Below are 72,089 nucleotides of genomic sequence, written 5' to 3'. Positions count from 1 at the left end.
ATGGTACAATCCCATTAATGGAGCATTTAATGCATGAAGCTCCCCGGTCCTTGTCCAATGGTTAAAAGGTTCGAAAATTTCATCTCCCTCCAACGGATGAATTTTCATCACCTATATAAACCCACCTTCATCAACTAAGAAGGTGCTGGTTCATTCTCACTCGACTCAATTACTTGCAAAAGCTCTTGAACTCTCTCAAATCTCCAAAAGCTTTTGTGAACCAGTATTAAGGTGTTAAGTTACTTGAAGAAGGTTATTGATCATTTTCTTACACCTTAAAAGAAGTCTTGCCATTTGTTCGAAGCAATCATCTCACACAGTCAAGACTTCATCGTTGGAGAAATCAAGAAATCATTTTCTACCAACCTCAACTCAGGAGAAGAAGTTGATAGAGGCGGAGTAAACTCGAGGAGTTGAAAAACCTACGAAGGCTGTCCGGCTTAGTGATCAAGGAAGTCTTTGTGTAATTGTACTAAAGAGTGATAGTGCAATCCTTCCATCAGTTGTGGAAGAAGAGTGGAGTAGGCAACGTTAGCTGAACCACTATAAAAATCTCTCGTCCCTTCTATCTTTTTACTTACGCATTTATATTCTGCATTGATATTATCCTTCTTTTTATTCTTACCGAAAGTTCTCTTATATCGAAAACTCGGACAAAGCATATAAACGAATCTAATTATTCCGCTGCGCCAAAACACCAAAAGGTGATTTTTAGGGCATATCACGAAGAGAGTCTATTCACCCCCCCCCCCCCTCTGGACTCTCGCTACACTCTATCGGGACCAACAATTTCATATTTTAACATACCTTAATAAATAGGTGACCAACATGATAAATTTTGGCAAAAAAAAAGTAGTGACCAAAAATGGTATTTGCTCGGTAGGTATTATATATATAGTTTAATTTCTTGATCAAGCTAAGATTTCATTTTTTATCTTCTTTTATTTTCTTCTTCTGATCTATTTTGAAAATTGCCTGTGTATGTGTTTGTTTGTTTTCCAGAATGAATCGAATCTGTAAAGTCTGTCCGGAAAAGAAAGCATATATTCCACCCGGCATCCAAGAGTTGAAATTTCTTCTTCTGGCAATACAAACTCTTTTCTGGGGGTTGTTATATCATGCACCATGGTGCAATCATGCACCGCGCGTCTAGATACTACAGTGTGTCTAAACCGACACTGTCTCACGTATTATTTTTATATTATCAAATGAAACTACAGTTATATTAAAATGATAATGTAGTTGTGGTGAAATGAAACTATAGTATATATAAAATGAAACTAAATAACATTTCACATATTTGAGTGTATATTGTACAATGAAGCTGTAATTATATTGAAATGATCATGTAGTTGTGTTTTAATGAAATTATAGTGTATATAAAATAAAATTAAATAACATTTTCACATATTTGAGTGTATAAATATTGAATGAAACTGTAGTTATATCGAAATGAAACTGTAGTTGTGTTGAATTGAAACTGCAGTGTATACAAAATGAAACTGAAGAACAGAGTTATTTTTTGCAAAGATTCTGTTTCTTTTTATTAAAAATTTTAGATTTCGGTAAGTATTAAAAATAGAGTTACCTCCAATCTCCTTTACGAAACGGGTGCTCTCCCTCGGTAAAAAATAAAGTTTTCTTCATACCCCAATAAGGGTTTTCCCCTGGAAAATTTCTCCGTCTTTCCCGCGGTGGGTCTAGTATCCTATTCCTGAGGTAATAGTGGAGAACAACCGATCTCTCTTACCCACACAAACACCGGGGAGGAAATCCGAGGCTTTCAAACTGTACAAATCCCCCTCTTCCACGGCTTTTGTGGAGAAGTTAGGATCCACCGTCTTTCTCATTAAGGTAATTATGAACCCTATTTCTGTGGGATTAAATCGATAAGAATCGCCGGAATCTTTCTCTAGCGGCGACGATTCCACAGAATCGTTGGAGCCACAAAAACTGGACATTTTTTTTTTTTTTTTTTTTGCCTTGAGAGCAATTTTCTACCAAACCTGGAAGAGTTTGGGGGCTTGGATGCACCCAAGCCGTCCAAGAAATTTATGCAGCTAAGTCGACAAAGACATTTTCTTTTCTGCTACTAATATAAACACTCGACAAGTTCTATTAACCTCCAGAATATAAACTTTTTGGCTTTAGCCCTAAAAAAAACTATTCTTTGACCCTTAATTGGGTTAGCCGGGTGTAAGGAGGATTATATTTAGTATAGTATAATATGACATGCTTTGATTACTTAACATAAAAGGGTTATGTGTTTCATCCAATCTTTTTTTTTTTTTTTTTTTTAACATTTGAACACTTAATGGAGTAATAGTTGAGAGTAGGTTTTTGGTCTTCAAGTAGTATTTTGGTTTTTTATATTATTTAGGGTCTATTTATAATACCTCATGGTCTAACTAAAAAATTATTTCTTTGATTTTTTTTTACGTAAATCAGGAGCTCCAAGATCTCACCCTACTGCTGAAGTGTTGAGATTAGATGATCGAACACTTGAACCTAACGGGACGCCAAATTATCTTTTTCTTCTTCATGCATTGTGTATAATTCTTACTCAATTTGTAATAATAATAATAATAATAATAATAATAATAATAATAATAATAATAGGTTTACGATTAACTGTAGTCCATGTCTAGTCAACACAACTATTCAGGCAAGAACACCAAAGAGAATAACAAGCTCCTAAATTCGACTTTAGGTAAGATCTCCCGAATCTCAAGAATCCTACTCCATTTATACTACACTAAGGCCTCCCGTTTCACCCGCCCCGGCCCGGCCCTGGGCAAGGGCAGGCTGGGCCCTTGCCCAGGGCCCCATCGTTAATAGGGGCCCATAGGCCATAGATATATAGTATATATATTATATATAAAAAAAATCTTTTAATGTTTTCGGTCAAGTTCGTGTATTGCGAAGAAGCCGAAGTAGTCGACGAAGACGAGGAGTCGGAGGACTGGAGGAGATGCCCACCGCCCACGCCGCCTTGCACCTACGCTACTATTGATTTTCCACTCAACGGTAAAAATGGAGTCATCAAAGCTCAGATTCCTCAGAAGCAAACTCACCAAACTGCAAATCCATTAAATCACGTACCTTCACGGTTCTGCAAATCCAAATTTGTTCTCCGTTCACGGAATCACGGTTCACCGGGGCACCGGGCCTTCCGCCAGACCGCCAGTTCCGAGTCCGACCTCTGCAGACCGCAGTTCCGCTTTCATGATAGATTCTGCCTTCGCGGCTTCGCCTAATTACCTTCACCGCTTCACGAGCTCACGGCTTCACCGAATTTCAAACCCACAAAGGTAATTTCTAAATTCTAATTTCAACTAATTATAAATTTGTCTTTTGCTATTATTATTCTATTAATTAATAATGAAATATGCAATTCTGGGTATTCCTAATTTGATGCCGATTGCTGTGAAAAATGCTTGAACTGTAGTCTGTAAATTAAAGTCTGTAATTAGGATTTAGAAAGTTTTGTTAATGTGAAAAATACTTGAACTGTAGTCTGTAAATTAAAGTCTGTAATTAGGATTTAGGAAGTTTTGTGAAGTGCTAAGTCATAATTCATAAGTGTAATTAGTATTGTGCTATTGCACATTAGAATTTAGAAACTGAATGATGTAATTTACATCATGTAAAAAAAAAAATTTAAGAACATGCTGCATTTAAATTCAATATTTCAGAATATAAAGAATTAAGTTTAATATTATAGTCCAACTTTACAGAATTACAGGAAGAGGAAGTAATGCATTCTCATCAAATCTTGATTTAAGAAGCACGAGGAAATACTGCTTGCTGTCAAACTTACTCTAATTAACTGATTCACAAGTGCAAACGCTACACAGGTGCTTTTGTTCCTTTTTTTTAGATCAATTTTGTAATAATTTTGTTTATACAATGTTGCCTAAAAATATTTATCTGGAAGTGAAAAACGAAAAAAAAAAAAAAAAAGAGAAGAAGTTGAGCAGTAAATAGACTCACAAAGAGGAGCTATGAATACATTTATTAAAATAGTAGGATCCTCTAATGAAAATTTAGAAAGACCAACTGTAGATAATCTTGAACAATCTAATGAAAATTTGAGTAATCAAGATCATGTTGATGATGATGTTTGTAATTTGAGTGGACGGGATAATGTAATAAATAATAGTCATTTGGGTGAACATTGTAATTTATCAAATGAGAATAATGTTGAAAATATTTTGGTTGATCAACAAATTACTCCTTATTTTGATATTTATGACCCTAGAAATTGGTCTAATCTTGATAAAAAAAAAAAAAAAGAAGATATTTTGGTTGAAAAGGGGCATATAAGAGATTTAAATATTGTGTTTCCTTTATATAATAACTCTAGACATTTTTCATATGCTTATTATACTAGAAAGTTGAGTAATGGAGAAACTAGTGATCGAAAATGGTTAGTTTACTCAAAACATGTGGATAAAGTATATTATTTTTGTTGTAAGTTGTTCAAATCTAATAACAATACAAGTGCTTTATCAAATGATGGATTTAGAGATTGGAAGCATCTTAGTGAGAGACTCAAAGAACATGAGAATAGTGTTGATCATATGACTAATATAACAAATTGGAATGAACTAAAAGCAAGATTAATAATAATCAACTATAGATAAGGATCTACAACATGAAATTTTAAAAGAAAAAGAACGTTGGAGACAAGTTTTACTACACATAATTGTTGTTGTAAAATGTCTTGCAAAATGTAATTTGGCTTTTCGATGATCCAATGAAAAAATTTACTATGATAATAATGACAATTTTTAGGATTGATTGAGATGATTGTAGAATTTGATTTTATAATGCAAGATCATGTTCGACGTATCCAAAATCATGAAATTCATCATCATTATCTTGGGCACAAAATTCAAAATGAGTTAATTTCTATTTTGGCCCAATGTGTTAAAACTTCTATTATAAATATTATTAAAGAGGCTAAATATTTTTCTATAATTCTTGATTGCACCCCAGATGTGAGTCTTCAAGAACAAATGAGTTTAGTAGTACGATGTGTTAATATGTCTACTAATAAAATAAAAATGGAAGAGTACTTTTTAGAGTTTTTAAAAGTGGACAATACATCTAGTTTAGGACTTTTTAATGAATTGTTAGATGCAATTAAAGCGCTAGGTCTTAAAATTGATGATGTGAGAGGTCAAGGTTATGATAATGGTTCTAATATGAAAGGAAAGCACCAAGGTGTTCAAAAACGATTACTTGAAATAAATCCGAGAGTATTGTATATGCCATGTGCTTGTCATAGTCTTAATCTTACTGTTAGTGATATGACACATTCTTGTATTAAAGCAGTTTCATTTTTTGGAGTTATGCAACGCATTTATGTTTTATTTTCAAGTTCTCCTAAAAGATGGAAAATTTTACTTGATAATATTTCAAACTTAACTGTAAAATCATTATGCAATACACGTTGGGAGAGTCGAATAAAAAATGTCAAAGATATTAGATTTCAAGCTCCTCAAATAAGGTTAGCTTTGTTAGAATGATCTAAATCTAGTGATGATGCCAAGTCAAAGAGTGAAGCAGATAGCTTGGTTAGTGCACTTGAGAGTTTTGAATTTTTACTTAGAATTGTTATTTGGTATGAAATTTTATTTGCTATTAACATGGTTAGTAAAAGGTTGCAATCAAAATCTATGTGCATTGAAACTACTAAAAATCAAATTAAGGGTGTAATAGATTTTTTTGAGAAGTATAGAAATGAAGGGTTTGTTTCTAGTATAAATATTGTCAAAAATATTGCATGTGAGATGAACGTAGATCCTACATTTCCTATTAAACGTCGTATTATTAGGAAAAAACAATTTGACGAAAATGATCATGAAGAGGAAATGCAATCACCTGAGGAATCCTTTAGAGTTAATTATTTTCTAATTGTTGTGGATATGACAATTGCTTCATTGAATACTAGATTTGAGCAATTAAAGACATTTGAAAATATTTTTGGATTCTTGTATGATTCTAAAAAATTGAACTTATTAGATAATAATGAATTAATCAAATGTTGTAATAATTTTGCAATTACTTTTTCTCATAACAATGTGTCAGATGTTGATTCAAATGATCTTTTTTTCTGAATTAAAAGTGTTACAGATGACTTTGCCAGAAAAGTTGATGTCAGCAATCGAGATTCTTGAGTTTGTCAAAGTTGCAGATTGCTACCCAACGGTGTCTATTGCTTATCGGTTTTTATTGACTATACCCGTGACTGTAGCTTCTGCTGAAATGAGTTTCTCAAAATTAAAATTATTGAAAACATATCTAAGATCTTCAATGTCACAAGAAATATTAAATGGATTAGCAATATTATGTATTGAGAATGATATCTTAGACAATATTAGTCTTGAAGAGGTCATTAATGACTTTGCATCTAGGAAAACAAATAGAAGTTTTTTGTCATAATTAGTTTTGTATTAGTATTGTATTTGTAAAATGTTAAAAAATTTTAAATTTTATTTCAATTTAGTTGGCATTAGTATTTTTGTACTTGTATATAACATTTAAAATTTAATTACAAAAATTTAAATTAACTTCTAAATATCGTATTGGGGCCCCTTTTTTTCACTTGCCCCGAGCCTATAAAACTATAGGACCGGCCCTGCCCGCCCCCCTTCACCCCCCCCCCCCAAAAAACACTAAGGCCTCCCGTGATTCCCATCATTATGTCGCAATCGAAGACCGGTGGTCCGAACATTTCCAGATAAGTTTAACTACATGTAATCTCTATTTCTACTCTTTCACTTTTACTTCCTGATGTGACAATTGATTATTAGTTATTTTCATCATGTGGTTCATATGAAAATGTCAATATCATAATTTTGTGAAAAAAAATTAAAATTTTGGTGTAAAATTTAAGAGTACAAGTAATTTTTAATTTTTTTTTCGATTAAGTGGACTGACCGATCACTTACAAACCATCCACCTGTCACCAGTACCACCCCAACAAAAAACAACAACGACAATAATAATATGGACTAATAATTTATTAAAAAAAAAAAGGAAAAATAAAAGTTAGCATCTTCAACATAAAGTAGCGAAGTCCGCTTGATATTGTTTATTTACTTTTGCTTTTTCTACATGCTGATTATCTTTAGCTCTTGGACTGATTATTTTTTCTTTACGAGTTTAGATCATTTTTGAGTTGGTGGACAACTGGACATACTGGACAATATAGACAATTTAGTCAAAAGAGTTTTTGCTTTACAGATTTGATGCCTATATTATTGTTGTTGTTTTTTTCTTTTACTTAATTATTGCTTTACTTACCACCATTAAATGTTGTATTTAGTTTACCGAAAAGAGAAAAATGTAAATATTTATATTCGGTAATTTGATTATTAAGAACTTACCACCATTCAACGGTCTATTTAATTTACCGAAAAGAAAAGAATGTAAATACGGATATTTGATAATTTAGAAATAACTTGCTAAATAAAAAAGACTTAAAACATTTGTACATAATTAATGGTGTTTCACTAGATTCAAATGTTCTTCCAAAAGGTTGAACCCCAACCCTAAGGGCCCCCCACACCCCGGCCCGACAGAACATTTGAGAGGATGTAAATCATGGTGACTCAACTGAACATGAACCACAAAGGCTAGACCGGTACTCACTGCGCACAAGGAGCTCCCCTCACTTTAAGAGGTTGCTCCCACACTGCCGCTGGTGAGACTCGATCCCTGGTCATTCTTACTCGATTCAAATGTTGATTGAGTGAGTGAGGTTGATACTTGTAAAGGCTATGGGTCGACTTTTGATATAGTTTGATTCTGTGACCTTCCCTCAAAGTGCTTGGCACGCGTTTGATTACTCGTGACACAAAATCTTAGCTATTGTAGCCACTCATTCACCTTTATCCATAATTATTACAAAATGAAACATGAAAATGGGACAATCCAACTAAGTTGGTTAGTAATCACAAGATTACAAACTTTACTCCTAAGTATGACAACTTAATAATTAACATATGTCTGTATGATAATTCTTGGACAAGAGCTGTGTAGCAACTCTTTACAGGGAATGGAAGTTACCCCTCAATTATCTAGTCAAGATTAATTCATCTATCTTCTTCTATAAACTGTAAAAAACCATTCTTCTTCGTCCCAACAAGGGTTTTCCAGTTTTTAGTGGTGGTTCAAGAAATGGAAGCTTGTATTTCGTGGTGCATCAATAAATTATTACAACATTTTAAAAGTAACAATTAAACTATATATATATATATATATATATATATATATATATATATATATATCGTATATAGTTATTTACTGGTAAAAAAAGGATATCTTTTCTTTCCTTTCTCCTAATCCTTCCTATTCGTGTATCCAGTGTTGGTACCGTTGGTAGAAAACACAAATAATAATCAAAATAAGATTATTATTTTTCTGGAAATAAGGGAAGAAAAGATGAAGAAATTTGGCTAGTGTTTGGTGTTGGGTTTTGCAAGAGTCGAGTGAGCACTCTTTCCTTAAAACCTTATTTGCCACCTCCTGTAGATGCTAGGAGCGTTGTGGCCTAGGCTTCACAGGATAAAACTTGCTAGTGATTCAATGTTTGAGCACTCAAACAAGGAATTCGGCGAGCAAGATAGGCTATGAACACAGTAGGCAAAGAAAGGGAGTAGAAGCAGAATTTTGAGGCTGGAAAACAATGTTTCGTGTACAGTGATAGTGCTGTAGTGTTGTAAAAATCTGCTTCTCACTACCTCTCTTATATAGGGGTGAAGGAGCCAATAGCTTTTAATGAGGCACTGTAAGGCACCCCTCACTACACCTTGTAACAGCAACATTTACCATGGGGTTCAATTCAAAAACAAAGATTGGAATTAATTCCGTAACAGTAAGAGTTGAACCCAACGGTCACAGAAAGCAGTATCGTGTAGCAGTTTCGGCCTTGGTGCCTTGTCTCGTCTCGGCCTCCTTTGGCCGAGACCACAGTGGGCCAACCTAGTGGCATGGCATTGTGTTGGAAAATTGTTCCGGAGTTTGGCATAACTTATGCCCGCAAGGCCAGCCAATTTCCGAACGACATTCGTGCCCCAGGTGCCGGCGCACACGAGCTCGGGCTTGTATCAAGCCTTTTTCAATCTCTACTAGTTGGAATTTGATTTGCACCGCACCCCCCCCCCCCCCCCGCGCGAGAGAGCCTCTATGCTATACAATTCTATAAGCTTCAAATGAACTCTTGTATATAAAGGGGGAAAATCTTCATTCCAAAGCAATGTGGGACAAAAGCTCACTTTTTCCCTTCATTTTCCAACTCAAATGGGTCTACTTTGAGAATCAATATCTCATTCACCCATTATCCGTTTTGAGCGTACAATATATCGATCTCTTCGTCTCACTACGAAGAATCCGAATCCACTTTAACTCGACCCAAATCGGAAGTGGACCCCACTGATAATTGTACCACAAAATAGCCACTTAACATGCCATTTTTAGCTATTTTTTCCAACATCCAGCTCCCAAATTATTCCCATGTCCTCCATCAGAGATGAATTTTGTCTCTGCTGACTAATGAATATCAAAGGCTCAAAGAAAATGTTCAATTTCTTCCAAGTAAGCAACTGGACAAAGAACGTGAATCCTAATTGGCACGTACTGATGTGTGCAAATAAATATATTAAAAAAAATGAGATTTAATAAAATGGTTGGCTGACTTCTGTATGAAGATGGCTTCTCTAACTAGATGAAAGAGCTCATGGGTTTCCTCATCTAGATGTAGATGAAGAAGTTTGAAAAAGTGTTGTGAATCTTGAATTCAAATTACATTTTAATGTTCTACTTGATTTTAGATTTGATATTGCCGTATAAATTGATTAAGTCATTTAGCAAAATTAAATAACGAAATAAAAAGGCAAGAAATTAAATCAAGCACACCAGAATTGATCATGCAGTTCAGAGCACTTCTTCTACCTCTGAGGGGCAACTCACTTCTGCCCAATCCACTAGATGTTCACCAACGTGTTACAAGGGATTTGTACACAAGGCTGACAGCCACTACAACCACTACAACCCTCCCAACATCAAACTCAAGATTGGAACGTGCATGCCATCTTCTACTTCAGGCGCTAACGATGCTGAACCTGAACCAGAGGTTGATGCTGAAGCTAATATTGAGGCTGATGCTGATACTGAATCAGATGCACTCAAAATTTCCAGCATGACTTCAACAAATTTTCAGCATGCTCTGTCGGGCTGGGGCCTTAGGCCGGGTTGGAGTTCAACCTTTTGGAAGAATATATATTGTGATAAACAAAACTTTCCTTCTTAGTATTAAGTACGAAATCAGTTCCTTGAACCAAACATGTAGCTTTCCTTTTATAACCAAAACTCATAACAAACTTCCCAAATTGTGAAGCTACTTTTGTGCCTTCAATTCAATTATTCTTAAATAAATCCCAACCACTTGATAAAATATCCATGCCTTAATAAATTAGATCACTCAATAATTCTCATCTACTAAATTATTTAACCATGCTTCACGAATCAGAATTATAAGACTATTCATAATTCCCATCCATTAATTAATTAGACCATACTTCATAAATTAAACCAATAAACCTTGAATCCCATGAATTTTTTCTTTCTGCTGGAGAGATCGAAATAAACCTTGATAGGAGTTGGTCCAAGTGCATCACCTACACATTCTAATTAATTTGACAAATAAATTAGTCAACATAAAGGGTTTCAATGTGTATCAAATTTTACACTTACAAAGTTGTTTAATGACTTCTTTGCCCAATTGAACGAAGAGACCTTACTGTAGTTAGGGCTTCTTCATTAAAAAAAAAAAAAAAAAAAAAAAAAAAAAAAAAAACCAACGCACTCACATATATTATTTTGTAAAATTTATTTGTTTATATAAAACTATTATTTTATCAATTTTTAATGTTTAGTAGATGAGGAATCTACCTTTTTTGTAATAAACCCTAAAAATATGTATTCATATTAAACTTCAAAATCTATATCTATACTCTATACTCTATACTATATATAAAAATAAAATTCTGAACTTTAATTTTCCGCCCAATTCCTAAAAAATCTCGTTTTCTAATAAAATATATTATTTTCTACTTTCCTATTCGTACTATAATTCTAGGTTAAAATTTCTATTATAATAATATAAAATAGTGTAATACAATTTCTAATAGAATATATTATTTTCTACTATCATATTCGTACTATAATTCTACATTAAAATTTCTATTCGTAAATGATGTGGGGTCATTTTGATCCCACATCGAAAATGTATGGAAAGAGAAGCTCTTGAGCTCCTCAATATAAGAGGAGCAATGATTCTCTTCAAAACATAATTGCTTGCCCATCAATGTGGGCAAGTATTGAAAAGTCAAAATGGTCTTATTTAAGAAGCCTTAGCTTAATGACTTTTTATTTTAGTTTTTTTTTTTCATAAAACATTTTTCTTTTTAATGTTAGGCTGCACGGCAGAAAATTATTTAAAAGAAAATTTATATTATTATTATTATTGTTGTTGTTGTCGTTGTTGTTGTTGTTGTTGTTCTGTAATAATAAAAGAAAATATATACTTATATACTACATATAAAAATAAAATCCTGAACTTTAACTTTCCGCTCAATTCGTAAAAAATCTAGTTATCTAATAAAATACTCCGTATATTGTTTTCTACTTTTCGATTCATACTATAATTCTAGGTTAAAATTCCAATTCTAATATTATAAAATAGTGTAATACAATTCCTAAATACAATTCCTAATAGAATATATTGTTTCATACTTTCCAAATCGTACTATAATTCTACATTAAAATTCTTATTCGTAATACAATAGGACAATCTATATATATATATATATATATATATATATATATATATATATATATATATATATATATATATATAATCTGTACTCATTAAAATTCTTATTCGTAATACAACAGGGCAATCTATATCTATATATATCATCTATCTATACTATATATAAAAACAAAATTCGGAACTTTAACTTCCCGTCCAATTCCTAAAAAATCTGGCTTTCTAATAAAATATATTGTTTTCTACTTTCCTATTTGTACTATAATTCTAGGTTAAATTTCATATTTTAATATTATAAAATTGTGTAATACTTTTTTTGAAGGTAAAAATTGTGTAATACAATTCCTAATAGAATATATTGTTTTCTATTTTCCTATTCATACTATAATTCGTAAATGATGTGGGAAGTATTGAAAAGTCAAAATGCTTTTATTTAGAGAAGTCTTAGCTTAATAGCTTCTTATTTTTAGTTTTTTTTTTCAAAAAATATTTTTATTCTTAATGTTCGACTGCACAAAAAAAAAATTGTCTAAAACAAAATTTATATTATTATTATTATTATTATTATTATTATTATTATTATTATTATTATTATTATTATTATGTAAATATTTTAATAATAAAATTAAAAAAAAAACAAAAAAAACAACGGGGCGCCCGTGGCTCCCCTTTGTAAATGATGTGGGATCATTTTGATCCCACATCGAAAATGTTTAGAAAAAGGAGCTCTTGAGCTCTTCTATATAAGAGGAGCAATGCTCTTCTTCCAAACATAATTGCTTGCCCTTCAACGTGGGCAAGTATTGAGAAGTCAAAAGGCTCTTATTTAACCCTTAGCTTAATGACTTCTTATTTTAATTTTTTTTTATGAAAATATTTTTCTTTTTTAATGTTTGGTCGCACAACAGAAAATTATTATTATTATTATTATTATTATTATTATTATTATTATTACTATGTAATGTAATTATGTAATATTATGTAATAATATAACAAAAAAATCTAGCTTTCTAATAAAATATATTGTTTTCTACGTAATTTCCTATTCGTACTATAATTCTAGGTTAAAATTCATATTCTAATCTTATAAAATAGTGTAATACAATTCCTAATAGAATATATTGTTTCTTACTTTCCAATTTGTACTATAATTCTACATTGAAATTCTTATTCGTAATACATTAGGGCAATCAATATCTATACATATATATATATATATATATATATATATATATATATTTATTTATTTATTTATTTATTTATTTTATTTATTTATTAGGTTCTGGTGCGGTTAGGGTGCCTAAGTGCGGTTGTGCAGTTTAATCTGGACCATTCATCTCGCTTAAATCAACGTCCAGAGTTGTCAAATTTTTTAAAAAAAAACACGGTGGCAATTTTGTAATTTTTGCATCTAGGTCAAAATTAAGGTGAGTGTATCGGTGATTAATGTGCGTGAGTTTTGTATATAAGATGCGTGAGGTTTGTGTGTAAGGTACATGAGTTTTTTGCTTAATGTACGTGGGGTTGTGTTTAACGTGAGTAGTTGTTAAAACTTAAAGTGTGGACTATTGTGCTTAAGGTGCGTGAGATTTGTTCTTAATGTGAGTGGAGTTGTGCTTAATGTACGTAGGGTTTGTGCTTAATGTGTGTGAGGTTAGTGATTAATGTCAGTAGTTATTGAAACTAAAGGTCTGTGAGTTAATACTTAAAGTGCGTGGGGGTTGTGCTTAATGTGCGTGAGGTTGTGCTTAATGTGCGTGAGTTTAATTTTGTACTTAATGTGCGTGAGTTTGTGCTTAATGTCAGTAGTTGTTGAAACTTAAAGTCTGTGACTTAATATTTAAAGTGCGTGGGTTTTGTGCTTAATGTGCGTGAGGTTGTGCTTAATGTGTGTAAGTTCTGTAATTAATGTGCGTGAGTTTGTGTTTTTATCACTTAAGGTGCGTCATTTTTAGCTTATGCTTCTTTCTTCCAGACACGCACGTGTTTTTTTTTTTTTTAATTTTCATTGATTTGAGTCGTTGATCTAAATTTGATCAGGCTCAGATCTAACCGCACGGGAAGCTATACCCGCACCTGAACCCTTCCCTAAATATAAATATAAATATATATATATATATATATATATATATGTATGTATATATATATATATATATATATATATATATAATAATAATAATAATAATAAAAAAAAACAGAATCTAGCCACAAAAATTTTCCTCCAAAGTGTAAATGCATTTTGATAGAAACAAGATTAGCAAGTATGTATGCATTAATTGTGTGGGTAGATGTATTTATACATATATGTTTGAAGTTATTCTGAGCTCAATAACTCAAGTACGGATAGAAACAAGATTAACAAGTTTTATTTAAATATGTTAGTTATATAATTAAAGTAGTTATTTCAAATTCAAATTCCTTTCAAAAAAAATTAAATTCAAATAATAATACAAGTAACAATAAACTTTAAAATCAACATAATAATAGCATAATTAAATTTTTAAAAATATTAAATATTACATTGTATAGTTATACTTACATTTTTAATAAAACTAATTCTGAGCTCAATAACTCAAGTACCTTTTTTTTGTTTTGTTTTCACAATCATTACTTTCTTTGCTAATTCAGAGGATGTTAAAAATTTAATTGGTAAATTTATTAAATTAATAATAGTTCGTGCATCACACATGACAATTACTAGTATAATTACAAGTAAAATCCTCCTATTAGCATTTTCCTGCCCAAACTCATTGTATTGGTCAAATTATTTAATTATGGTAAACTATGAAATAATTAATGATAGTAATAGAAATCATAGAAGAATATAGAATACAAGAATATTTAATTATGGTTATATTATTATTGTGGCTCACGAAATAGAATACAAGAATATTTAATTATGGTATATATTCTTATTATGCCCCACGGCCATTATATACTAGCAGAACTTAAATAATAATAATATAATAATAATATAAGAGGTAATAATAATATCTAAAAGTAATCAAGTGTTAATAATAATAATAATAATAATAATAATAATAATAATAATAATAATAATAATAATAATATTAACGTAAGAATTATAACATAGAATAAAAAGTAATAATTAATATAAACGCTTCCTCTAAAACTCAATCTCATGACCTCCCACATGGGAGAGATCACTACATGCCATCTTAGCACAATGTGCTTGGCTGTTAAACACTACCATCATATTAGTATAATTATAATTATGTAATAATAATAATAATAATAATAATAATAATTATTATTATTATTATTATTATTATTATTATTATTATTATTATTATTATTATTATTATTATTATTATTTAAAAACAAAATCATCCTATTTCATTTTCCTGCCCAAACTTTTGTAGTAAAGCATATTTGGTAAGTAAATGTTAAATGAAAATTAAATAAAATCTATTAATTGGTAATATTATGTATGGTATTATATTCTATAATATAATTGATAATATTATTGTTTAAGTATAATAATATTATTGAGGTACACCATTATCTGAAGAGGAAAGCACAGGGCCGTGATGGGGTAGCTGAGTTGAAGATTGACATGTCTAAAGCTTATGATAGAGTTGAGTGGAGGTTTCTACGTGCGGTGATGTTGAGACTGGGTTTCAGTGATAAATGGGTAAATATCATCATGGAGACAGTGAGTGGTGTAAAGTACCACATTTTGCACGAGCAGAGACAGTTATGGCCAATAGTGCCAGGCCGAGGGCTACGCCAGGGTGACCCGTTATCCCCATACCTGTTCTTGATGGATGTGCAGGGATTGAGTGCTTTAATTGAGGACCGAATGAGGCGAGGAATGCTGCATGGAGTGCGGGTAGCAAGGGGGGCACCGGTGATATCTCACTTTTTGTTCGCAGACGATTGTTTCCTATTTATGCGGGCGGACACGGTGGAGAGTATTAATATGAAAGAGGTTCTGGATGTATATGCAGAGGCTTCGGGGCAGATGGTTAATTTTGATAAGTCCATGGTGTGCTTTAGTAGTAATACAAGTCAGGCAGGTAGAAATGCTGTAATGAACACTCTAGGAGTCCAGCAGGGAGACACAACGGAGAGATATTTGGGGTTGCCATCATTAGTTGGGAGGAACAAAAAAGCTATTCTGGGGTTTGTTAAGGACCGTGTTTTGGCACGGGTTAGAGGCTGGAATACCAGGTTCCTGTCTAGGGCTGGCCGGGAAGTACTCCTGAAGAATGTGCTGCAGGCTTTACCTAGTTATGCCATGATGGTTTTCTCATTACCTGTGACTTTGTGTAGGGAGATTGAAGTTATCCTAAATCAATATTGGTGGATAGGGAAGGTAGCCGGGAATAATGGAATACGGTGGAAGGCTTGGAGTGCGTTATGTAGACCCAAGTCTAAGGGTGGACTGGGGTACAGGACTCTGAAGGAGATGAATTTGGCACTACTAGGCAAGCAGGCTTGGCGGCTTCTAACAAGGCCGGACTCGTTGGTTGCCCGGGTCTATAAAAGCAGGTATTACCCGCGTTCGAGCTTTATGGAAGCGGGGATTGGCCATAATCCATCATACATATGGCGAAGTATTGTTGAGGCAAATAATGCAATCAAACAGTGGTACCGACGGAGCATTGGTGACGGGAGAACTACGAGTATTGGGGAAGCACCGTGGTTGGTAATGGCGGAGGATCCATATGTGACAACTCACTTGCATGAAACCGTTAGATTGGCCCCAGTAAGCTCGTTAATGAATGGTGCTGGGACTGGTTGGGATCGTGCTTGTGTCTTGGATCTCTTTAATGCCAGGGATGCAAGCTATATTCTAAATATGCCGGTAAGTGTTTGACGCCCTCGGGATGCTTGGGTATGGAAGGGGGAATCAAGGGGTGCCTATACTGTGAGATCGAGATATAGGTTGCTTATGGGTGAGTGTCAGTCTAATCGTCCGTGGAACATTATTTGGAATTTGCAAGTGCCGGCTAAGGTGAAGGTGTTTGCATGGCAGTTTGCTAATAGTATACTGCCAACAAGGGAGGCTCTTGCGGCGAAACGGGTGGCATGTATGGTTGTTTTCCATATGTGTGGAGGGGCGGATGAGACGGACTCACACTTGTTTCGGGATTGTCTCCATGCCCGAGCAGTCTGGATTGCGGTTCAGTTGCCAACACTAACGCATGACCAAGGTAATTTGATAGACTGGTTTTTTGAGTTGCTAACATACCTGAGTGATGATAAGAAGTGCAAGTTTGTAATGTTGTGTTGGGAATTATGGACAAGCAAAAATGCAACCTTTTGGCGAGGTGTGCAGTTTGATAGGGACCAAGTCTCACAGCAGGCGTTGTGTTACTGGCATAATTGGAGGGGGGTGCAGGAGGATGTTGCGGGGCACCGGGAGAATCAGGTAGGGGATTCGCGGTGGGTGCCGCCAGGAACCGGGAGGATTAAGTTGAATACTGACGCCGCTTTTGACACCGTTCGGAATAGAATGGGGTTGGGGTGGGTGTTGCGAGATGATCAGAGACAGTTTATGGCTGCGAAGAGTGTTTGTGTACTGGGCCGGTTTAGTGTTGTGGAGGCCGAAGTAATGTGCGTGCGTGAAGCTCTGACTTGGTTGCATAGTACGGGAATGGGGGATGTGGATGTGGAGACAGATTCACAACTATGTATTAATGCTTTGAACTCTGATTCTTTTTTTAATGCTTTTGATTTTGTAGTAGATGATGTAAAGCAATAGCCTCTTTGTTGAATGGGGTTAGCTTTAGATATGCTAGGCGATCTGCGAATCGTGCGGCCCATGTCCTAGCTAGGGAAGCCGTTTCTGTGTCAGGTCCCGGGAAGTGGTTAGAGGAACCCCCCAGTTATCTTGTGTTGATTGTTGCGAATGATTTAATGAATTGAGTTACGTTTTCCAAAAAAAAAAAGTATAATAAAAATCATATGTAATAATGTAATAATAATAATAATAAAATTAAATTAAAATTAAAATAATAACAATAACAATAATAATAACAATAACAACAACAACAACAACAACAACAACAACAACAACAACAATAATAATAATAATAATAATAATAATAATAATAATAATAATAATAATAATAATAATAATAATAATAAGAACAACAAAAAATGTAATAATCCAAACAAAACTATATACAAAATAAAATTAAAATTAAAAAAAAAAAATGAAGAAGACAAAGGTGGCTCCCCTTTGTAAATGATGTGGGATCATTTTGATTCCACATTGAAAATGTTTGGAAAGATGAGTTCTTAAACTCTATATAAGAGGAGCATTTACAAACATATAATTGCTTGTCCATCAATGTGGGCAAGTATTGAGAAGTCCAAAGACTTTTTATTATTATTATTATTATTATTTTAGTACTATTGACCTGATAAATTATGCTGTGGGCAAGGTAGACACGGTTCAAAAATTGTTCATAATTATTAATATATAGTTCAAAAATTATGAACATATAGTTCTATAATTATGAACATAGTGTTGTGAACGTATAATTATGTAATTATGAATATAGAAATTCAATAATTGTGAATATGAAGTTAAAAAATTATGCATATATATCTTTATAATTATGAACATATAATTCAGTACCTGTGAAGATAGAGTTCTGTAATTATGAATATAGAGTTCAATACTTATGAATATATAGTTCAAAAATTATGAATATATAGCTTTATAATAATGAACATATAGTTCAATAATTATAAACATAGAACTGTGTTCACCTTGCAAGGTGGACAGGTTCCACAACATAACTATTCGATTGACCCTGTCACATGTAAACTTTCTCAACCTATTGAAGCCCAACGTGTCAAAAGGCTCTTATTTAAGAAACCTTATCTTAATGACTTCTTATTTTATTTATTTATTTATTTTAAAATTTATTAGGGGGTTTGAGAAAGACCCCAAATTATATCGTGCACCGCGGTGCATGATCGATCATGCACCGCGCATAAAAACAACGTCGTTTTGTTTAACGAAAAGAAACATAATTTTCGCAAAAAATAACTATGTTTTTCAGTTTCATTTTGTATATAATGCAGTTTCAGTTCAACACAACTACAGTTTCATTTCGATATAACTACTGTTTCATTCAATATTTATACACTCAAATATGTGAAAATGTTATTTAATTTTATTTTATATACACTATAGTTTCATTAAAACACAACTACATGATCATTTCAATATAATTACAGCTTCATTGTACAATATACACTCAAATATGTGAAATGTTATTCAGTTTCATTTTATATATACTGTAGTTTCATTTCACCACAACTACAATATCATTTTTAGATAACTGCAGTTTCATTTGATAATATAAAAATAATACATGAGACAGTGTCGGTTTAGACACACTGTAGTGTCACTCCGTTATAATTGCAAAAACCACTAGTGGAAATTCTGAAATTTCCGACCACCTAAAATTATCTTAAATCAAGTCTTGTTCTGACCACTTTTGGCATCCGGAAAAACCCTTGTTGTTATTTCCGACCACTTTTTGCTTTCAACTTGATTTAAGATCACTTTTAGATGGTCGAAAATTCAATAATTTCCAGTAGTGAACGGCACCGTTTTGACACGCGGTGCATAATCAATTATGCATCGCGGTGCACGATATAATGACTGGAGAAAGATTAACCCAAAATATATATGAGTTGTTTTAGTTTCTAGCAGTTTGGAGCAAATTGCTAAGTTATTAAATAATATTTTTGTTGTTTTGATTAAATATAAATTGTTAAACAGACGAATTTCTTAAAATTTTGGCAAATTTACAAATAATCAAATTACAATAACAACAACAACAACAATAACAACAACAACAACAACAACAATAATAATAATAATAATAATAATAATAATAATAATCCAAACAAAATTATATACAAAATAAAATTAAAATTAACAAAAAAAAAAAAAAAAAAAAGACAAAGGCCAGCCACCGGCTCCCTTTGTAAATGATGTGGGATCATTTTGATCACACATTGAAAATGTTTGAAAAGAGAGAATTCCTCTATATAAGAGGAGCAATTATCCTCTTATAACATAATTGCTTGCCCATCAATGTGGGCAAGTATTGAGAAGTCAAAAGGTTCTTATTTAAAAAACTTTAACTTAATCTTCTTATTTTAGTTTTTATTTATTTATTATTTATTATTAGTGGGGGTTGTGAAAGATTAACCCAAAATGTATGTGTTGTATTAATTTTTAGCAGTTTGGAGCAAATTACTGATTTATTATATAATATATTTTGGTGTTTTGATTAAAGTTAAAATGTTAAAGAATTTATTAACATTTTTTCGTGGGAGGTGTAAGGTTCAAACCTCAGTTGAGGCAAATAGTGTGTATGTAGGGTATCCCCCTTCCTTATAATAAAAAAAAAATGTTAAAGAATTTATTAACATTTGTACGAATTTATCAATAATCAAATTACAAATAATAATAATAATAATAATAATAATAATAATAATAATAATAATAATAAAAAAATGATATACAAAATAAAATTAAAATTAAAATTAGAAATAATAAGAAAGAAGAAGACAAAAGGGAGTCACAGGCTCCCATTGTAAATGATGTTGGATCATTTTGATCTCACATTGAAAATGTTTGAAAAAAGGAGCTCTTGAACTCCTCTATATAAGAGGAGCAATGCTATTGCTCTTCTTACAAACATAATTGTTTGACCATCAATGTGGGCAAGTATTGAGAAGTCCAAAGGTTATTATTTTATTTTTGAGTACTATTGACCCGGCAAATTATGATGTGAAACCGTGTCCACCTTGCATGGTAGACACGGTACGAAAATTGTTCATAATTATGAATATATAGTTCTATAATTATGAACATAGTGTTGTAAACATAATTATGAACATATAGTTATGTAATTATGAATGTAGAGATTCAATAATTGTGAATATGAAGTTCAAAAATTATGAATATATAGCTTTATAATTATTAACATATAGTTCAGTACTTATGAACATATAATTTTGTAATTGGGAATATAGAGTTCAACAATTATGAATATGAAGTTCAAAGATTATGAATATATAACTTTATAATTATGAACATATAGTTCAGTAATTATTAACATAGAATTGTGTCCACCTTGCAAGGTGGACACGGTTCCACATCATAACTATTCGATTGACCCTATTACATATAATATCTGTTCATATAAACTTTCTCAACCTATTGAAGCCCAACGAGTCAAAAGGCTCTTATTTAATAAACCTTATCTTAGTGGCTTTTTATTTTAGTTTTATTTATTTATTTTTTTTAAAAAAAAATTTATTAGGGGCTTTGGGAAAGATTAACCCAAAATGTATATGTATTGTTTTAGTTTTTTTGCAGTTTGGAGCAAATTGCTAAGTTATTAAATAATATTTTTGGTGTTTTAATTAAATATAAAATGTTAAACATGCGAATTTTTTAAAATTTTGTCGAATTTGCCAAATAATCAAATTACAACAATAACAACAACAACAACAACAACAACAACAACAACAACAACAACAATAATAATAATAATAATAATAATAATAATAATAATAATAATAATAATAATAATAATAATAATCCAAACAAAACTATAGACAAAATAAAATTAAAATTAATAATAATAATAAAAAAGAATAAGACAAAGGGGAGCCACATACTCCCTTTGTAAATGATATGAGATTATTTTGATCTCACATTGAAAATGTTTGAAAAAATAAGCTCTTGAGCTCCTCTATATAAGAGGTACAAATATAATTGTTTGCCCATCAGTTTTGCAAGTATTTTGAAGTCAAAAGGTTTTTATTTAAGAAACCTTAGCTTTGTCTTCTTATTGTAGTTTTTATTTATTTATTCATTATTTATTATTTATTATTGGTGCAGTGGTGGTTGGGAAAGATTAACCTAAAATGTATGTGTTGTTTTATTTTTTAGAAGTTTACAGCAAATTACTAAGTTATTAAATAATATTTTTGGTGTTTTGATTAAAGATAAATTGTTAAAATGACGAATTTGTTAAAATTTTGGTGAATTTGTCAATCTCATTTTTTTTTTAAAAAAAATCATAAATAATCAAATAATAATAATAATAATAGTAATAATAATAATCATCATCATCATCCAAACAAAACGATATACAAAATAAAATTAAAATTAGAAAAAAACAAGAAGAATGATGTGGGATCATTTTGATCTCACATTGAAAATGTTTGGAAAGAGAAACTCTTGAAAATGTTTACAAACATAATTGCTTGGCCATCAATATGGACAAGTAGTGAGAAGTCCAAAGTTTTTTTTTTGTTTTTTGTTTTTTTTTTCTTTAGAAGTAAAGGAAAATAAAAAAATGGAAAGAAAATATTTCAGTAATAATATTTTACATCATGAAGTAGTAAAGACCTATTTTTAAAAATAGTAAATGTAAATTAAAAATGGAACGAAAATATTTCATTAATAATATTCTACACCATCAAATTAAAATGTAACGAAAATTAGGTAAAAATATCATTACATCTATATTCTAATTGACTAATTAACTGAAAATTAAAAAAAAAAATTGACTGAAAATTAAAAATTGGAGGAAAATATTTCAATAATAATATCTACATCATCAATTAAAAATGGAACGAAAATTAGGTAAAATATCACTGTATTTGATATTCTAATTAACTAAAAATAAAAAGGAATAATTGGCTGAAAATGAATCTGATATCACTAATTGACTGAAAATATAAAAGGATAACTAATTGAGTAATATTTTATCATTATATATTTTAACCCAAGTAACCCGTCTGGATGGATTGGAGGTGTTAGCTCTAGACGAAGATGAACAAGATTGTGTTGTCACTACCAATGTAGTTTACCAATCTAGATATTAGCTATTAATTTGAGAAATTATTTGCACAAATTTAATCAATGATAACATCAAAATATATAAACGATCCAAACCATATCTTTAATTGTACTATATAATATTTGATGTTCTAATTTAAATAATTATATATCTATTCATATATTCTTAATATATTACAACAAATTCATTCCGTGCATCGCACGGGTGCAAATACTAGTTAAAAATAGAACGAAAATTATTAATATTCATTTTCTTTTATATTTTTAGTCAATTAGTAATATTAGATTTATTTTTAGTCGATTATTCTTTTTTATTTTCAGACAATTAGTCAATTATAATATAGATGCAGTGATATATCTACATCATCAATTAAAAATGGAATGAAAATTAGGTAAGAATATCACTGTAGTTGATATTCTAATTGATTAATTGATTGAAAATTGAAGCAATGATAACATCAAAATTCATAAACGATTCAAACCATATCTTTAATTGCACTATATAATATTTGATGTTCCAATTTAAATAATTATACATCGATTCAAATATTCTTAATATATTATAACAATTCCATCCCGGGCATCGCATAAGTGAAAATACTAGTAATGGTAAAGAGAAAACAAAAGGTTGTAGCTAGATACTAATGCCCAGATCCGATCCAAGATACAGTAAAAGTAAAAAGTAGTAACCAAAAAAAAAAAAAAAAAAAAAAAAAAAAAAAAAAGAAAAAAGAAAGAGGCTAGCTTACACACGTACAGTAAACAAAACCGGCCTTCGAATTCATTCGCATGCGCAGCTTTAGTGATTATCATTTGCAACAAGTGATAATCTGATCGAAGTTGATGACTTGAAATATTGTGAGCAGAAATGCAAATCCTCATCAGAAGTTATAGTGATCATTTCACCTTCTTCATCTTTGTACATGAACTTTAGGACATCAGCTGCTAATTCAGGCTTTCTCTTTAAGACTTGAGCCTTCAAATTGTCCATGGTTGGATTGGGGAGCACGAACTTGAGAAGATCGTTACCAGTTTTGACTTTAACCACTGTCCACAAGCAAAATTGGGTGCCAGAAAAAGTTTTTAAATTATACAATTCAAACCCCCTTTGAAACAATTGAAAATAATAAAATGCAAGAAAAGTAACCACTTAAGAAGTCATTTTATATTATGCCTTATTGTCTCACTCCTTCCTATGGAACATGTACTTGAGTTACTTGAAAGGTGTTACGTACAAACAAATCCCAGGTAGAAAATGATAAAAATTATGAATTTTTAAATAATAAATAATAAATCATATGTCAATAACCTTGTGGTTGGGTGGCTCCTAGTTGCTCTTCTATATGAGAGGTTATGGGTTCTATTTGAGACCACATCGAATCTGTGGCATTCGGTACATTGAGAAAATAGTTATGAACAGATACTGTAACAAATCAGCGTCAACAATAAGCAAAAACAAAAAAGAACAAAAAAAATCATATATGTACCTCTCTCATATTCAGCAGTAGCAGCCACTGCCGTTAATGGGATCCAAGGCCCATGAGCAGCAGGCATGCCCCACGGAGTATACATCGCAGACTGGTCCGAAACATTCAAACCAAAATTTGCCAGGTAATCTGACTCTATCATTTGAGTATTCAGATATTCTGCCTCTGTCATTTCATCAGCAGCACTGTCAGGAACACTGGTCCCATAACCATTCTCCATTAAAAATGAAGATTCGTTGAGAATGACAGACTCTATTCTGAAGAACAGAGATAAAGTATGGTGAAATGAGTCAAATTACGACAGGAAAGACCAAATAATTCAGATGGAATTAAAATTGGAAACAAGAACGTGAAACCCATAAGGGTCAGAGAGAATATATATATATATATATATATATATATATATATATATATATAAATATAAATAAGAGGCCAAGCACTTTATCTCGACACCCGGATTGGACTCCCATATGGGAGGTTGTAAGTTCGAACTTCTGTAGAGGTGTTATTGGCTCTTATGCTTCACTACAGTGTAGTTATGAACACATTCAAAAAAATATAAAAGAGAATGATCAATTTCCAAGTCTCACCTTTTGTCTTTTTGACTTTGGAGGAAGGTTTGGGAGAAAAATAAATAAAATTCTTGGCCCACCTGGTATGCCTTTTTAATCTTTTTTTTTTTTTTGGTTTATTATAAGTAATATATGTACATACTCATATTAAGATTCAAACACTCAATATCTAACACTTTATTACTCCGTACATGCTTATCTTATTATTTTATTAGTTAATTCCATTTTTAGTCTTAAATTTATAGGTGGTAGTCCAATTTTAGTCATTCTTTATCAAAATATCCCTTTCTAGTCATAGTATTATTGTGGTATGACAATTTTTGGTTCTTTATCAACAAAATTGTTGAAATCTCATTAAATAAATGGACATTTTGATCCTTTTTTTTTAAAAAAAAAATACAAAGTGGAGACCCAATATATTTTTATTTTTTTTATTAAAAAATTCATAATTGTACACCGAAATGCCTTTGAAATTTAAAAAAAATTTAAATAATTTTGTTAATGAAGGACCATAAATGGTCATGTCACAATAATACTAAGACCAAAAATTATATATCTAAGACCAAAAGTAGAGTGTCACCTATAAATCTAAGACCAAAAAATAGAATTAACTCTTATTTTATTATAAACTATGACTAAATACCATTATAAAATAAAATATATAGAAAATTGTATTTATATTAATAAGTTTAATAAGAAGAATAATATATTGATTCATACATACATACAAATATATTATATATCATATATTATATATTATAACAGTTTTCCTCTAATGTATTAATAGAAGTTATGAAATATTTGTAAGGGTGTATTCAAAGTTTTAAAATTTTTAAAAATTTTTTAATATGAAAAAGTTTTTAAAAATTTATAAATGTTTGTCCTATAGTTTTGTATATAAGTTAATGAAAGTCTAAAAAATTCCACGGAAGACTATAAAAATTCTATAAAAATCATATAAAATTCATCACTTTAAAACTGTTTGAAAGTCTATTAAAGTCTTGATTGAATACGTCCCCTAAGATTCAAACACTCAACCTCTATTATGTTGGTAATAATGAACCAAAATCGATTTAATATCTCAAAAATAATATTTATATATATACACACGAAAATATATATAAAATATTATTAGATATATAATATCCGAAATATATATATACGCACAAATATATATATATATATATATATATATATATATATATATATATATATATATATATATATATATATATATATATATATATAACGGATCCAAAGGTTATATATACATATATATCTATGAAAAGATATACCAATATATATCAACCACAAATGGAACTTATAATCCTCAGATTATAACTCCAATCAACAAGTAGAAGGGATTTTTGCTTAGAGCATAATCCAAAGCAAGAAAGAAGGAGAAGGAAGAAATAGGAAAGTACGAGTTAGGCAAGATGTCTTTCTTTCCTTAAAACCTTATTTGTCACCTCCCAAAAGTGCTAGGAGCGTTGTGGCCTAAGTTTCCCAGGATCAAACGTATAACGGTTCGACGTCTGAGCACCCAAACGAACGAACCCGGCGAACTAGAGCACGGGCAGAACACAGTATCAAGAAAGGAGTAGGAGCAGAGTTTTGAGAAGAAAAGGTGCTTATCATTGTGTGTTGTGTGTCTCTCTTGTTCTTCCCCTCACGTTGTAAATCACTTGCTCCTACTACCCCTTCTTATATAGGAATTGGAATACTAAATAACATTTAGTTGGCATTCATGTCACGTTGGTAACATCTGAAACAGCTAGTTATTTGTGCATTCATGGCACGTTGGTAACATCTGAAACAGCTAGTCATTAGTGCAGATTTAATTCAAAATTCAAATTGGAAGAAACGACTCTGGTAGACTGAAGTTTCAGCCTTGCACTGCTGCTCGGCCGCAGGACACGAGAGTTCAACTCTTGTGCTCTTGCCAACGCATGAGAGCAGCTCTCGGCCAGGTTAGTTGGCATAACTTAGCCCGCTCGCAGGTGCCGGCGCATACGAGCTCGGGCTTGAATCAAGCCTTTTTGATCTCGTTTCTAGTTGGAATTTGATTTGCAACCCCCCCCCCCCCCCCCCCCCCCCCGCCCCCCGCGCGAGAGAGCCTCTATGCTATACAATTCTACAAGCTCCAAAAGAGCTCTTGTATAAAAAGGAGTCCTCTTTCCAAACCAATGTGGGACAAATGCTCACTTTTCCATTCATTTTTCCCACTCAATATGTCTACTTTGAGAATCAATATCTCATTCACCCATTATCCGTTTTGAGCGTACAATATATCAATCTCTTCGTCTCACTACGAAGAATCCGAATCCACTTTGACCCTACCCAAATCAGAGGTGGACCCCACTAATAATTGTACCACAAAATAGCCACTTAACATGTCATTTTATGCTATTTTAATGCTATTTTTCGAACAATCCCCCACATGAATTAAAATTAATTTCAGGGTATTTTAAAATCGGAACAATCCCCCACCAATCTCGCGATGCATACGGACCTACCTTGGCTGCTCATGGGCGACTTCAATGATCTTTTACATCAACATGACAAAAGAGGCACACACCCTCATCCAGAATGGCTTTTGAGAGGGTTCCGACATGTTGTTGATTCTTGCGGTCTCCGAGAATTATATTTTGAAGGACATCAGTTCACTTGGGAAAGAGGCCAGGGTACAACAAACTGGGTCGAGGAGAAACTCGATAGGATTATAGCGGCAGATGCTTGGTTTGAGAAGTTTGATGGGGCGAAAGCTTTTTCTAAAGGAGTTCCATCTAGCGATCATTTGCCTTTAATCCTGCTACCCATCCCAACTGCCAGAGGGTATAGAGTTAGAAAATTCCGTTTTGAAAACATTTGAATTAAGGAGAGTAATTGCAGAGAGTTGTTGCACAAGGCATTATGGATATGGGGTAAAGATTTAACTAAGGATTTCAATTCTAAGTTAGATGGATAAGGAACATGACCAGTGTAGTGTTTATTCTTTCTGTGAAGCACAACGTAATTACTTATCCACTTTGAAACTTCAAAGTGACTTCTGGAGGCAAAGAGCCAAGGTATCATGGTACAAAGAAGGCAATGCCAACACAAAATTCTTCCATAATGTGGCCCGTGGCAAAAAGAACACAAACAGAATTCTCAAGCTCATAGATGATCACGGGGTATGGAGACATAAGTGTCCGGATCTTCATAAGCTCATCTCATCTTATTTTCAGAACATGTTTGCTAGCAACCCAGGGGAAACAGATATGGTTACTAATTGTTTATGCCCGAAAATCACCAGTAGCCAAAACACAGCCATGTTACGGAGAGTATCCCATGATGAGGTCAAGTAAGCCGTCTTTAGTATGTAACAAGATAAATCTCCAAGGCCTGATGGATTCAATCCGGGCTTCTTCTAAGCATACTGGGACATTCTAGGAACTGACCTGGTTCACCTATGCAACTCTGTTATTGTGGCAACTCAAAAATTATTTTCCTAAATTCTATTTTATAAATTCCAAAATAATTATTTTTACTCCTTTGAAATTTTTTCTAAAACAGGTGTATGAATTAAATATTTTAAATCGTGATTTTTATTAATTCAACACCAAGTAGTAGTCTGTTTCGAAAAATCCTAAGTTTTGAGTATATCTATGTATCAAGTTTTTATCCAAAAAGTCAATATGAGTGAAACCTGAGAGGAACCTGTGAAATTTGAACCAAATATTTTTATCTAGAAACATTCTTATAAGAAACTCATTTTATCTCCCAAGATTGTATAAACCCATTTTAATATTATAATCTAAGCCAAAAGAGGGATCATGATATTTTTAAAAACCAATTTACCAAAACACCCTCATCAGCCAACATTCTTACCTAGGGTTTTGAGCCAATATAAATAGAACACTATTCATCAGATTACTTTCAATCCCTCCATTTGCCTCTTTCACTCCAAGCTAAGACATTTGAGAAAAAGAATAGAAAGCACAGTAAGTATCTTCCTTCATTCATCTTCATCTTCCTCCATTCATTTCCATCTTCTGATAGTATTCTTTCCTCCAAGCTTTTCATCCTCTTCATCTGGCATTAAATGTTTAAGATTATGATGAGTGTTGTATGTGTTTATGTTTGTCTGAGGAAAATAGGAAGTGAAGGTGGAAATCTCTATTGAAGAAAGGAGGGATTCACATTAGGAGTAACCAAGCTCAAAGGTATAAACCATGGATTCCCAAAGCTATTATTTTAGCCCTATAATGTTAGATTTCTTGAGAATAGATGCTTAGAAATGATTGAGAATGCTTGTTGATAAGTTTATTGTGCTTTGCCACCGCCGGCGCTCTACGCCCGGTCGGCATCTTTGCCACCCCTAGCGCTCTACGCCCGGTTAGGTTGGCATAGCCACCACCGGCGCTCTACGCCAGGTCGGCATAAGTATAGTTTGATGCGTCGACATCATGAGATCAGTCGGGTCATTTCCCGATCGCAATCTAAGTTGCAAAGTAAACTTGGGAAATTATCGTACCTACTCCCTTAGGTTGACAGTTCCCGCAACTAAGGGAGTGGGGGGCTACACTTATAAGGTTGTAGAGCACGCTCTCTCGGCCTGTGGAGCTCGAGCACTGAGGTGCTTCTCGATCAAAGTAACCTTCACGGTCTCGCTATCGTTAGACCATCAGGTCTTCTAGTGTTAGATCGATAGAAATTCGGTCTCTTAGATCACACAGCAAAATCAATCCCATGATTGGTAAAGCTAGATCTCCCGATCGCAATTAACGACCTCTCGGTCGTCCCTAGAAACCCGGTCGATAAACCGGTAAAGTAGACCTCTAGATCACAGCTAACCCGATCTCCCAATCTTAGCTAGCTTCCCGGCCGCTCGATCGGTAAAGGTTCGACCTCTCGGGCCGTGTTGCAAAACCGGCCCCTAGGTCGGGCAACCCCCTTTCTTTTTTAGTCCAGCAGACTGCGTTTAGCGTTGTGCTCTTTTTTCCTTAGCTAAAATTTTTTCCCACTGGGTTTTTTATTAGCTTAAGGTTTTTAACGAGGCAACCGGCATAAGTCATGGACCGTATAATAAGTTTTTCAGCCCGAACCCTTCCTCGCTAACTCATTGTCAGGGCACAGACTGGGGGGGGGGGCTTCATGATGGGAAATATACCTCGGGTTCAGGCTCCCCGTACGCTCCGTGCTCCTATTTGGGTCGGGTCAAACGGTTCGGATCAAGGCCAACGGGTCAAGGTCAAACCTGACTTGGTTTGACCTATATAAGGGCATTTGACCCTTCATTTTAGGGGGGCCTTCCCCTCTTCCTCCCTACACACACACACACACACCCGGCTAGGCGGCCGACTAGGCCGCTTAAGCGCCGCCTAGGTCGCCTAGGCGTTGATCGCCTAGGCTTCCTAGGCACCGACTAGGTCGCCTAGGCACTGACTAGGTCGCCTAGGCACCGACTAGGTCGCCTAGTCAGCCGATTAGCTATTGTTTCGTTCTTTTTTAAATGAGTTATTTCACTCAAAACGATGTGTTATTTTGAGCGAAATAACTCTAAATTGTTCAAATTATGTTTTTTTGGTTAATATTTAATATTTTAGTATTAAATATTAAAATATTAAATAGTTTATAATTATCAAGTTCTAAAAAATTGTGAAAATATAAATATTTTTTTAAAAAAATAAAAAATAAAATAAAAAAATACACGGGCGCCTAGGCGCCGATTAATCCTCGCTTAGGCGCCCTAGGCGCTAGGCGCTAGGCGCCTCCCGAGCGCCCGAGGAGCGCTTAGCGATTTTTTCAACCATGGTAAAAGGTATATTTTCTTTATTCCCAATAGGCTTAGGACTCCAGTTTAGGCAAGAGTCCACGATCCATGGTGGACCACATTAATTAATTAGAGGGAATCCTAATCAAATTAAATCCTTTCTAATTATTATTAATGAGATTAATTAAATAATGAATTCAGGATTAAAGGCCGTAACACGGGATGTTATAGGGTGTGTATTCCAAAAACTGGGCAGGTGGTTGATGGCATGCAGATAACGGCTTCTTGGATCCCACTAATGGAAAATGTGTTGAAATGTAATGTAGATGCTGCAATTTTCATGGATGGAGCGGGTTATATATGGTGCGGTCGTCAGAACCACGCTGGGAAGTTTGTTGTAGCGCGTTGTGCCCCGCTCGAATGCGGTCGTCACCCTCTTCTAGCTGAAACCATGACGGTGAACGAAGCGCTTTCTTGGTTGAAGTCTTGCGATTTTAGTAATTTAATTATTGAAACTGATTGTCTTATGTTTTGTTCTAGTTTTAATTCGTACTTTTTGGACTTTTTGTATGCGGGTTTGATAGTTAAGTAATGTCTTGATATTGCTAGTGACATTGAGAACATGTCTGTTCACCATGTCAAGTAGTCAGGAATCATGTGGCTAATGTTTTGACACGAACAACTGGTTCTTCGTCTGTCCTAGATAATGGCGAATGTACATGGTAACTGTAGGGGCATTGCCCCCCCCCCCCAAAAAAAAAAAATCTTATTAATAGTATATATTTCGAATGTATATGGTCATTCCAACCCCCCCCCCCCCCCCCCTCCCGCCAAAAAAAAAAATCTTATTAATAGTATATATATATATATATATATATATATATATATATATATATATATTTATTTATTTATATATGGCCCCCCTCACCAAAGCATTTGTCCCTTCTAATCACATATTTCTTGTTCTTTTTTGTTTTCCAATTCATTTTTCTTAAATTAATGACTTTTTTCCTTATTAATCCACACTTGATTTAAATTTGTTTAAAGGGTTTTGACATCAAATTATGCTGTGGAACCGTGTCTACCTTGCAAGTGAACACAATTCTAAAATTGTTCATAATTATAAATATATGGTTCAGAAATTATGAACACATAGTTCTATATATAATTATGGACATAGAGTTGTGAACATAATTATAAACATATAATTCTGTAATTATGAATATAGGGATATAGAGATTCAATAATTGTAAATAAGAAGTTCAAAAATTATGAATATATAGCTTTATAATTATGAACATATAGTTTAGTAATTATGAACATAGGGTTCTGCAATTGTGAATATAGAGTTCAATAATTATAAATCTATAGCTTTATAATTATGAACATATAGTTCAGTAATTATGAACTTAGAATCGTGTCCACCTTGCAAGGTGGACACGGTTCCACAGCATAACGATTGAGTTTTGACAATGTTTATAGGTGAACTATCCATATTTAAGAAATGTTTGATCTTTGATGAATGGTTTGTTAGTAACAATGTTTAAAGACTACACTTCGTAATAAGATGGAAGATGGATTTCTTAATGATTGTTTGTTAGTATACATTGAAAAATAATTTAGTATAGATTCAATTATAGATGATTTTTGTAACATGCAAGAAAGACGTTCTAAATTGTGATTGCCCCCTGCACAAACAAATTATGGGTCCGCCCCTAGTCCTAGAGTCATGACTATCTGTTCCACCGGCCTATATTTCACTTTTGGTTGATTATTAATGCAATTGAGTTATTACCTTTCAAAAAAATAATAATAATAATTAGATACTCTCTTTATAGGGGATAGCTAGGCTTTTAAATAAGAGAAGAAAAACATTAATAAGGTTCAAGTAAAACATCAAATACTTAAACATTACATTCACTTAAAAGACCACAAAAAACACATAATAGCACAAGCCATAATAGCAGTAGCTTGGATTTAAACATGGGAAGTAAAAGACCACAAAAAACACATAATAGCACAAGCCATATAACCATAATAGCAGTAGCTTGGATTTAAAGATGGGAAGTGCAGCGGCAATGGATTCGTTCAAATTGAAAGAGACAATGTGACTGGTGTTGTTCCTGTGGACTTGAAAAATTCCAAGCAATAATGCAAATCCTCATCACAAGCTATTGTCACCATTTCCTCATCTTCGTCCTTGTACATGATCTTAAATTTTGCAGATTCCAACTTATTGAATCTCTTTAGGATTTCTGCCTTCAAACTATCCATAGTTGCAAAAGGAAGCAGGAACATCACAGTATCATTGTTGTATCCCACTTTAACCCACACTCTACTATTGTCATCCATTGTTGTATTATTATGAGATAACATAAAATTTTCCATCCATTGTTGTATTATCTGTAGTTTTGGCTGCAGCTTCCTCACTCCTCCAACATACTCATTATTGTTGTCCTTCCTGAGGAGGGCAGTTCTTCTGCAGCAGTTTACCTTATGTTTCCCAACTTCAGCTTCATTTGTAGAAGAATAATTTGAAGCCCAGGCAAGAGTTTGTACTGCCAGAAATATTATTAGGCTCAGGAACAATGTATGCATCTCTGCAAGTTTTAACTCTTGGATGCAGGGGGGAATATATGTTTTCTTTTCCAGGGAGCTTTTCAGAAAGACTTTACAGATCACCCATTCATTCTGGAAATTAAAACAAACAAACACATAGACAGGCAATTTTCAAAATAGATCAGAAGAAGAAATTAAAAATGAAATCTTAGCTTGATCAAGAAATTAAATTATGGCCCAGTTTGGTAACATAATTAGCTTATCGGTCAATATTGACTTATTTGATCACTATTAGCTATTTGACTTGTTAAAAAATCAATATGAATATTTAATTAATTAGCTTTTTGTAACAACTTATTGTTTCAAAATGTTAAAATTTAAAAAAGTCATTTTTAAATTTCTACAATCAGTTAATGCTATCAATTAGTACAATTAGCTAACATCTATATATAATACCTACCTTAGCAACTTGAGGAAGAGAAAGAGGATGTTTTGAAAGTTCATGTGCTGGAAGTTGAGGAAGTTCTGAAAGTTCAAGTGCTGGAAGTTGAGGAAGTTCTGGAAGTTTGTGTAAGGAGTTGTCGCCCTCCAATCTGTATTCATGTTAAAATAAGACTTAATTTATTCAAAATAAAAACATTTGCAATACATAAATAAAATTAAATTAATGTTAATAATTTTTTTATTATTTTTTTTATAACGGTCTTATTATGGATGATTGTAATCATTTGATTAACTCTTTTAGAAATGTCTTTTTTAACTATGTTCATAGATTAACGAATCGTATTATTTACTCTAGAATGATTGTTGGATTATCAATTTGGTTTAGGGATTTGGCTCTCTACGCATCCTTCTCGTATTTGTAATTTTTTTTTTTTATGTTTATTAATGTATTATTTATCCTTATTTCAAAAAAAAAAAAAAAAGTTAATTCTACGTTTTGGTTTATACATGGTTAAATTAGTTTATAAATTTATAGGAAATTATACTTTTTAACCCCCAAGTTATGAAAGTGTAAGTTTAGTTATTATCTATGATGGATTATAAATATGATTATTTTTTTTACGGGAAAAGGTAAATTGTACTAAAAAAATAAATGAAATACAAATACGGGCATACCGCGACACCACATACTCATTATTGCTACTACTGCCGTTTCTGCTGAGGATGGATCTTCTGCAGCAGTTTACATTATGTTTCCCAACTTCAGCTTCATCAGCAAGAGTTTGGGATGCCAGAAATATTAAGTTCATGAGCAATGTATTCTGAATCACTGGAAGTTTCAAGTCTTGGATGCCGAGGGGAATATATGTTTTCTTTTCCAGGAAGACTTTACAGATCACCCATTCATTCTGGAAAACAAACAAAATAGATAAGAAAAAAGAAATTAAAAATGAAATCTTAGCTTGATCAAGAAATTAAATTATATATATACTACCTACCTTAGCGTTTTGAGGAAGTTTTGGGATCATATGTAGGTAGTTGATGTTCACCAATCTGTATTCATGCATTAACCAGTCTGTCCTTTCACCACTGGGTGGTCTCCCTCTGTAAAAAATCAGAGTTTTCTTCATCCCAACAAGGGATTTCCCCTTCAAAATCTCTTTGTCACTTCCTGTGGTTTCCCAATAGCCTTTGCTCACTGAATGAGTAGCTCTGTCTATTCTCTGCCCCGTGGCATCCTTCATATCCCTCCGACTGAAGAAAAACCATTCTCTCTTACCCACACAAACACCGGGGAGCAAATCCCAGGGTTCCAACCTGTTCAAATCCCACTCTTCAATTGCTCCTGCGAAGAAGCTAGGATCCGCAATCTTTCTCCATAAGTAGTTAGTTATGAGCTCTTCGTCTGTGGGATGAAACCTATAACCCAGAGGAATTCTTATAGAATCGCCGGAATCTTTCTCTACCGACGACGATTCCACAGAATCGTGGGAGCCACAAAATCCGGACATTTTTTCTTTTGGCCTTGAGAGCAATTTTCTTCCAAACCTGAAAGAATTTGGGGGCTTGGATGCACCCAAGCCGTCCAAGAAATTTATGCAGCTAAGTCGACCAAGAAATTTTCTTTTTCTGCTACTAATATAAACAGTTAAACACTCAACAAGTAAAACCACCTTGTGCTTTAGTGATATAAAGTGACTCTCCGAATAAAAAGTTAGAGGGGGTATTAGCTCTTTATATTTCGATAACTTGAGAAAGTATATTACATTATAACGGAGTCAATAGTACTCAATATATATATATATATATATATATATATATATATATATATATAATTAGGTACTGGTGCGGTTAGGTTGCTTAGGTGCAGTTGTGCGGTTTAATCTGGGCCATTCATCTCGCTTAAATCAATGTCCAGGATTATCAAAATTTTAAAAAAAAACGTGGTGGCAATTTTGTAATTTTTGTATTTAGGTCAACATTAATGTGAGCGGTTCTGTGATTAATGTGCGTGAGTTTTGTATATAATATGCGTGTGTGTAATATTTAAAGTGCGTGAGTTTTGTGCTTAATGTGCGTGAGATTGTGCTTAATGTGTGTTGGATGAAGAAGCATGCAGTACGTCTAAATGACCAAAAGCGTCTACCAAAACCAAAAGCGTCTACCAAAAGCGCGTCTTCTTGTCCAACAATGTGCGTGGATTTTGTACTTAATGTGCGTGAGTTTGTACTTAATGTGCGTGGATTTTGTACTTAATGTGCGTGAGTTTGTGCTTGTTGGATGAAGAAGCATGCAGCACGTCTAAATGACCAAAAGCGTCTACTGACCAAAAGCGTCTACCAAAATCAAAAGCGTCTACTGACCAAAAGCGTCTACCAAAACCAAAAGCGTCTACCAAAACCCACGCATAAGCACAATCCAACAATGTGCGTGAGTTTTGTGCTTAATGTGCGTGGGATTTTACTTATTGTGCGTGGGTTTTGTACTTAATATGCGTAAGTTTGTGCTTAAGATCTAACACTTAAGGTGCGTGGCTTTCTTCCAAATACGCATTTTTTTTTTTAATTTTCATTGATTTGAGCCGTTGATTTAGATTTGATCAACGGCTCAGATCTAACCGCACAACCGCACTGAAAACTATATCCGCACGAGAACCCTTCCCTATATATATATATATATATATATATATATATATATATATATATATAAATTTTTTCGTACTAGCTCTAAAAACTATTTTTCGCCCCTTAATTGGGCTAGTTGGGTACAAAAAGGGATTATTCTTAGTATAGTATAATGGCAAATTATGCTGTGCAATCGTGCACCATGCATGGTGCATACGGAATTAGATCTATAATTTCTATACTATAGATCTATAATTTTTATACTATAGATTCATAATTTCTATACTATAAATTCATAATTATTAAACTCAATATTCATAATTACAAAACTCTATGTTCATAATTTTCAATGTTCATATTCTCAATTGTTGAACTCTGTATTCACAAATCACTGAACTATATGTTCATAATTTGATAACTATACAGTTTAGAAATTATGAATCTACAATTTAGAAATTATGAATATATAGTATAGAAATTATGAATTTATAGTATAAAAATTATGGATCTATATTATAGAAATTATGGATCCAATTATGTGTGTACATTGCATGATGCACACGGTTGCACAGCATAACGCTCCTAGTATAATGTAGCATGTTCTGATTGCTTAATATAAGGGGATCACGTTTTTTATCCAATTTTTTTTTCCTCTAATAACAATTGAACACTTACTTGAGTATAATAGTTGGGAGTATGTTTTTGGATTTCAAGTACTATTTTTGTTTCTTATATTATTTAGGGTCTATTCATGATACATCGTAGTCTAACTAAAAAAAAATTATTCTTTTAATTTTTAGGTAAATTAGAAGCTCCAAGATCTCACTCTACTACTGAAGTGTTGAGATCAGGTGATTGACCACTTGACCCAGCAGGACGCCAAAATATATTCTTCTTCGTGGATTGTGTATTATTCTTACTCAATAATAATAATAATAATAATAATAATAATAATAATAATCTATACTATATACTATATATAATAACAAAATCCTGAAATTTTAACTTCCCGCCTAATTCCTAAAATATCTCTCTTTTTCCAATAAAATATATTGATTTCTACTTTCCCATTCGTACAATAATTCCGGGTAAAAATTATATTCTAAAATTTTAAAATAGTTTAATACAATTCTCTTTGCACATCTATACTATATATAATAACAAAATCCTGAAATTTTAATTTTCCGCCCAATTCCTAAAAAATCTCTCTTCCTAATAAAATATATTGATTTCTACTCTCCCATTCGTATAATAATTCTGGGTTAAAGTTGTGATGTGTCAAAAGTTCGGCAAGGCATAACTTTTGACTCGGTTGTCCGTTTTGGACAAATGTTCTTTTTTGAAATCGCGTATTTTTTCGAGATCTATCAACCGCAAACTGTCGTAGGCGGTTTGGCCCACCAATTTCTAAAAAAATGCTTTATTAAATAGTTTCTAAGAAAAAACTATGAGAACCTTATGTTTTATTAATGAATTTTTAAATTTTTTAATTAAAAAATTGTCCCGTGCATTATTTAATAATCTCTCTGTATAATAATAATCTCTCTGTATAATTGGTCAAATTATTTAATTATGATAAATTAGGGAATAATTAATGATGGTAATAGAAATCCTAGAAGACTATTAGAATTGAAGAATATTTAATTATTGTTATATTATTATTGTGACTCACGGAATACAATACAAGAATATTTAATTATGATTATATTATTATTGTGTGTCTCCCGGCCATTATATACTAACAAAACTTGAAAAGAAACTAATAATAATAATAATAATAATAATAATAATAATAATAATAATAATAATAATAATATAATAATAATAATAATAATAATAATAATATAATAATAATATAATAATAATAATAATATAAGTGGTAAAAATAATATCTAAAAGTAATTAAGTGTTAATAATAATAGTAAAAATATTAACGTAAGAATTATAACATAGAATAAATCGTAATAATTAATAACTATAGTCTAAGATTAAATTTGAAATTGTTAGGAAAGATAAACGACCTCGGGTGAAATTAACTCTTTATCAATTTAAATATTCTTAATATATTACAACAATTTCATTCCGTGCATCGCACGGGTGAAAATACTAGTAACAATAAAATTAGCATCTTCATCGTAAAAGTAGCGAAATGTACCACTTGAAACTGTTTATTAGCATCTTCATCTTGGACTGATTTTTTTTTTTCTTTCTTTACGCGTTTTGATCATTTTTGAGTGTGTGAGCGGTATAGACAATTTAGTCAAAGAGCTTTTGCTTTACAGCTTCAATGTCTATCTGTTTGTTTTTTCTTTTACTTTTTTGTTTTTGAAATTTTTTTTCTTTTACTTAATTATTGCTTTACTTCTTTTCCCAAATTATTGCTTTACTTACCGCCATTCAACGGTGTATTTAGTTTACCGAAAAGAAAGGAATATAAATACTTATTTCTGTAATTTGATTGTTGAGAAAAAATTGTATGTTATGAATAATTAATAAATAAACTAAATTTGGTTGATGTGAGTAACCATACACTTTCACATTTTAAGAGATGAAGAAAGTTTCACGGTGAACATTGATTCTATTATTTGATTGACTTTGGAAATAAGTATAGAGACAATTACACTCCTATTATACAATAATAACACTAATAATAATTAAGAGAAGTTGATGAGGGCATAATTGTCCTACTTGTTTTCTATGGAAAACATTGTCTATGAAAAAGAAAATATCAAGGGGAGCAATGGAAAATGTTTTCCATGAACCATCCTACACAATAATAACAATAATGGTAATTAAGAAAAGTTGGTGATGACATAATTGTCCTACTTGTTTTCTATTGAAAACATTGTCTATGAAAAACAAAATATCAAGGGGACCCCTGAAAAATGTTTTCCATAAACCAAACAAAGAAAAAATCACGGTGACTCATTGGCTCAGCACACAAGTTCAAATACATACTTGTGTGCATAAATGATCTGCCCACTTTGAACATAATTTTAATTACATTGCCGCTGCTAATATTCAAACTTTGATCTCTTTTCTAAAATATTGCCTACTAAGTTAAGCTCATGCGAGCAATTAAAGGTTGATAGTTGTAAAGACTATCGATCAACTTCCAATATATAAAAGGTCACAAGTTTAATTGTTTGTGACACAAAATCTTCTTAGTAAAGAGCTATTGTAGCCATTTCTTGATCTTCATAACCAAGTTGGTAATACCATTAACTTAGTAATCTGACAGATTTTACTCCTAGCTATGGCAACTTAACTTTGGCTGAGAAATACCATTGTCTTTCGGAGTTTGCTAAAGAATTAAACACTTTGATCTTTGGAGGGATATGGAGTTTCCATACAGCTAAGCAGTGGCCATTCTAACTAACAGATCTCTGTATGATAATTCTTGGACAAGAGTTGTGTAGCAACTCTTTACAGGGATCGGAATGGAAGCTACCCCTCAACTCAGTATCCTGAAGAATAATAAGTAGAACGGCCGGAATCTTTAAAAATCAGAAATGTTCTTTACCGGTGGCAATTCTATTCTCCACCGGCGGCATCCTGCTTAACTCCTCAGCTCGTTGCCTTGCCTTGCCGTTCAATATCACCGGCCAGCAGCAATACCATTCAATTCTATACCTCAACTGCCATACCTACATCGTATCAATAGCAGTCTTGGGCGGCGGCCGCAGCGTCGTAGGCGCGTCCTCCAACGCTCCGATTTTCTGCACTCTCCCAGCCTTCGGGTTAGAAGCTCGATCGGGTTGCAGCGCGTACCGGAGCTTTGCAAACCTGGATGACTCTTTGCCTGTAAGTCGCCGGTGGCCACAACCCGCACCGGAATTGCAGTGCAGTGGGTATCGCCGCCGGATCGGAGCCTCGGTTCCGGCTCCCAATAGAATCTTTTGCTATCAACCTGTTTACTTTTCGAAAAAAATCTAGTGTGGTCCCTTCTGGCATATTCGCTCCTTTGCTGTCGACAACCGGCGGTCTGACAACGGTGGCCGGAATTTCCGTTATCGGTGATCCAGATCGTGTTTAGGTTCATCAAGAGTTAGTCCGCGAAGCGGGTTGTGGTCGACGGAGTTGAGCGTTCTTGGATGGTTGACTGTCGGAAACAGTGTGGCCGGCGGTTGTCGTGCTCCGGGGTGTTTGCGGTGGTGTAAAAAGTAGGAGCTTGCATTCTGTGATAAATTGATAAATTACATTTTAAAAATTACAATTAAACTATAGAGTAGCATTTAAACTATACATAGTCGGGTATAATATATCCATTTTTTTTTCCCAAAAGGTTAAATTCCCAACCCCAAGGACCCGACATAGTAACATCTGGAAGACTTGATCTCGCGTCATTATATACACGGTAACAACTGAGTTGCATATGTGAGAATAATACACCATTACACCCATTTTGTCAAGGTATGTGATTGAATTCTCGAGAAAAAGGCATTGAGAATACCCTTTTATGTAAGCATGTGCAACGGACAGGTTCGGACGGTTCGAGTTCACGAAAGGCTAATTCGTTCAGATTTCGGATACCATATTCGAACATCTATCCGCTTATTTTCTAACATAAATCTGTCGGATATTCTTTCGAATTACCGATCGAATATTCGACTAAACCGTCAGATAGTTCGGTTATTGATGATAAAAGTGTAAGTGCAAAAATAATAAATTTATTTAATTAAAAGAACTGATTTTTTAAACTTAACTACTAAAATATAGAACTACTTAAGTAGTAAGACTCTTCACAAGTTCACAATTACAAATTAAAATTTACATTCCTAACTTCAAAACATAAAATGATAAATGATAATTGATTAATTGATACATATTACATACTAACGGACTAAGCACTAAGTATTAAGCAATAAGCATACAAAAATACAAAAGGCTGAATTTCAGACATTAAATCCATAAGCTCCAAGCCTCCAAAAGTCCAAAGTCCAATGTCCAAAGTTCAAGCCACCAATCCTCAGCAGTCACCAATCAGCCAGCCAGCATTCAGCAATCAGCATTTACAAGTCCACAAAAAGAATACCAATAGACCACTATATCTCTATATTGAAATACCCTAATAATATGATAATAACCTATTTGACTATTCCTCTTCTTGATAAGTAATAACACAAAACTTTGATAAGATTTAAAATATTTAAATTTTAAACAATTAAACATGAATGACAATATGACATGAATACATTATACATGATAGATAATTTATATAGAGTGCTCTGATTGTTATTTTTCCAGATCAACTAAGAATTGTGGGAAATTGCTCAATATAAGTATGGCACAAAACACCATACTACATAGGCAACATGCCAAACCCAATTCTATATATTCAGAAGAGTTAATGAACGATTTGGTCCCTCAATTATTAGCAAAATGTCAATGTAGTCCCTCAATTGTGTATTCATCGATTTGGTCCCCGAAAACAATTATTTTTAGTCAATTTAGTCCCTCAGGTCGTCTTCCGTCGACGGCCGGAGGGACTAAATCGACTAAAAATAATTATTTTCGGGGACCAAATCGACGGTTGGAGGGACTAAATCGTCTAAAAATAATTGTTTTCTAGGACCAAATCGATGAATAAGCAATTGAGGGACTACATTGATAGTTCGCTAATAATTGAGGGACCAAATCGTTGATTAACTCTATTCAGAAAACATGGTGGAAGCATCATCATTGCACAAGGGGCCAAAGACAATTAAGTAATTAACAATAACAGAGATATGGAGACAGGAGAGAAGTGAAGACATACACATTACCACTTTACCAGACACCATTCATCATTCAGGTGCCAAAGACAAAAAGGATTACTGAATGTCTGAATCAGTGATAGCTGAGCTCAAATGCTCAATGGCAGCAACATTTAAAATGTCACCAAGCCATTGAACACTTTCTATTTCTCAGCCAAGGAATGAGGTCCTGAGGGACATTGATATTTGAAACACATACACTGTAACACTGATACAGTCATACAGACATATCGCATAATAATCATTGATAAAATATCAAAATAAATACAGAAATGCTTTATGGAATATAAATTCAGAATGATTGATTGCATAATTGAATATATAAGTATATAATCATACAGGTATTGTAGGCAATGATCCAACTCCAGTGGTGGATGTGTTGCACAACTCTGCAAAAAACAAACAAAAAAAACACACACACACACACACACACACAAGTGTAAGTTAAAAGAAGTATTAATTTATACTACATAGTTATAACTTATAAGTTAAAAAATGTAAATTTTAGAGATTTACCTTTCTCAATCCTTTCAACATCTTCAATATTTTCTTCAACAGAGATTGGTTGATTGGCTAACCTCAACCAATCCTGTGCACACACAAGTGCCTCAACAATCTTAGGAGTTTGGGAACTCCTAAAGGCATCTAGTACCATGCCACTGGTACTGAATGCTGATTCAAATGCAACAGTAGAGATTGGAACAGCAAATACATCCCTTGCCATTTTAGATAACACAGGGAACCTATCAGAATTCAGCTTCCACCATCTTAGAAGGTCAAAAGAATCCTCATCATCCACAATGACCTCAGACAAATACACCTCCAACTCAGTTTTTTTCATTGACAAATCAGCACTACCCAATTTTTGTTTCTTAATCTGGGATCTCAATAATGCTTGAGGTTTCCCAACAGAAACAGAATCAGAAATTATAACTAAAGGGGCTGATTTGTCAGAATTTTCAGGAACAAACTGGACATGAAAACAGGCAACATAATCTTGAAATAACTCCTTAAGGCCAACAACAACAACCTCATCAAACATTGTTTTACCTTTGTCCTCACCATATAACTGGGTAAACAGAATGGACATATATTCTATTTTGTCCCTGGGGTCTAAGATATTTGCATAGAATATGAGAAAGTTCATTTTTTTAGGCTCACCCAATATGAATGGACATTCATCATCATCATCACCATCATCATCATCATCATCATCATACCCTTAGGTCATTTTAAATGTTTATTTAAACAACTAATTTTTTTAAAAATCTTTTTACCAATCGTTGATATAATTCGCTGGTCAAATCCGCTATCGTTAACCGCTAATTGCTGATTGTCAAATAAGGACATTGCGAGGTAGTTAATATAATTGGCTCAACCTATAATTTGTTGTGTGATTTGAATATTCTCTTTGTCAACAAATCCCTCAAGTAGTTAATATAATTGGCTTTATTAATTTAAATTTTTTAAAAATTTTTCATGATATTAATAAAATACTTGGTAAATAAATATATAACATTATTTTGTATTATAACTTTTCTATTTAATTAAAAATAGTGCACAAAAAAGATAATAGACAATGTAGTGAATATAATCAATTGATGAATTTGAAATTTGAATGTAAAGAATTTTTACTTGGAGAAATATTAAGACAATATAACTAATAAAATTATGTCTCTTAATTAATTTATTGATAATGAATAACTTTTTTTTTTTTAGTAAAGACATTGTAGGGACAATGTAGTGAATATAATCAATTGATGAATTTGAATGTAAAGAATTTTTATATTTGAGAAAAATAAAGATAATATAACTAATGAAATTATTTCTCTTATTTAATTTATTGATAATGAATAATTTTTTTTTTGAATAAAGACATTGTAGACACATAATTCTAAATTAAAGAAATGCATATGTATTATTTTTGTTATAGCTACTAAATTATTATTTAATTATTTAATTTAATAAGAGTAAAATAGAATACTAATTATGCCAACTTTGATTGGATTGGGGTTCGAACCTAAGACCTTTCTTATTGAAATCAATGAGTAAGTTAATGGTGAATTAACAGAAATTAACGGAAAAGATAATATTTAACAGAAAAGTTAACGAATAATCATATTCATTAAGGATGAATTAGGAAATCTTAAGGAAAAATTAAAATTTGATCAATCTGAGCTATTCATTTGATTAAAAAATTTGACCGCCATTTTTTCTATCCATTATATGCTTAACTCTTCTGGGCTCTTATTAGTATAGTAAATTATTCAAATTTTATATCTTTAAATTTTGTGCTCATGATGTTGTTTTAATTCTTACAATTTATTTTATGATATGACCTTTAGCTTAATAATACGTTTATTTCTAGCATGCTGTTCTTGTTTAATTATTATACATTAAAAAGCATGTTTTAACACATAAGTGAATTAAATGTATACTTCATCATGTTTAAAGTCTTACTCATAGGTGAGTGTTGCATATTGGTATGTATCCCAATAGTTATGTTGTGCAACCGAATGCACCATGCATGGTGCATACGATGCAAAACGACGTCGTTTTGATTAAAAACGCGCATTCCACTTAAAATAAAATTCACGTTCGATTCTCGACAATAGCATAATTGTGGATATATAGTTATGAATTTCTGGATATATAGTTATGAATTTCTGGATATATAGTTATGATTTTCTGGATATTTAATTCAATCATTGTGGATATTTAGTTCATTCATTGTGGATATTTAGTTCATTCATTGTGGATATTTACTTCATTCATTCACAATGGATATGTAGTTATGAATTTATGGATATATAGTTATGAATTTCTGGATATATAGTTATGAATTTATTGATATATAGTTATGAATTTATGGATATTTAGTTCATTCATTGTGGATGTTTAGTTCAATCCTTGTGGATATTTAGTTCATTCATTGTGGATTTTTACTTCATTCATTTACTGTGGACATATAGTTATGAATTTATGGATATATAGTTATGAATTTATGGATATATAAAATTGCTATTGCCGGGAATCGAACCTGATTTCTTTTTTAAGAAGGACGCTCGTTTTTTAACCAAAACGACGTCGTTTTTGCATCCGTATGCACCATGCATGGTGCACACGGATGGTGCATACGGATGAACAGCATAATTTGCCTATGTATCCCCTACCAATTAAACATTTAATGTGAGAAAATACATAAATTGAGAAAGTTTTTAGAAGAGATCGGAATACTAGGCCTATGACATTCGTTTAAAAATCTTAACTTCTGCCACTGGGTGCTTTCTCCGATGATGACTAAACTTTGAAATGGATTCTAAATAGTACCACCCCATAAAAAGGATTTCCTTTTGCCTTGTTATGTAATAGTATAAAAAGGATTTATATTTGCCTTGTTATCCTTGTTATCTAATAGTATAAAAAGGATTTATATTTGCCTTGTTATTATTTAAAAAATCCGCCGCATACGTGATGATTTTATGATGATAAGAAAATGATTAGTTCATGAATTATATAATATGATAAGAAAATGATTAGTTCATGAATTATATTATTGTGTAATTATATTGATTGATTAGTAATGATATATTTATTATAATATTATAATCATTTAATAATGATGATGTACTATTTTGAAAAAATTACATATGTAAAAATAATTGATGGTATTGTATACATCAAATTGATCTCAATAACTCAGTCATTAATACATGCTTGAATTATGAATTATTCATCCATGATATTTAATGGTGTCTGCAAGTGAAAGAATTTATGTTAAAAGTCAAAAATTCACTACAACTTTAACTAAGTTAAATTGCATATATGTATTAGTACATGTGTGTATCATGTCGTGAACAAGTGTCACACCTGGTTGGCCGGATCACTCTTGTTGTTCGACGGGGCATTTGCTGGTTTTGTTCATCTTGGTTACCACCTTGACTCGAGGGCTCTCCCCTTTGAAGTTGCATTATTGGGTGGTCATAAGGAATTACGTTGTACATTGGACGAGGTTCATAATTTTGAGCTTGAGGATGGACATGTTGATAAGATGACCCCTGTTCTGTCGGATCGTACACTGCACTCGCCGGGGTCGTAAAACTCTGATACTGGAGTGACGGTTCAGGGAATGTAATATTCTCATATTGTGTGTAGGGTGAGTACTCCCCAAAATGGAAATACGAAGCTGGAATTTGACTGCTAGTAGTACCTTCGCAGCTATATGCAATATTAGCCGTTTGAAGGTGACGTTGCGAACTACTAGAAGGTCCGGCAAACTCACAAAAAGAGGGAGTACTCATAACGGGCAATAGATTGTCCCTCCTAACCTCATTCTCCGTACCCTCATCCTCGTCCTCATCCCCAACATCATCTTCTTCTAAAACAACAGGTGCCCCTGTATTAGGCGGTTGCATTCCACGCACTCGTCTACGACCATGCCCCTCCCCTCCCACCCCACCCCGCCTTTGTCGCCTCTGACGACGACGACCCTGAACTGGTTCATTTGGGTTAGGGGCACTGTTTATAATCTCAGCAGGAACAACATTCAAAAATGAGTACGGGGACGCCGCTACGAGCTGCTCACATCTTTCGGTCATTTCACGACAATTTTGCAGCACCTCATCAGGATTATCACTATCAAGGGAGCGTCTCCCTCTAATACCCATCCTCTGCACCTCATAAATCTACGTCATAAAAATATAAAACACATCAAATTCATAACATAATAAGCATAAACGTATGAATTTAGAGAAAAACACATACTAACCAATGCAGCAAACGAGCTGGACTGCTCTTGATAACCTTGATGTTGTATATGTGCAGGATTACCTATTTGGCGACAGCCATATTGCTAGTACCAAGCAATGTATGCATCGCTCACAGTTCGTTGACCAGCCGGCACTTGAAGTTCGATTATATTTTGTTCCCAGTCATACCATGCAACTAAATAATTAAAATGTTTGTTTGCCCAATCTACTACTTTCCTCGATGACCGTTCGTCGATAGTGTGCAAGTCATCATTGTATTCAACTAGCGTAGGGACATGTTGAAACCCACCAAATTGTCTACAGAAGCGGTCAGGAAAGTAATGCTCAACAATAAAGAAAAAGATGAGCGGTACTTTTGCGATCCATATTTGTTGCTCATCCGTACAATAATTGGGCAAAATGTGCATGAATGAATTGTAAGGAGTGAACACGAACTGCAATAAAAAATATTCACAATTAGAAAATACATTTTCAACAATTTTATAAGATATCTTATGTTAAACGTAATAAGTTTATACAAATTCGTACATGGCATTTCAAAACACCAATGTTAGTAAATATCATAAGTTCAAAATAATATGTTATATACGGATCAAAGAAGAGGAATGTTTAATATATTATATTATGGTGACGTCATAACATACACATAACAAGGATTTCAAAAATCCTTTTTACGTATTTTCATAAAAAGGATTTTTGAAATCCTTGTTATGCTTGATTTTATGTTTTTACGTATGTTCATAAAAAAGGATTTTTGAAATCCTTGTTACGTATTATTTTTCTACGTTCCAGTATATATTTACATATTTTCAATTATAGTATAACAACTATAGTATAAAAAATATATAATATAACGTATTATAAACTTACGTTGCATTCGTGAGTACAATCTAATTGGTCTCGATATGCTCGAACTGTGTGTGCAGTCACATCCATAAATCCATGGTAACAAATCCATCTATGATTGCAAATTAAATCATAAGATACACAAACTTTAATTCATCAAATATAAACTTATTAAAGTATTTACTAAAACTAACCTCGCACCGAGTGGCAAATCACCTAACTGCTCCGTAGGTAACTCACCATGTGGCCTTAACATGGGTAACCGCTCCCATGCCCACAATTGAAGAAGAAGCATGCATCCGCATACTATGGAAACATCGGGGTCAGCACCTCGGCACAACGCCCTGTACAAATACGCTAGTACCGCTGAGCCCCAACTGTATTTACCACATTCTTGAAAATCCCGGAGAAAAGGTAGCAAATACAATTTGATGTCGCTTTTGTTTGTCTCAGAAAATAAAAATCCTCCAAGTAAACGTAAAATATAAACCCGCGTTGCAATTTGTACATCTACATCTGTGCTTGCGGGGGTTAGGGGCATTAGATAAGGCAAATTTGCAGACATTATTTTATTCCCTTTAATTGTGTCAATGTCGGGAGTAAATCGTAACAAATTTGTACATTCCAACTGCCAAATCTGTGGGGATTGCTTGTTAAAACCCGGTGACTGCTTGACCATTTACCTTCAATCCAAATAATACTTGGACATCCTGAAGTGAAGCTGGACCATAAATGGCAACGACATTTCCATATGCAGCTGGACCATCCACATCACGTGCATTCCAAGAGGTTGACGAAACAGAATCAGAGCCTGAACAGATACTATCTAATCACTCCGATAGTGGTGATGATGAGGAAAATACAATACCGAGTTTCCCAATGGATTTCGATTCATTTGCACAAACACACCAAAATTTGGGAAATAATTAAAGCAGCTTTCAAATGGTTCCTGATTCTGAAATTCATTACTCTCACGCTCCGGTATCATTTAATACCGGTTTTTCAGAACAGGACGATGCACAAATGATCTCATACGACCCATCTACAAATGAGATCAAACTCAGGATGGTTTTCTCTAATTTCCAACAGCTCAAAGCGGCAGTTCAAATGTACAGTTTAGCCCATAGAAGGGAATTCCGTCCTGCGTTCAAAAAGGCCAAGTCATGGCGTGTTGTGTGCCGAAATCCAGAAAGTATACAACCCCCATGTACTTGGTCATTGTCTGCAAAAAGCTTAAAAGGGGTCACAGACGAATGGATTATCACCAAGGTCAAAGAGCCCCACACATGCAGACATGATTTCTACCAGGGAGGTTCGGCCAGAATGTGCACAAGTGCACTAGTTGCCGATTTGATCTATCCAAAAATCGCCGCCGAACCAGATTACAAAATAAAACACATTCGAGCTGATGTGAAACAACACTATGGGTTGGAAATCACATACAAAAAAGGATGGAGCGCCCGTCAGAAGACTGTAGAAAAAATATACGGGAAGTTTGAACAGTCGTACACTGAGCTCCCAAAATTTTTGCAAACCTTGAAGAGTTCGAACCCAGGTACGGTCGTTGAATTAAAAGTCAACAAACCTGACACCAATTCGCCGTTTGGGCATTTTTTGTATGCTTTCTGGGCTTTTAAGCCAGCGATCGACGATTTACAATTTTGCCTACCGGTTATTACTGTTGACGATACACACCTTTACGGCAAGTATAAAGGGCATCTCCTATTAGCGATGGGAAGGAACGCTAATAGAGAAATATACCCGCTAGCGTACTCCATTGTTGATTCTGAAAACGGAGACAGCTGGACTTGGTTTCTCAATCTGCTTGCAACGCATGTCTTATCCACTATTCCTTCAGTTTGCATCATTTCGGATAAACATCCCGGGATAGATGTGGCATTTAACAACGTGTCTCAACTACGAAGTTCTCGGGTGAAGCATCGCTTCTGTTTGAGACACATTAGAAGTAATGTGATGACCAGGTTTAAAAATTCTCGTTTAAAAGACCTTGTGTGGGAAGCCGGTACTGCCGTTAGCAAAAGGAGATTCCGTTCATCAATGCAAAGCATACAACAACACTGGCCAGACGCGTACAATTATTTGTCTGAAATCCAGCCCAAAGCGTGGACATTGTCTCACGATGGTGGTCACCGGATTGGCGTAATGACAACAAATGCATCTGAATCCTTTAATAATTCTTTAAAGGGTTGTCGAATGCTACCAGTGACGGCAATAGCAACGCTTACTTTCAACAAGTTAGTCGCTATGTTTGCCGACAGACGTACCGAGGGCCAATGGATGCAAGATGTTGGTTTGCGCTGGCCACCAATTATTGGCAACGAGCTACAAAGTAGAGAACAACAGGCGAACAATGCAACCGTTCAAAGATTTAATGACACCATTGGTTTGTACGCCGTTGCTCTCGCCACAGGAAACGTCTCCCAAGGTTCAGCACCAAATGTCGAAGTTCACTTACAGAACCGTACGTGTAAATGCGGAAGGTGGAAGAGTGATGGATTACCATGTCCACATGTCAATGCAGTGTGTAACTATCGTAGGGAACACTATGACTCGTTCGTGTCTAATGTGTACTCTATCGATAACTACAGAAGGTGCTATGAAGGTAATTTCTTTCCACTAGACACAAATATCCAGTGGACAATTCCTTTGACATGTTTTCCACCACTTTCTGCGAGGCGTCCTAGTCATCCAGGACAATGGCAAACACGTCGCTTTCCAAATGAAATGGACTTTGGAACTTCTACTAGGACGACAGGGAGATGTACTGTCAAGCTCGAAGACATACTTCCTCAGAATGTCCAACTTTGTATAACCAATAGGATCTAAGTTTGTATGCTTTATTTTGTAATAGATTTTAAATAAATATTATAATTAAAATAAATAAAAAAATTATATTTCAACTTTCTTTTTTATAGTAATCATTGTTACATTATTCATTAATCATTATTAAATCAATACAAAATCATTATTCATTAATCATTGTTAAATCAATACACAATCATTATTAATCACAAATATTAATCACGGAAAGAACAATAACAAGGCGTATTAAAATCCTTTTTATGCCTAACAATAACAAGGCGTAATAAAATCCTTTTTATGGTTAAAAGGCATCCAAAAAGTCTTGTTATGCTTTATTCCCTCTTTTGCCTAAATTCAAAATCCTTCCCTATTTGGAATCCAAAATGAAATCTGTTCCTCCTCGGGGTAATGACTCTCTGCGACTAATCCATTGAGACACTATTTTATCCTTGATTTTTAATAGACTTCATCTTAATCAACTTTGCTAGAGTATATTAGGGAGTTATCTATCACGTTTTGGTATAATGTAAGTGGGCCAATGGATTAATTCAGTTGCAGAAGTGACAATCTGACAATCATCATATCATTATGAGATTGAGAGGATTATATTCTTCATATTTTTCACTGCCAGTGGTTCACTGCCAGAGTATTGTTTAGAAGGTAAAAACGTAACAATACCAAGTAAAATGAAACAAAGACAACTGTGATATGATGCAGAAAGCTAAGTAATATAAATGAATACTTTAAACAATAAATTGAAAATGGGCTAAATAATGAACACTTTACTACTATTTCCCAGAAGTTTAGATGAATTTAACCTGTGAGCAAGTGTAACACTTAAGAGGCGCAGATAATCTGGAAGTAGAGGCTGTAAGACAAGAAAATAGCAAATGGCAAGAATTTTTCAATCACCAGAAGATAATAGCTAGAACTGTACTATATATAGCTACTTAAATACTATAAATCAAACATTAAAGGTTATCATATGATGAGCATCAGTCCAGGAGTAACTGTTTCCTAACTTAGCAAAAACCTCTGAGAAACGTGTCATGGGTAACTTTCACTAAAAACCAAGAAAAAAAAGGTCACAATTTCAGAACAAGTGCTTCATTGTAAGCTGGTGACTTGAAAAGATTAAGGAACACCCCCAAATAATGGCAAAAGGGTCATAATTGAAACAAATAATTCCAATCATAGAGTAAAGCAATTTTTTTAAGCTGAAGTGAAAATTGTAGCACATACCATCTAATGCTACAGTATGCATGTGAACTTAACAACATATTCAATAACTACAAAAAATCAATATCGTCCCTGGACTATACCATAATTGCCAATTTGGTCATTGACTACCCTTCTTTTGGTAATTTTCCCCATTCCTTTTGGTATCTTCTACACATGACTATAAATTTTATAGTAATTAACTGGTAACATTGAGGCTAGATATTGACATGAACTACATTACCATGAAGACTTCCAGTTAGGGCAAAACCAAAACCTTTTGTTGGGAATATGCGACCTGCAACTGGACAGATTTTTAAGTGTATTTGATGATGTTCATATTTCCAAGGTAATAACACACTAACACCATCCATTAGTGTTCTGGCGGGTTTCTGTTATAGTAGGAATTTATTTAACTAGCCTGCACAGACAGACTTAGTTCAATGATTCAGTAGATAGTATTTATTCAACTGACAGTGTTCTGTGTACATATTGGTTGACTTTTGTCTTTGTAAAACAGCCAGACCTGGCAACCATTTCATCTTCAAAGCTTCATGCATGAATTCAGCCCCTGTCTCAATTCTCGTTGCCATCATCAAAGTGAATGTTTTTGCATTGGTTTAATTTCTTCTTTTCTTTTTAAAGAAAAAAGAAACCAATGCAAAAACATTCACATCTAGTTAATGAATGAAGATAGGACTTAGGAGGCAACCCTTAACCTTTTGACTTGATCACCACAAGGTTACAAGTTCGACTTCCACTTACTAGGATTACCCTATTGGCTTGCCTTCTTGGTTTGAGTCGGGGGTTTATACACTCAAGTAATGAGAGGTAGTACTAACAAATAAAAACATCATCGATCTTTACCATTATATTCTTGATCAATTAGCATTTTGTTGGTTAATCCGAACTTCGATCATCAACTCCTCTTTAGTATGGTGCATTAGCAGACTGTACCTGCATGCATCTATTATTCACATTTATGCATATATTATATTAAAAACAGAAATTCTTCAGTCTACTATTTACCTTTCGCCATAACCTCTTTCCATCATGTAAGTGTAAAATTTAATACACATTAAAACCCTTTTTAGTGGCTAATTTATTTGTCAATATATATTAGAATTTAGTTTTAGATGTAACCTTGGACACTTACCGTATCCTATCACTTCTTCTAATGCTACAGCCAGGGACGGAGCCAGAAATTCGATTGAGGGGGGGGGGGGGGCGAAGAAGTAGTACGGATTTAGAAATTTTTTCCAGTAAAAGCGAAACATTAAAACAAAAGAGATAATTTTAAAAAAAAAAAATAAATTACCTAAGATTTTTTTTTATATAATCATTACTTAAAAAATATTGTTGGATATGTGCGAAAAATAAAACACATCAAAACTTTATAAAAATATTCATAACATAATATGAAACATAATTAATTTGATAAAATAATTTGAATAGAAAACACATATTAAATTTTAAAAAAAGTGGCCATAGGGGAAAGACTCAAAAATATGATAAAATAATTTGAATAGAAAACACATATTAAATTTTAAAAAAGTGGCCATAGGGGAAAGACTCAAAAATAAGTTAATGCAAGGATTTGAACCCAAGACCTTTTCCATTAACAAACACATGCCTTTCCAACTACTCTAACTCCTTACTTGTTAATATTTACTAATTTGTTTATATTAATACTAACACCTATACTATATATACATATATACATACAAATATTATATATGGGGTGGGGTGGAGTGAGGGGGGCAGCTGCCCCCCTCTGCCTCCGTCCCTGGCTACAGCGCATGGTCAGTATGTATATGGTGGGAAATGGCGGTCAATGATTTATGTGGTAATTAGACCTATTATAAAGGGATTATTGATTTATTATGGACATGGATTTTCTTTCAAGTGAATGGACATCATGAATTTGGGTGAAGTTGGTTGAAGGGAAAAGCAGTATAAAAAGGAAAGACTTTCCTATTTGGTTTTCACGCACTCCATTGTTATTTTAAGATATAAAATTTCCAAACACTCTATTTCCCAACATTCTACTAAATCAGGTTTCTATATTGTTATAATAATATTATTATTATAATTTAATTAAACCAAGTATGTGGGAGTTGTGGCAATGCATGCAGATTGAGGATACAGTAAGTGGGTCATGACTTTACAATACATGGAGCATGCATCTCCTAAATTTATGCTTTACTAGTTTTGTATTCACTATAAATTATTAACCATTTTAAATCATCAATTTGAATCACAAAGCATTCTTTCCTCTCTCTCCCTCTTTCTCTAATATATTATATATATATATATATATATATATATATATATATTATAGATATATTATATTATATTTAATATATATTATATTAAATATATTATATTTAATATATCTAACATTTGGTATCAGAGCCAGTCAACCTTTCAACCCCGAGGTATTTTTCATAGTGAATTATGGCCACAAATTTCAATATTGTATGGTCGGGTCCCAAATTGGACGGGAACCTCGATTACAATTATTGGCAAATTATGATGTCCACACATTTGCAAGCTCAAAATCTTTGGAGCTTTGTTGATCCCGGTCTACCCGAAGGAGCTGATGCAGGCGCTATACGGCGAGATAAATTGGCCTTGGGTCAGATTCACCAAGGTGTTCATTATTCCATTTTTGGACAATTAGCTCGTGCTCAAACAGCAAAACAAGCTTGGGACATCTTAAAGGTGTCACACAAAGGAGTTGATCGGGCGCAGAAGTCTAAGTTGAAGTCGTTGAGAAGGTTGTACGATAATTGTGAGATGACCTCTACAGAAATAGTAGATGCGTATTTCACTCGTCTTATTGATATGGTGAATAAGATGAGGCTATATGGAGATACGATTGAAGATGGTGCAGTGGTTGACAAAGTTCTTCGAACTATGCCGATGAAGTATGACCATGTGGTGGCTTCGATCACAGAGTCACACAAAACTGAGCTCTTATCAATTGCAGAGCTGAAAGGTATGGTAGAAAGTCATATTGACAGGATTGCGTCAAAATCGGAACCACTAGCAGAAGAAGCTTTGAAGAGTCAAGTCACCCTTAATGTGACTGGCACTAATCAAAGAGGTGGAGGATCTGGTAGAGGTCGTGGAAGAGGAAGAGGAGGTTCTGGTGGAAGAGGTCGTGGTAACTTCAACCAAGGAGGAGGACGTGGTAACTCCAACCAAGGAAGAGGTGGAGGTAATACCAAACAAGGTAAATTTCCATTTCATTGCTACAATTGTGGCAAGTATGGGCACAAGATTGCAGATTGTTGGTATAATGAGGACAACAATCGTGGAAATCAAGCAAACATTGCTGAAAATACTGCTGAAAAGTCTGGTGAGAATTCTGAAACCTTACTTTTGGCCAGTGATAGTTTTTCTGCTGATAAGAACATATGGTTCTTGGATACTGGGTGTAGTAACCATATGTGTGGGAAGAAAGAATTGTTTTCCGAACTAGATGAATCAGTCCGGTCTGAAGTAACGTTTGGCAATAAGTCAAAGGTACCAATTTTGGGAAAAGGTAAAATCTCTATTCAGTTGAAGGATGGTACTCGCAATTTTATATCCGATGTGTTCTATGTTCCTGAACTACACCAAAATTTGTTGAGTATGGGTTAGTTGTCAGAAAAAGGATATAAGATACATATTGCTCAGGGGTGTTGTACCATTGCAGATGCTAAAGGAGTTTTGATTGCAAAGGTAAATATGTCTCAAAATCGACTATTTCCTTTGAAAATTAAGCATACTCTCCTTGCTTGCTTTAATTCTGAAGTTTGTGATGATAATTGGTTATGGCATATGCGGTTTGGGCATTTTCATTTTTCTGGATTACACTATCTTGCGAGAAAGGAACTTGTTTCTGATTTACCTGTTGTGAATGTCCCTGATCGTATATGTGAGATTTGTGTGATTGGGAAGAAGCATAGAGATCCCTTTCCCGTGGGCAAGTCAAGGAGAGCTACAAAACAGTTGGAGATTGTTCACTCAGACCTGTGTTCGTTGGAGGTTCCCTCATATGGAGGTTGTAAGTACTTTATTACTTTCATTGATGATTTCAGTAGGAAAACATGGGTTTACTTTCTGAAGCAAAAGTCTGAAGCATGTGATGTTTTCAAACAATTTAAGGCTTTTGTTGAAAAGCAAAGTGGTTATGAAGTTAAAATCTTGAGAACTGATAGAGGTACAGAATATATTGCTTGTGATAATTTTCTGAAAGAAAAGGGTATTCAGCACCAAATGACAGCTAGATACACTCCACAACAAAACGGAGTGGCTGAGAGGAAGAATAGGTCAATCATGGATATGGTGAGGTGCATGTTGAAATCCAAGGATCTGCCTAAACCTTTTTGGGCAGAAGCTGTTGCTTGTGCTGTTTATGTGTTGAATAGGTGTCCAACTAAGAGTTTCCGTGATAAGACGCCCGAAGAAGCTTGGAGTGGGAGAAAACCCTCTATCAAATATCTCAAGGTTTTTGGATGTTTGGCATATGCACATGTACCAAATCCGTTGAGAAAGAAGTTGGATGATAAAGGTGAGAAATGCATATTCATTGGTTATAGTGACGCTTCAAAGGCTTATAAACTCTATAATCCTGAAACTAAAAAGGTTGTTATAAGTCGTGATGTCACTTTTGATGAATATGGTGCCTGGGATTGGTTAGCTAAAGATGAAAGTTCAGTTGTTATTCCTGTTGTTGAAAATATTGTTGATGAGCAACCGATTCCAAATCATGTCCAGTCTCCTTCACAGCCAGAGTCGTCAGTTCGGCGATCTCAGCGCGATCGCCACTTACCAGCTCGCTTGCAAGATTATGTTTTGGGTCATGATAATGACCTGTCTGATGAAGAGATTGTTCAATTTGCTCTCTTTGCAGATTGTGATCCTTTAACTTTTGAGGAGGCTGCTACAGAAACTCATTGGCTTAAGGCGATGGATGAGGAGATACGTGCCATTGAAAAGAATGGTACCTGGGAGTTAACAGATTTACCTCCTGGAAAGAAGCCAATTGGAGTGAAGTGGGTTTACAGAACGAAGTACAAGTCAAATGGAGAAATTGACCGTTTTAAGGCACGGTTAGTAGCAAAGGGTTACAAACAGAAACCAGGTATTGATTATTTTGAGGTTTTTGCTCCTGTAAGTAGACTTGATACAGTTCGAATGGTTATTTCTCTTGCTGCTCAAAATGATTGGAAATTGCATCAAATGGATGTTAAGTCTGCTTTTTTGAATGGTTTTCTTGAAGAAGAAATATATGTTGAGCAACCTGCAGGATTTCTGAAGAAAGGGGAGGAAAATAAAGTGTACAGGTTGAGAAAAGCCTTGTATGGCTTAAAGCAAGCGCCTAGGGCGTTGTATGGTTGCATTGACTCATATTTTGTTGAAAGTGGTTTTATGAGATGTCCTCATGAACACACTTTGTATGTCAAATGCACTGATTCTGGTGATATTGTTTTAATCTGTCTGTATGTTGATGATCTGGTTTTTACTGGAAACAACTTGAAGCTAATCTCAGAATTCAGGGAGGCACTCATTAAGAGGTTTGAAATGACCGATATGGGCCTTATGTCTTACTTTCTTGGCCTTGAGGTTATTCAGATGGATGGTGGAATCTTTATTTCACAGAAGAAGTATGCTGCTGATATTTTGAAAAAGTTCAAAATGGAAAACTCCAAACCAGTTTCGACTCCGTTAGCTGAAAAGTTAAAGGTGTCCAAAGATGAGTGTGGTAAGAATGTGAATGTTACAGCTTATAAAAGTTTAATTGGAAGTCTGAGGTATCTGGTGGCAACAAGGCCAGATATTTCTTTTGGAGTTGGAATACTTAGCAGATTCATGGAGGAGCCAAAAGAATCACATTGGGCTGCAGCAAAGCGAATTCTGAGATATGTGAAAGGTACGAGTAATGATGGACTTTTTTACTCTACTAATGAAGCTGTGGAACTTGTTGGGTATACAGACAGTGATTGGGCTGGAGATATTGAGACCAGAAAAAGCACATCAGGATATGCCTTCTATCTTGGTTCAGCCATATTTTCTTGGTCTTCAAAGAAGCAGCAGATTGTAGCACTTTCAACCGCAGAGGCAGAATATATTGCAACAGCAAACTGTGCTACTCAAGCAGTTTGGCTGAGGAGAATTTTGGAGTTCTTACAACACGAGCAGGAAGCACCTACAACTATTTTTTGTGACAACAAGTCAGCAATATCGTTGTCCAAAAATCCAGTCTTTCATGGTCGTAGCAAACACATTGATATCAAGTATCACAAAATCAGAGAGTTGGTTGTTGAAAAACAAATCAACATTGAGTATTGTTCAAGTGAATGTCAAGTTGCAGATATCTTTACGAAGCTGTTGAAGACAGAGACATTTCTTAAATTGAAGAAAGATATTGGGATGACCAATATATCCAACTTGGTTTAAAGGAGGCAATGTTATAATAATATTATTATTATAATTTAATTAAACCAAGTATGTGGGAGTTGTGGCAATGCATGCAGATTGAGGATGCAGTAAGTGGGTCATGACTTTACAATACATGGAGCATGCATCTCCTAAATTTATGCTTTACTAGTTTTGTATTCACTATAAATAGGCTTGTTATTAACCATTTTAAATCATCAATTTGAATCACAAAGCATTCTTTCCTCTCTCTCCCTCTTTCTCTAATATATATATTATATATATATATATATATATATATATATATATATATTATAGATATATTATATTATATTTAATATATATTATATTAAATATATTATATTTAATATATCTAACATATATTAATTGGAAAGTGAGATCTATCCTAGCACAGTCGGTCTGGACCTGGTTCAGCTGCATCAACACTTGAAGTCAAAGACGGCATGCACATTACAATCCTGAGTAGATGTTAGGAAGGTGTTGTGGTAGTAACGACTGGTAGCCTTTTTGTACTTACCTATTGTATAACTCCATGGTGAACATCTATAGTGGATTGGGCAAACGTGGGTTGCCCCGCAGATGTAGGAGAAGGAACTCCGAACTGTGTAACAATTCTCTTGTGTTTTTTATTTTATTTTATGCTTTCAATTTATGTTATTTACATTTGATTAAATAATCTAATTAATGAACGGGATTGTCGCATAGCATAAAATCATGTAGAAATATAAGTTAAATCTTGCATTCAAGATTCACGGTGCAATTTCAATTGGTATCACAGCCATCAGACTTAAATCATTATTCTGTCGATCTGGCGATTCCGTGCCTCTTGAACTCAAGCTTTCAGCGGCTTTTAGTGTTTGTCTGTTTTTTCTTTATTTTTTCGATCTCATGGGTTGTTGAGTGTTACAGAATGGATCGTGCTAAGATTCTTCCCCAGCTGACTGGCGACAACTATGCCTATTGGATGGCGCGCACACGTACACACCTAAAAGCTCAAGGTGAAGCGGTGTGGCGGTCTGTGGTGTCAGGTTGGACTCATCCCACCAAACCCAGTACTAGCACTGACGGAACGAAAGTAGCTAAACTTGAAACTGAGTGGTCTCAAACCGAGATAACTAACGCTGGAAACAATGATAAGGCCTTAGATACGATTTACTCTCTTATGCATGAAAGTCAGTTTTCAATAGTTGCAGGAATTGCTTCAGCTAAAGGTGCTTGGGAAGCTCTTGAGTCAACTAACGAAGGAACTACGTCAGTGAAACAATCAAAGATGCAGCTGGTCTAGTCCGACTTCGAAGAGCTTCAGATGAATGAGGATGAGACTATCATAAACTTTCACACACGCGTACAAGAATGGGCAAATCGTGCGATGGTCCTTGGTGAACCGTTCTCGCAAGCGGAAGTTGTTAAAAAAATCCTGAGATCCTTACCACCGAGGTACAGAATGGAAGTCACGGCTATTCCGGAACACGACGGCTGGGAGAACAAAATTGTTACTCAATTAATGGGAAATCTTAAAACCTATGAAATGAAAATTTTAACTGATCACACGAAAACGAAAAAACAAAAAAATGTAGCTTTTGTCGCTGAAGGAAATAATGTTGTATTTGATTCAGACGAACCAGGCGATGATACAATTGTCTTTTTGACTAAATAGTTTTCTAAATTTTTGAAAAAGGTATCTAAAAATTCACGCAACAAAAATTCACAAAGAGGAGCAACATCGTCCAAAGTTGGTCCCATGACAAGTTCGTCAAACTTCAAACAGTCTGTCTCACGTCCAAGACAGCCCAAAGAAAAACCTAACAATAAAGGAATCAAGTGTTATGAATGTGAAGGCTTTGGACATGTACAAGCAGAGTGTGCCACCTACCTTAGACGCAAAAAGTCTATGTCAGCTGTCACCTGGAGTGACGAAGAGCCTGATGTTGAAACAACTGGATCTGATGTCGAAGAAATCTCGGGTAACTTTGTTGCATTTACTGCACGTGTCGCTGGCTGTTCGGAGTATGTTGAAGGAGCTGACTCAGAGGGTGGTGAATATGTCTCCTCGGAATACTTAGAACTAAATGCTTTATCTTTTGAAGTTGAGTTTAATAAGTTGTATCCCAAATGGGAAACCCTACGGAAAGCAAATCGTAAACTAGCTAGTGAGATAGAGATTGTAACAAATGCTAGCAAAGTATATCAAACTCAAATAGCTGATAGGAATGTTCTGCTTAAAGAAGCGGCCGACCGAGAAGAGAAACTAAAACAAGAAGTACAGACCCTGAAGCAGGAGCTAAGCACCTACAAACGGCCAATCCAAATGATGGACACCACTTCAACACTTGACAAAATCCTTGATTCTGGAAGAAAAACATCTGCAAAGTATGGTTTGGGTTTCATCGGAAGCAACGCAAAGGATAAAACGGTGTTCATCAAAGCACCTGGACCTAATCCAGAGGACATCCCTGAATCCTGCACAATGAAACACACCCATGGTATAATAAGATCAAATAAGCTACATTATAAACTCTATAACCCCGTATGTCATTATTGCAGGTTACGAGGTCATACCAGACCCGAATGCTACTACTTCTACAATGATCAAAGAATCGAGAAGTTCAGGCACAAGAACATCCAACCCTTTACAAAATAGATTTGGGTTAAAAAGACTGACTATATTTCGTTTGTCTCTTTTCACTCTAAAAGTGCAGGAAGAGAAGAGAAATGGTACTTTGACAACGGGTGTTCCTGTCACATGACAGGAAATGCCAAATTCTTAAGTAACGTAAATGCCAGCAAATGTGAAGTTACCTTTGGTGACGGTATTAAAGGTCAGGTCACTGGCATAGGCACGCTAAATGTAGTTGGCCTGCCAAAACTAGAAAAAGTATTGCTAGTCAGTGGACTTCACGCAAATCTCATAAGTATAAGTCAACTATGTGGCCAAAACTGGAACGTGTGCTTCACCAAAAATAACTGCAGTGTCCTGGACAAAACAAATCAATGCGTTATGGAAGGTAAAAGGTCAATTGACAATTACTATATTCTAACTAACATATCTTCTATTGCAGGACCAGCATAGATGAAGCTGAGCTATGGCACCAAAAACTGGGGTATTTGAGTTACATACTACTTGATAAACTAATGAAGATAGAAGGTGTTCGTGGTTTACCCAAGATGAAAGTCGAATCAACCATTTGTGTTTCCTGCCAAGCTAGGAAACAAACCAAATCATTTCATCCAGCTCAACATACCATAAACACGAGTCACTGCCTAGAACTGATCCACATGGATCTCATTGGTCCTACTCAAACAGAGAGTTTTGGAGGTAAGAAATGCATACTGGTATGTGTTGATGATTTTTCATGTCTTTCGTGGGTAATCTTTGTTAGGAAAAAATTCAAAGCACTTGAAGCCTTCAAAACACTGGGACTGATACTCCAAATGGAAAGAAATGAACCTATTATTCGAATTCAAAGTGATCACGGACAGGAATTCGACAACAACTTGTTCGATGCCTTTTGCAATCAATCAGGAATTACCCACAAGTATTCAACACCAAAGACACCTCAACAAAACGGAGTTGTTGAATGAAAAAACCTCACCATTCAAGAAATGTGACGAGTCCTGCTCAACGCCAAAGGATTACCTCAAAAATTTTGGACAGAAGCTGTAAACACCGCATGTCACATCCCCAACCGAATCTGTCTTCGGCCAGGAACAAGTCAAACACCGTATGAATTATGGAAAGAAATCCTGTTGCAAAATTTGAACCAAAAAGCGTTTCCGGTTATTCAACGAACAGCAGGGCATATCGTGTATACAACAAAGTGACCAAGACCATCATGGAGTCTACAAATGTTGTAATTGATTATCAACCGAATGATTTTGTTGAAGTTTCACAGCCTGAGTCAGTGACAGAACCTGATGCAAACCGTTATGAAACTCTTGATCCTGAAACTCCTGAACTAGATCCAGAGTCGCCTACGCCATCACCCACGCCATCTTAACCTGACCCAGAACCAAAATCAAAATCTGATACTGATCAAGACGACATTGACATTCCAACACGCATCCACAATAGATCATCCATCTTCAAAATTAATTTTTCCATCATCGTTGGTGATAAAGTTTACAGGTTCATTATTCTTTAATTCCTTTTGTTAATTCCTTGAATGTTTTTAGGGTGTCATTGTCTAATGTGTCTTGTGAAATACCTGCAAATATTCTTATGACTAAAGCTGAATTTTTATGTGTTTTTTTTTTTACCTAATTTGGTGCCCTCTACTTCAATATTCTTGCTTTCATCAAATCTTGACAATTCTTCATCTTTGCTAGTGTAATATTCTGCATCTGTGTTAGAATCTGTTTCAGGATCAGAAAATTTATATTTTGAATTAATGGTTCTGTTCCTACATGCTCTCACATTGCATCTATGTTTTTTTTTTTTTTTTTTTTTTTGGAGTGTGTCTCTCTATGATTGATTTGCCATCTATACCTTTTTTTTTTTTTTTATAATTTTCTCGCAATTAGTCCTTTTCATTGCCTACTACTCTAAATTGCGGATTGATTCTTTGTGTTTTGTTCTTGACTGTTTTCTATGCGTTTACTAAATGTTCTACTTGCGTTATTTTGAGTGCTTTTGAACTGATAAACCTATTTTTGCTTAGGTTATTTTATTGGTGTTTCTGTGTTGCATCTTTGAATTCTCTATGGTTACTTGAATGAAAATTTGATGCAATTTGTTTAATATTGGTATTCTCCCGTGTTACTATGTGAATGTGTTTTTGTTAGTCCGGTCATGACCGTATCTGTGTTTGCTTGTATACTTATTGTGCTAACTGTTATGAATTCTTGCTTGAAGTTGATTTATATGAATATGTGCCTGATTTTGCTCTATTCGAATCTCTAGCTGAATATGCTTTACCTGAATGTGCTTACTGTCTTATTTACCAATCTGTCTTTTTGAGTGACCCAATTGTGTGTTTTTTGTGTAATTTGCTACGAATTTGTGCCTGAATGCGTTTATTATTTGGTATGTTTTATCTACTTAATCTGCTCCAACTTGACTTGTGCTTATATGTTATCACGTTATGCTTTTCTCGTTTTGTTTATAATCTTCTTATGCAGGTTCAGTCCCATAGGGCACTTCGTCAGACTCAATCCACTAATATAGATGTTCACCTTTGTCAATTTATTGGCAAAAAGGGGGAGTATATACTAAAGGGGAGTAGAGTATGGTTGGAATAAGGGGGAGACTTATGATTTTTGGTTGGATTTGGTTGGATGCTTTGATTGGCTATTGACTAAACAGATCTGGGTAATGTCTTTTTTTTTTTTTTTTTTTTTTTTTTTTTTTTTTGGTTTATTATTTGAATGGATAATCTCTTGGCTATCAGTATTCGTATGGACTGTTGGGTTCTCTGGACTTCTCTATATTATTAGTCATATTTTGCTTATGGAGTAAATACAGGTTGATTGATGAGTTGATGGTTAGCGAAGTTTTATGGATGGAGCATGGTCCAAAGTGCCTTGGTAAATGTTTAATTTTAATTCATAGGATCTTTTGTTAAACACATATACTAATGGCTATTCTTATGAAATTATTTTACTTATCAATTTTTTGCTCAAAGTATATATGCATTTGTTTTTGCCAAATAAATTGCTAAAGGGAGAGATTGTAAGTGTAAAATTCAATACACATTAAAACCCTTTTTAGTGGCTAATTTATTTGTCAACATATATTAGTATTTAGTTTTAGATGTAACCTTGGACACTTGGACCGTATCCTATCACTTCTTCTAATGCTACAACGCAGGGTCAGTATGTATATGGTGGGAAATGGCGGTCAATGATTTATGTGGTAATTAGACCTATTATAAACGGATTATTGATTTATTATGGACATGAATTTTCTTTCAAGTGAATGGACATCATGATTTTGGGTGAAGTTGGTTGAAGGGAAAAGCAGTATAAAAAGGAAAGACTTTCCTATTTGGTTTTCACGCACTCCCATGCTATTTTAAGAGAGAAAATTTCCAAACACTCTATTTCCAAACAATTTACTAAATCAGGTTTCTATATTAATTGGAAAGTGAGATCTATCCTGCAACAGTCGGTTTGGACCTGGTTCAGCTGCATCAACACTTGAAATCAAAGATGGCATGCACGCTACAATCTTGAGTAGATATTAGGAAAGTGTTGTGGTAGTAACGGCTGGTAGCCTTTTTGTACTTACCTATTGTATAACTCCTTGGTGAACATCTATAGTGGATTGGGCAGACGTGGGTTGCCCCGTAGACGTAGGAGAAGGAACTCCGAACTGCGTAACAATTCTCTTGTGTTCTTATTTTATTTTATGCTTTCAATTTCTGTTATTTACATTTGATTAAATAATCTAATTAATGAACGAGATTGTCGCATAACATAAAATCAAGTAGAAATATAAGTTAAATCTTGCACTCAAGATTCACGGTGCAATTTCACATCACAACTATACTGCCATTACCAATAACTGCTCAAAGTTAGCACCTTCCAACGATTGCGCATCGGAGAGCCCAAAGATTTGATTTCCAGCAATTTTTTTACAATTGGATGGTTTGGCGCTGCTAAATGACAATCGTTATGCTATGGACCCGTGCCGTTAGGCACTGTTATCTCTTTTTTTTTTTTAAATTTCAGACCGCTTCGTTATAGGAGTATATGTTCATAATTTTATTACTATATGTTAATAACTGTACATTCGTAACTCCATAACTGTACGTTTATAACTCTATAACTGTACATTCATAACTCCATAACTGTACATTCATAACTCCATAACTGTAACTGTACATTCATAACTCCATAATTGTACATTCATAATTTTCGAAGCTCTATGTTCACAATTTTAGAGTTCTATGTTCATAATTTTATCACTATATGTTCATAATTGTAAGTTCATAATGTCAGAGCTCTTTGTTCATAATTCGATCAATAACTGTACATTCATAATTCCATAACTGTAGATTCATAATCTCATAACTGTAGATTCATAACTCCATAACTGTAGATTCATAACTCCATAACTGTACATTCATAACTCCATAACTATACATATATTCATAAGGGAAAATGGCACATTTCCCCCCTGAGTTATATACTTATAGCACTTTTCCCCCCTCAATTATTTAGGTAAGCACATTAGCCCCCTCAATTATTCTGAAAGTGGTAATTTTCCCCCCTGATATATTAAATTGACATTTCTACCCTTAAAGTAAACATTTTATTTATTTTACTTCTCCAACAAATTATTGCGTATACGTAGGGATGACCACGGTTCAATTCGAACTGAACCGGACACTAAGCAATCGAATTAAAAGTTCCGTTATGATTCAAATCTAGAACCCAATATTTGGATTTCAATTTATTAAAATTATGAATTAAAAAATTCGATCCTGAACCGTGAACCGGCGGTTCTGAATCCGGTTTGCGATTTTGTACTATCTTTATTTTAAAATTTTATTTTTTATTTTAAAATAGTCTAAATTCAACAATAAATGTGTTTTATTTTTTCAGTTCGGAACATGAACCGTCTGTTCCGGTTCGCGATTTTAATAAACTCTAAATATCGGGTTTCGATTCTAAATTGTAATTGGAATATTTCGGTTTGGTTGCTATAGTGTTTGTTTGGTTTAAACCAAATTATGGTCATAATTTGTTGGAGAAGAAAAATAAATGAAATATTTATTTTAAGGGTAAATACGTCCATTTAACATTTCAAGGGGAAAAACAGCCACTTCAATAATTCAGGGGGGAAAAGTACTATAAGTATATAACTCAGGGGTAAAAAGTGCCATTTTCCCTATTCATAATCTTCGAAGCTCTATATTCACAATTTTAAAGCTCAATGGTCATAATTTTATCACTATATGTTCATAATCGTAAGTTCATAATGTTAGAGCTCTGTGTTCATAATTTCATAATTGCACAACTGTATATTCATAACGGCATAACTGTACATTCATAATAATAATAAAAAATAACGCCATTAACGGCAAAACACGCGCGATTTTTTTTTTTATATAACTAAATGACGCGTTTTTTTTTTGAAAAACGACGTCGTTTTGGGCCCGTGTCCATAATTCATTGTGGACATGGGTCCAGGGCATAATTTGCCGCTACATGAAGAGGAAGGAGAAAGCTTGTAAAATTATAATTTTATCTCCATTTTTTACTAACAAACAGTCAAATTAATAAATGACTAAATATGATAAAATTACATAGTTGAGGATTTAATTGGGTAAAAATAGTATGTAGTCGAGGATCAAATTAATAATTATGACAGTTGATGGACCATTTTGGTTATTAACTCGGAAAAGAATTAATGTGCATGTATTTGGTCAAAATCCACAAAAAAGATGTAACAATAGGCTCCTGATTCTATAAAACTAATCATGTAAGGTTAAATTTTTAGAGCATTCTAACAAAAAACAAACTGCTCAGGCTTATCACAGCAGTGTCGCCTAGGTGTGGGCGTCCCAGTGGATGGGTTATTCCCAACCTTATTACCTCAATTTGAATACAAATCTACCTTACAAAGATGCAAAAATTCATGACATAGAATGAAGCAAACTCAATCCAAATGAAAAACTAAACCTAAAGATTAGCTCAGCCATATTTAACACTCATACTCAGACTATTACTAAATTTCAAAATACATAAACCTAAGAGATCCAGTTGTTATATCATGCACCACGATGCATGATCAATCATGCACCGCGTGTCAGACGCTACAATGTGTCTAAACCGACATTGTCTCATGTATTATTTTTATATTATCAAATGAAACTACAGTTATATCAAAATAATATTGTAGTTGTGGTGAAATGAAACTACAGTATATATAAAATGAAACTGAATAACATTTCACATATTTTTGAGTGTATATTATACAATGAAGCTGTAATTATATTGAAATGATCATCTAGTTGTGTTTTAATGAAATTATAGTGTATATAAAATAAAATTAAATAACATTTTCACATATTTGAGTGTATAAATATTGAATGAAAATGTAGTTATATCGAAATGAAACTGTAGTTGTGTTGAATTGAAATTGCAGTGTATACAAAATGAAACTGAAGAACAGAGTTATTTTTTGCGAAGATTCTGTTTCTTTTCATTAAATAAAACGATGTCGTTTTGACAGTGTCGGTTTAGACACACTGTAGTATCTAACACGCGGTGCATGATATAATTTGCCTAAGAGATCACCAATGACCATATTTGGTAAAACATTGGCCTATAGGCCAATTTTAGCTTATTTGACGACTATTAATTGTTTAATTTAGTTAAAATATTAATATAAGTGTTTAGTTAATTAGCTTTTTGCAACTCCAAAATACTAAAATTAAAAAAGCTACCCCAAACAACTTTTTCAATTAGCTATTTTAGAAAAGAAATTATACCAAATAACTAACAGCTAATAGCTAATTTACGAGTTAATTCCAGCAATGGTCCTCCGACTATTGCGATTTTTCAAAATTGGTCCTCGTCTTTTAATTTGAACGAAATAAACCATTGAGTATCAGATTTGTTCTTGGTCCTTCCGTTAAGTATCAATTAGTTACGTGTTAAGTAGAGGGATACAAGGGTCATTTTCTCCTATGGCTTTCTTCCACCAAAATCACCCACATCTTTTCTTCTGGGTTAAGGCTCCATTTCTAATTTTTTGCCTTATTCGACCTTGTGTTTTCATATTCTTGGACTTAGTTTGCCTTTCCTTTTTTGTTTTCACTATGCATTTACAGAAAATATGTCGATAAAATTTGAGCTGTCATTGGAAAGAGAATTCTGGTGTATAATTTGTGGGTACATTATAGTATGTCATTTTCGTAATTAGACCAGTATATACATATATGCACTTGAGCACTCTGTATAAAATGAGGAAAGTGTAAAAGGAAGGAAGGAGCAGCTCAGCTGCTAAATATATAGAAATTACAACCACGCTTAATTTTTTTCCAAAATCTTAAAGCTTAGTCATGATGAAAGACAACAATGCAAATGAATATCTCCATTTAATCTCTCGAGAATGCATCCAACTGGTGTATTTGATTGAGGCGAGTGGAAACTGGCCTGCAAAAAGGACATAGCCGAGACTCTATCTGAAGAGGAAATAGCAGGACTCAAGGATCTTTGTTTTCCATTAGAGTTAATGAAACATGATTGTCTGCTACTGTCTGTTTTTGGAGAATACAGGCAGATACTGACAACTAACAGTGGTACCATTGACTATGGAGAATTCATAGCAGCCATGCTCCATCTGAACAAAATCCAGAGAGAAGATCACATGTTTACTGCATTTTCCTATTTTGACAAAGATGGAAGTGGATACATTACACAAGACGAGCTTCAACAAGCATGCGAAAAGTTTGGTTTGAGCGACCCATTGAAGAAATTTTAAACGAAGTTGATACGGATAATGTACGTATGCTCTGCTTATCATACTGCATCCTCCTGTATATTGCAACATATATGAACCGCTTCAACAATCATGCGAAAAGCCATACGAGGAAATGACGCTTGTACCCCTCCTTAACACCTAACTAACTGATACTTAGCAGAAACACCAATATAATGCTGGAACAAATCTGATAGTCAATGGTTTATTTCGTCCAAATTAAAAGACGAGGACCAATTTTGGAAAATTGTAATAGTCGGAGGACCATTGCTAGAATTAACTCATATAATATTTGATGTTCTAATTTAAATAATTATATATTGATTCATATATTCTTAATATATTACAACAAATTCATTCCATGCATCGCACGGGTGCAAATACTAGTTGTGTTTAATACAAAGTTATGGCATTGGTGATTTTTTATTTTTTTATTATTATTATTATTATTTTTTGGTCAAGTAGACTCTTAAATCTAGCTATTTTTATTTTAAAAAATAAAATAGTAATTGAATGTGCATTATTTTCTAATGAAAATCCATCACCTCCTAATCTTTGGTCATTAAGCACGTATGGCTTAAACTTCTTTGTGCAGCCACTTTTCCAATTCCTCCTTAATCTATTGATGCCAATTAACAAATAAGAATATAATGTATATTATAATAAGTGAAATCATGGCTTAAGCTAGCCCCTTTCCAAATCAATAATTCATTCCTGTAGTATTCCAAACTGTCTTGCACCACCGCTGAACTACTTCTCCAGTAAGCCGGTGAACATGGACGACGGCGGCAAGTTTTAGACCATTCGATGAGCAGACCCTGCAAGTTTTAGACCATTTTTTTTTTACCATGCACAACTACTAAAAAATTGAATCAAATGAGATTTCGTGAATTGCAAGTATATATAAACTAAACATACAAAATCCAGATTATCTAATCATATATGCATAACCACTTACCTCCTTGGTTTACTAAAAAAAATCACCAATTAACTGTTGTGTTCTTCACCCAATACTGCTCAGAGCACAGCTAAATTTTCTTTCAGAGCTAACTAAAAAGACCCTGCCTTTCCTCTCTACACTAACCACAAACAACTAAATGCATTAGAATCAAACAATAAATAGCAAATTCAGAGATTCAAGTTTGATAAAATAAGGACAAATTTAAGGAAAACAAATCAAAACCCATTTTTAATTCAAGGAAAGAGAACGAATTGAGATCAGAAACAGCCCCAAACCTGAGAAAGATCTGTGAGTAAAGATCAAAACTCCGTTGCGGCTTCAATAGTGTCGATTCCGCACAAGTTCACCGAGAAGTCGCCTAGATATACCATCGGGATGTGGTCTCGATTGAGCACCGCAAGCTGACATATGTTCTGCGGGTCCAGGTGTGTTGGAAATAACATTCGAAGGGTGTAGTGCTTTGCCTTGCTACTTATCCCACATTGGTTTCCTAGAGACTCTTTTCCCATCATTTAAATGCCACTCCTTTTGGAGTCTTTGAAATGTTTTTAAAGGAGGGAAAAGGGGGATTCTCGCATGCTGCCATCGCGCGTCGCGGTGGGTGTTCGACTTTTTAGCTATTTCTACACATACAGAATAATTCTACGCGGTCAGAATTAAACTTGTGGACAAGAGGATAGCTAAGCTAGTGCGTTAGTGGACACTTCTGAACGCAAAGTGCGTTCCCTCACTCCACATTCTCGACTTTTTGTGGCTAGTACAGGGGAGACAGGTATTCTCACTACTATAAATACCTGTCTTCCCAGACCTGTTTCTTTACACCTGAAAAAATAAGCTCTCAAGCTCCGTGACTACGTATCTCTATAAGTGCAACAGAGTGCGTGAGTACTTCTGTGTGAGCCAGTCGAAAGCTCCCGGGTTTAAGACTGCACAGTCTCCGGATATAAGCTTTTAAGGCAGTGTCCTGCACACGTCACATAAATTATCATATATATATATATATATATATATATATATATATATATATATATATATATATATATATATATATACCTACGACATTTTTCTAAAAAAAACACAACAAGGTGTACCCGCACCAACGCCACGCAGCTCTCCGGTGAGTCACCATTGACAACATTACACATACAGTTTCCACAACAAAGTTATATATTGTCTCATGGATCTTCCTAGATTTTTGGTCTCTATTGAATTTCAATGTTTCATAAACTGCCACTACTAGAAATTGTAGAATTTCCGACCACATGAAAGTGATCTTAAATCAAGTCGAAAGTTTGGTTTCGACCACTTTTAGTATCTGAAAAAAACTTTATTGCTATTTCCGACCACTTTTTGCTTTCGACTTGATTTACACTTAGGTGGTCTGAAATTTCATAATTTCTAGTAGTGTGCATTCTCCCCGTAACAGCTCCTATTGTGAACTACTTTCTTTTCTAATTTCAATGTTGGCTTCCCAACATCAGCTGGGAAAACCAGAAGAAGAGAATATAATATGGGGTCTCTCTTGTCTCTTTGACAAGTTTCTTCCTCTTGTCCAGTTGACAAGTTCCTCCCCATTCATGGTGGCTATCTTTAAAGCAATTTTTCTGCATTTATTATTTACCGCAAGGTGCTGAAGGGAGTCCTCTCTGGGTTTTAATGCTAGAGTGTTTGAGTTGGTGAGATTCTCTGTTGTGAGTTATTGCATGGAGTCTAAGAAGAAAGTCACTCGTTCCCTCCTAACACAGCTTGCCCCAGTTCTTTCTTTTCCGAGAATACACAAAGAGTTATACCTTAGTGTCCTCCCCACAATCCTATCCCGTGTTCTCCTATCTTTCCTGTGTCTCCTATCTGCTTTTACCAGCATGGCTTCATCAAGCAAGGGAAAGGAACCGTTGGAAGAACAATACGCTGCTCTCAACATCCATGGTGATGCCGACATCGAGATTCAACTGGAGGAAGGAGTCCTAAACCCCATAGGAGAAGAGGAAGTTTTCACCATTGTCGGAACGGTTCTCACCGACAAACCTGTGAAGTTCAACTACATGAAGGATATTCTTGCAACTGTCTGGAGACCGATAAAGGGTATGCTAGCAAAAGAAATAGCCCCAAACCTTTTTGTCTTCTATTTCTTCCACTTAAAAGACATGAAACGTGTCTTGAATGATAGCCCATGGTCATATGACCAAAGCTTACTCATCCTCAAAGAGCTAGGGAGCAACACTTCTCCTTTTGATGTTCAACTTGACAAAGCCGAGTTCTGGGTCCAGATACACAAGATCCCTCGTGCCCTTGCAAATCAGAAAATAGCGGAGATCATTGGAGCAAACCTTGGAAGCTTTGTGAAAGCAGATTTCTCAAACTATGATGGTACTTGGAACGCCTTCCTGCGCATAAGGGTTGCCATTGAGGTTAATAAACCCCTACGACGTGGAGTGAAGATCAGACAACCAAACGGAGAGTCTATCTGGCTGGAATGCAAATATGAGAGGTTGCCCACTTTTTGTTTCATCTGCGGTAGACTTGGGCATGCTGATAAATACTGCCCACATCAGTTAGCCATTGACGAAGACAACTTTGTGAAATTGTACGGACCGGAGATGCGAGTAGCGAGAAGGAGCAATAACATTCAGGCGAGCAGATGGATGCGTTCAGAACTGCCCACCCAGTTTACCCAGTCG

General features: G+C 34.0%; 4 protein-coding genes and 2 long non-coding RNA genes across 7 annotated transcripts; 3 read left to right on the top strand and 3 right to left on the bottom strand.

Moving 5' to 3' along the window:
• Positions 1-2,974: 2,974 nt before the first annotated feature.
• LOC109179292 lies at positions 2,975-16,856 on the top strand. The gene is made up of 3 exons (XR_002053871.1): positions 2,975-3,311; positions 3,738-4,121; positions 16,845-16,856. It is a non-coding gene; the product is annotated as an uncharacterized LOC109179292 (long non-coding RNA).
• Positions 16,857-23,464: 6,608 nt separating this feature from the next.
• LOC109179291 lies at positions 23,465-24,448 on the bottom strand. Of its 2 annotated transcripts, none has more exons than XR_002053870.1 (2): positions 24,028-24,089; positions 23,465-23,765 (listed from the first exon to the last, which is right to left on the bottom strand). XR_002053870.1 is itself a non-coding variant. In XM_019328795.1 (2 exons), the coding sequence occupies exons 1-2, from the start codon at positions 24,423-24,425 to the stop codon at positions 23,518-23,520; spliced, it is 468 nt and encodes a 155-aa protein (XP_019184340.1). In that variant the 5' UTR covers positions 24,426-24,448; the 3' UTR covers positions 23,465-23,517. The 2 variants fall into 2 exon arrangements, 1 of the variants encoding a protein (XP_019184340.1); XM_019328795.1 differs by lacking the exon at positions 24,028-24,089 and adding an exon at positions 24,206-24,448.
• Positions 24,449-27,304: 2,856 nt separating this feature from the next.
• Positions 27,305-27,649, top strand: LOC109179326. Its single transcript, XM_019328831.1, has one exon. It carries the CDS (start codon positions 27,305-27,307, stop codon positions 27,647-27,649), a length of 345 nt encoding a protein of 114 aa, XP_019184376.1.
• A 4,784-nt stretch (positions 27,650-32,433) lies between these two features.
• LOC109179325 lies at positions 32,434-43,005 on the bottom strand. The gene is made up of 6 exons (XM_019328830.1): positions 42,432-43,005; positions 34,534-35,267; positions 34,211-34,443; positions 33,552-33,684; positions 33,169-33,223; positions 32,434-33,138 (listed from the first exon to the last, which is right to left on the bottom strand). The coding sequence occupies exons 1-6, from the start codon at positions 43,003-43,005 to the stop codon at positions 32,621-32,623; spliced, it is 2,247 nt and encodes a 748-aa protein (XP_019184375.1). The 3' UTR covers positions 32,434-32,620.
• A 5,467-nt stretch (positions 43,006-48,472) lies between these two features.
• On the top strand, positions 48,473-50,377 carry LOC109179324. The gene has a single exon (XM_019328829.1). It carries the CDS (start codon positions 48,473-48,475, stop codon positions 50,375-50,377), a length of 1,905 nt encoding a protein of 634 aa, XP_019184374.1.
• A 1,494-nt stretch (positions 50,378-51,871) lies between these two features.
• On the bottom strand, positions 51,872-63,931 carry LOC109179354. Its single transcript, XR_002053876.1, has 3 exons — positions 63,916-63,931; positions 52,047-52,146; positions 51,872-51,992 (listed from the first exon to the last, which is right to left on the bottom strand). It is a non-coding gene; the product is annotated as an uncharacterized LOC109179354 (long non-coding RNA).
• Between the last annotated feature and the right edge of the window lie 8,158 nt (positions 63,932-72,089).

The sequence above is a fragment of the Ipomoea nil genome, unplaced genomic scaffold (genome assembly GCF_001879475.1).
Source record: "Ipomoea nil cultivar Tokyo-kokei standard unplaced genomic scaffold, Asagao_1.1 scaffold0900, whole genome shotgun sequence".
NCBI lineage: Eukaryota > Viridiplantae > Streptophyta > Magnoliopsida > Solanales > Convolvulaceae > Ipomoea > Ipomoea nil.
This window is presented reverse-complemented; position numbering and strand designations above follow the sequence as displayed.

Coding starts and splice junctions, on each gene's coding strand:
- LOC109179324 (XM_019328829.1), top strand. CDS start 48,473: ATGGTTCCTGATTCTGAAATTCATTACTCTCACGCTCCGGTATCATTT.
- LOC109179291 (XM_019328795.1), bottom strand. CDS start 24,425: ATGGAGAATGGTTATGGGACCAGTGTTCCTGACAGTGCTGCTGATGAA. Junction 23,766..24,205: donor TACTGCTGAATATGAGAGAG/GTACATATATGA, acceptor GCTTGTGGACAG/TGGTTAAAGTCAAAACTGGT.
- LOC109179325 (XM_019328830.1), bottom strand. CDS start 43,005: ATGTCCATTCTGTTTACCCAGTTATATGGTGAGGACAAAGGTAAAACA. Junction 34,444..34,533: donor AACTTCCTCAAAACGCTAAG/GTAGGTAGTATA, acceptor TTTGTTTTCCAG/AATGAATGGGTGATCTGTAA. Junction 33,685..34,210: donor AATGAGTATGTGGTGTCGCG/GTATGCCCGTAT, acceptor ACATGAATACAG/ATTGGAGGGCGACAACTCCT.
- LOC109179326 (XM_019328831.1), top strand. CDS start 27,305: ATGGGCGACTTCAATGATCTTTTACATCAACATGACAAAAGAGGCACA.